This window comes from Myxocyprinus asiaticus, chromosome 22 (genome assembly GCF_019703515.2).
Source record: "Myxocyprinus asiaticus isolate MX2 ecotype Aquarium Trade chromosome 22, UBuf_Myxa_2, whole genome shotgun sequence".
Taxonomy (NCBI): Eukaryota; Metazoa; Chordata; class Actinopteri; order Cypriniformes; family Catostomidae; genus Myxocyprinus; species Myxocyprinus asiaticus.
The window spans coordinates 10399729-10471817 of record NC_059365.1 but is presented as its reverse complement, the minus strand read 5'-3'; the positions used below and the strand labels follow the sequence as shown (position 1 = coordinate 10471817).

General features: G+C 38.9%; 1 protein-coding gene across 1 annotated transcript; it reads left to right on the top strand.

The window, feature by feature from the left end:
* Positions 1-50148: 50148 nt before the first annotated feature.
* Positions 50149-54083, top strand: LOC127413073 (early growth response protein 1). Its single transcript, XM_051649916.1, has 2 exons — positions 50149-50800; positions 51533-54083. Exons 1-2 carry the CDS (start codon positions 50590-50592, stop codon positions 52858-52860), a joined length of 1539 nt encoding a protein of 512 aa, XP_051505876.1. The 5' UTR covers positions 50149-50589; the 3' UTR covers positions 52861-54083.
* Positions 54084-72089: the final 18006 nt, after the last annotated feature.

The following is a 72089-nucleotide window of genomic DNA, read 5'->3' as shown; positions in this document are numbered from 1 at the left end:
TTGATGTTGTCTCCTCTCCCTCATTTTCTCCCTCCCCTCTCTCTCCCTCTCTTCACTGCACCAGGAATGAACTCTCTCAGTGAGGAAAAGCAGGAGGTTAAGCTGGAGGCTTGCATTGGGAAAGTGAAAGTATCCTCTCTTTGATGTGAGATTCCTACCTTGTCTATCTCTCTTCCCTTAAGTCTTTTTTTCCCATCTTCCCTATACCTACTGTAATGTTATGTTTTGCTTACTGAGAGATTTCTGCTTAGAGGCGATAGTATCTGTGCTGTAAGAGACAAACATAATTGTAGGTTATTTCAATCTTGAGAGATCCCACTTACATAACCCCACCATCTTACTAAGCATCTGGAGCACCAGGAGAATTTCAGATAAAATAGAATGCCCAAGCAGCTCTTTTCCATACAACAAAATAGGAGTGATTCAGAATGTCAATATACAGTTCATATTGGTCCTCAATTAAAGTAGCCAAAAGGCATCATAATCTAGGCCTTTAACTTTCCTGTTTAACTCATATTTTTGGTGCCTGGCTTTCCCTTTTCCACAACCAGTAGAGTTTTCTGGTTCTGTCTGCTGTCTGTGACAGAGTGAAACCAGCCAGCTGTCCTATGTCCAATGTGTCAGTGAGCTTTCTAACATTTTGTCATGTCTGGATTTTCAAGGCTTCAAATGATGACATGTGGATGGGGCTGTTGAAAAGCAGACAGAAAGTGTTCTATGTCTAGATGAGGTTTGAATAATTATACCACTTCAGTTTTATGTAAGCCTTTTTCAAGATCTGGTGTAATAATACAGCATTTTATACCACAGGTCTGCTGAATACTTGCAAAAATACAGGTGCATCTCAATAAATTAGAATGTCCTGGAAAAGTTCATTTATTTCAGTAATTCAACTCAAATTGTGAAACTCGTGTATTAAATAAATTCAATGCACACAGACCGAAGTAGTTTAAGTCTTTGGTTCTTTTAATTTTGATGATTTTGGCTCACATTTAACAAAAACCCACCAATTCACTATCTCAAAAAATTAGAATATGGTGACATGCCAATCAGCTAATCAACTCAAAACACCTGCAAAGGTTTCCTGAGCCTTCAAAATGGTCTCTCAGTTTGGTTCACTAGGCTACACAATCATGGGTAAGACTGCTGATCTGACAGTTGTCCAGAAGACAATCATTGACACCCTTCACAAGGAGGGTAAGCCACAAACATTCATTGCCAAAGAAGCTGGCTGTTCACAGAGTGCTGTATCCAAGCATGTTAACAGAAAGTTGATTGGAAGGAAAAAGTGTGGAAGAAAAAGATGCACAACCAAACGAGAGAACCGCAGCCTTATGAGGATTGTCAAGCAAAATCGATTCAAGAATTTGGGTGAACTTCACAAGGAATGGACTGAGGCTGGGGTCAAGGCATCAAGAGCCACCACACACAGACGTGTCAAGGAATTTGGCTACAGTTGTCGTATTCCTCTTGTTAAGCCACTCCTGAACCACAGACAACGTCAGAGGCGTCTTACCTGGGCTAAGGAGAAGAAGAACTGGACTGTTGCCCAGTGTTCCAAAGTCCTCTTTTCAGATGAGAGCAAGTTTTGTATTTCATTTGGAAACCAAGGTCCTAGAGTCTGGAGGAAGGGTGGAGAAGCTCATAGCCCAAGTTGCTTGAAGTCCAGTGTTAAGTTTCCACAGTCTGTGATGATTTGGGGTGCAATGTCATCTGCTGGTGTTGGTCCATTGTGTTTTTTGAAAACCAAAGTCACTGCACCTGTTTACCAAGAAATTTTGGAGCACTTCATGCTTCCTTCTGCTGACCAGCTTTTTAAAGATGCTGATTTCATTTTCCAGCAGGATTTGGCACCTGCCCACACTGCCAAAAGCACCAAAAGTTGGTTAAATACCATGGTGTTGGTGTGCTTGACTGGCCAGCAAACTCACCAGACCTGAACCCCATAGAGAGTCTATGGGGTATTGTCAAGAGGAAAATGAGAAACAAGAGACCAAAAAATGCAGATGAGCTGAAGGCCACTGTCAAAGAAACCTGGGCTTCCATACCACCTCAGCAGTGCCACAAACTGATCACCTCCATGCCACGCCGAATTGAGGCAGTAATTAAAGCAAAAGGAGCCCCTACCAAGTATTGAGTACATATACAGTAAATGAACATACTTTCCAGAAGGCCAACAATTCACTAAAAATGTTTTTTTTATTGGTCTTATGATGTATTCTAATTTTTTGAGATAGTGAATTGGTGGGTTTTTGTTAAATGTGAGCCAAAATCATCACAATTAAAAGAACCAAAGACTTAAACTACTTCAGTCTGTGTGTATTGAATTTATTTAATACACGAGTTTCACAATTTGAGTTGAATTACTGAAATAAATGACCTTTTCCATGACATTTTAATTTATTGAGATGCACCTGTAAATGCAATTATTTTTCAAGTAAACTCACGGCTATGAAGTAGTTCCAGGTCTTGACCGCATAACGGTTCCATATCACTTCGCCAAATTATTTCAGTTATTTCAAAGAGCCCTACCTACCACAACAAAATAACAAAATAAAACAAAGACAGTGGTTGTACATCAGTAAGAATGACAAACAATGTCGACAAACACACACACACACAGAGAGACTCGAGTCGCGACCAACAAACAGAGCCGCACCACTGCGACTTGATGAATACAACAGTTTCTATACAATCTGAAATAACTTTAAATATGTGCAAGTTTTTCGATGTATTTCACCCTAATCAGCCTCCCATAGTGGAAAGCACCTGGCCTCATTCCCCCTCCCCCTCTCTTTAGCTCTTTCACAAACTCTCACACATGGACACACACACACATACTTGGGAGCCAAGTCAGTGCACAGTTGTTCAGCAAGGGAAAAGCTATATACAAGAATGGTGACTCTCACTGCTGCTGAGAAGTGTACTTAAACTTACATCTTGGCAATTTGAAGCAATGTTATTGCTGATGAGAGCTGCACACAGGTAAACTTCACTGCGAGTCGTGGCAGGATTACAACCTTGGGTGTGCATTATTTTATAATAATTCAGCGGTCCGTCAATTATTCCTTACGTAATGTACAATGTACTACAGCAGTACCTGTAGTGTCTGGGGGGGGGGGGGCGTTGAATGTGTGTGTCAGTGTTGTGGTGGAACCGCCTTTAGCCTGTTGTAATAGTATTGTTGGTTTCTACCTTATAGCAATGACATCTTGGCCACACTTATTTTCCTCTTCAGACACTGGTAGAGACACTTACTCTGGAGTATTTGTAGTACTCTACATGTAAATACAAAGGAGCATGCTGCAAAGTGTAGGTCCAAAGAGCTTCTATTTTTACAAAATGGAGAAATATTGTTGTCATTTATTGTTGTCACTTCTGTGATTATCCTCATCACCATCACCACTGTTATCATTATCACAAGGGATGTCCTAATACAGATACTGGTATCAGAATTGGGTCTGATACCACGCTTATGTACTTGTACTCATGCTCTTAAAAATGCTCTGATATCTAAAACCGATACCATCTGACATACAAATGTCATTCCGTAAACATTCAGCACACAAATTAAAATAATATTATGTCCTAGTGTGATTATTAAACAGCAATGGCTGTGATTTAATAAGATGAATATGTATGTAGTAAATATATAGTTTGCATGTGCTGCGCACCTTAAATTTGATTGCTTGTGAATGTGGAGCCGGTGTGGTGCTGTTGCTGGCTTCTCATACCTTTGAGAGATCCATGGCTCAAACAGTACATGGAAAACACTATTATGAGTATTGTGCGCTCTGTTTGTAGCAGTTGAAAGCGAGCAGAGAACTAATTAACTTTGTAGTGCAAGGCATATGCAGACTACATATTTATTTAATTAAATAGCAGCTTTTTGTGGTTTAATAATCACACTGGGTCATGTAGCGACCTGCTTTTCTGGAAGTAAGAAGCTACCCTCAAAAACACTCCAAAATAAAAGCTTCTACCAAAATAAAAGTTGTTTAAAAAAAATTTCTTTTTTTTTTTTGGTGTAATACTGCTACAACAACTACTACTGCTACTTCTTCTATTACTACTACTACTGATAATAATTATAAATCCGTAGTAATTGTATAATATTTAAGCAATATCTTACATCTGTGATACTCTTTTATGCAGCACTTTATTTGACAATAATAATTCCAATACTGTATTTTGGATTGTGCTGTGAGGTTCTGTATTAAAGCACTTAATCTGATCAAAATAATACAATATTATGTTGAAAATTAATTGTTCTGTTTTTATTTGATTAAAGTATTAATGAATTAAATTCTTTAAACACTATTTTGATAATAAAATTGAAATAAACTCTTGATATGGAATTAAAAAAACAAAACAAAAAAAAAAACAGGTATTCATATCGCAAGTACCGAAAAGGAAGTATCGGTACTCGTACTCTTTCTCACAAAACGGTACTGTAATTATCATCATCATCATCGCCACCACTGTAATCACTATCATCATCATCTCTGATATCACCATCAACATCACCACTGTTATCACCATCATTATCACCATTGTTATCACCATCATTATCATCATCATCACTGTTATCACCATCATAACCACCACTGATGTCACCATCATCATCTCTAAAATCACTTTCATCACTACTACTGTTATTACCATCGTTATCATCATCAGCACCTGTAATTACATCATCATCATCTCTGTAATCACCATCATCATCCTCATCATCATGATCACCTGTAATCACCATCACCGTTATCATCATCACCACCATTGTTTTCACCATCATTATGATCATCATCATCTGTAATCATCATTATTATCCCCAGGTTTATCACCATCATCACCTGTAATTACTATCATCATCATCATCATCATCTCTGTAATCACTATCATCATCATCATCATCATCATCTCTATAATCAACATCATCATCCCCACTGTTATCATCATCATCATCATCTTCACCTGTAATTACATCATAATTTCTGTAATCACTATCATCCTCCTCCTTATCATCATGATCTTTGTAATCACCATCATCACCCCAGTATTACCATCATTATCATCACCATCCTCCTCCTCCTTATCATCTCTGTAATCACTATCATCATCATCATCATCATCATCATCTCTATAATCAACATCATCAACCCCACTGTTATCATCATCATCTTCACCTGTAATTACATCATCATCATTTCTGTAATCACTATCATCCTCCTCCTTATCATCATGATCTTTGTAATCACCATCATCACCCCAGTATTACCATCATTATCATCACCATCCTCCTCCTCCTTATCATCTCTGTAATCACCATCACTGTCATCACCATAACCACTGTATCAAAATCTTTACCATCATCATTGCCACTGTTAGCACCCACTTTGTCATCATCATCACCACTGTATCACCGTCTTCATCACCTTTGCAATCACAGTAGCTATCATCATCATCACCGGTGTTATTACATTCTTCATTATCTTAATCATCACCACTGTTATCACTATCATCATGACTATCATTACTATCTCTACTTTTCAATTGTTGAAAAGCAGAGAAAGACAGAAAACATTTCCCCCAGCATTCTAAGCCAGTGTAGCAGCCAAGGAAGACATCTTGGCCTCAGTACGAGTGTGCTCCCTCTCTCTCCACTCTCATTTGGATAAACATCTCCGCAGGGTAGAGGACAGCAGCGCTGGCGCTTGTACCATCCCTCACACTCCTCCTGCCGCAATCAGGTTGCATGAGTATCAAACCCCCCTCAGCTCACAGCCATGTTAATGTAATTCCTTCCACCAATCCAGTCCTATGGACAGCTCTGTGTGTTTGTCTGTGTGTGTGTTTATAAATGTGAGTGATGGGGTGGGGGCAAGACTGTGTTTGGTTTTAACTAATGTGTCTTGTGCTATCAGACCATCTCTTTCTCTCTATCTCATATAATTAAATTATGAACCCTGGGGTCTCAGCGTCTCCCATGACTCCAGTGACTGTGGGCTTGTGGGACATTGGCTGGGCCACGTCGCTGCAGAGTATCTATATGGAGGGGGGGATACATTCTCGCTCACTTGCCGCCGTGCTGGGCTGTCACCTCAGATCACTCACCGGCTTCTCCCATGAGTCCGTGTGCAACCAGCAACCTGACAACAAGCGCAAAATGTGCAGCTCAAGAGGTAAAGCTTGGTGAAACAGAAACAAGTTAGAAGACATTCTGCTGGAGAAGATAAGAGGCAAAAAGGAGAAACATGGGGGTTGGAAATTGCTTGACAGCAGGAAATAAGGGATGAGATGTGAAATAAAAAGCATAAGATGTACATACAATTTCACAATTTCTTCTTTACTTCTTTATACTAAAGGACGTCCTTCAATAGTGCCTCTTATGTACCAACATGCAACTATTCACTTTAAAAAAAAAAATAAGGTTCCAATTAGAACTAAAAAGGGTTTTGCAGCCTGATGCCTTAGGAGATCCTTTTTACATTAAGATCTACAAAGAATATTTATTCTATAGTTCGTTAGAAAACAATGTACATTATCTACTGGCTCATGAAAAAGAAAACTCACAAATAACTTCTCTTCAGTATCTGAATTGTTTCTACAATAAAAGTTTTTCTCCTGAGAAATAGACCCCAATTATCTCACATATGTCTTCTGTGGAGTTTCAAAGGAGATCTCAATAATATCACAAACTGTGCACCAGAGTCCGCAATCAAAAATTCGAGTTTATAAGGCAGTGGTGGCTCAGTGGTTAAGGCTCTGGGTTACTGATCAGAAGATTGGGGGTTCAAGCCCCAGCACTACCAAGATGCCACTGTTGGACCCTTGAGCAAGGCCCTTGACCCTGTCTGCTCCAGGGGCACCATATCATGGCTGACCCTGCACTCTGACCCCAGCTTAGCTGGGATATGTGAGAAAAAAAATTTTTTTCACTGTATATGTGCAAACATATAATGTGTGATAAATAAATACAATTATATTAAATTATTTGAGCTAAACTATTCAAATTAATTTAATTGCTCTATACACTTACTGTATGCCTATTATTGACTTTGGGTATATTTTTATTTCTCCAAAAGAACTTTAGGAGTAACATCAGAGATAAACTTGAAACACACAAGAAACATGTCTAAGAACTGAGAACTATATTGGCAACTCAAGAACTCTTTATAGCAAAAAATGGTTCTTATCAAGAAGAGGGTTCTTTGTGGAACCTAAGAAGATACAAAGGACCATTGAGGAGTTTTGTGTTCCAGATCTCTGAAAACATTTGTATGCCACAAAAGATAAGAACATTTTTAGTTTTGATTGGATGGTGAGGTCATCTCTGAAGTCCAAAAGATATCAAATATATCTATACAAACACTTCCAAAGATTATGCGTCTGTTCAATATTTGTTTGCTGAAATATTTAGACAGAAAATATTAGACAAATCATATACAGATGCAGAACTATTGTGCATAATGCAAGATGCAAGATTAATACATGTCATACATACATGCATATTTTAAAGCTCAAAGGCGGCATCAACATAATGCGCTCCATAACAAATGAGCCCATGCAACATAATGAAGTAAGCAACACTTAAGATTAGAATAGTCTGAATTTTTAAGACTCAACAGCCTCTCCAGCAGGTGAAAAGAAAGTCTAATTATGTTGCATAAACCAGACATGAACAGGAGAACAAAAATACAGAAAATACAGGTGCGCCCTGTAATTTCTCCTAACATTTTTCCCTTACAAACATGAATAAGGCAATTGAACTCAGGCCTCTAATCTCATACATATTGAGTAACAAGTGCACTCCACAGATGCATGTAATTGATGCAGCGATTACAGTAGTTCAGCTGCCCTCTCTGCACTATTGGAGCGGAACCGACAGTAGACTTTGAGAGTTTCTGGCCGACACTGATGATTACGGAGGGCTCAAAATGATGGCATTGTACAGGACAGTGTTGGGGAATAACTAGTGATGCACCGAAATGAAAATTCTTGAGCGAAAGAGAAACCAAAAATTCTGGACACACTGGGCAAAAAACCAAAAATGATTATTTTGAAAATAAACTTTTTTATATAATTAATTTCTAATATTATCATTAAGGTTGCACCAACACCCCTTTTTCTATAACTACACATTTCTTTATAAAATACAGTAGATGGAAAAGAATTGCATAAAAAATGTGTAGTCTAATAAGAAAAGCGTTATTGTTATCTAGTTGATAATGTAGCAGCAAAATAAACAGTAATTCCAGTGAATATCTTCAGTAAACATGAAGCCAGTTGTATTGGCACATTTTTATTTATTTATTTATTTATTTTTACATTGTATGTTGATCTGGAATGTGGAATGGATTCTTTAGTGGATCTCTTTTGTGTTTACTTATATATTATATGCAGACTGTATATTTACTTATTATACACATCCTTTGCAATTCAAAAAACTATTATATGGCATCAAGAGACTTTGAATATAATAAACAAGTCATATGGACTACTTTACAGTAATGGAGTTTTTATGCTTCTTTAATGATAACACAATACTGGAACACTGGAAAACACTCTTTATTAATGTACTAATGACCAATAGAGTGTTCATTTCATTTCTGGTGACATGGACTTTAATGTTCAACATAAACAATGCTTTTTCTCTATTTGAATGTTTCTGTTACCGGATTATAAAGTAACTGTTTCTGTTTAGATTTTCAGTAAGGTTTTCTTTCTCTCTCTCTCTCTCTCGCGCTCTCTCTCTCTCTCTCTCTCTCTCTCTCTCTCTCTCTTTTGGCAGCCAAAATTTCAGTGCATCCCTGGATAACTAATTAAAAGTAGCAATGCTACTAAATTAACTGCATTTTTCAGAAGACAGTAGCTCAGCTATTTACATATATAGTGTAGCTATTCCCGCAACAAGCTACTTTTTTCAACAAGTAGCGGTGTAGCTTGAATTTTATCTATGTTTTTAATGTCACATTATACTGCGAAGTCCAATTCATATAGTGAATCGATTCATTTCGGATGGTTAGTGTAAATGAACCAATAAAAACAGTTTGAGTTCCCTGAAGTCCCTCACTGGCATTTTAGGTCTTTTACAGTATAGCAAAATATTTACTTAAATGGTACTGTTCATGACTCTTTAGACTTGGTTATATAAATTATTATTTATATATTTTTTTATTTCATTTTATTTTATTTTTTTGTGTGCATTTTAATGCTTTCTCTGTAATTGTTTATTCAAAAACCCTCATTGTTTTTGCGCCAGCAAAATATGGCTCCGGTTATATCATCAGATTATATATGTAAAAATAAATTGCCCCCTTAAGTAGCTTCGATGTAGTTAGTTACTTTTTGAAAGTAGCTTATAGTATAGCTAAGTAGCTTGACTGTAGTTTGAGTACTTTAAATTACTAGTAGCTTGTTGCTTGGCACACTACACTTTCAAAGTAGTTTAAACACAGAACTCTTATCTGTGTCACCAAGAATCAACTTTGTATTTCAAGTCACAATGTATGCAAAGCTCATGCACCAAGTGTTGCTTTTATTAAATTAATGAACGTAACTTTTCCGTTCAAGCTCTGCATTGATATACAGAAGAACTACTGGAAAAGATAAGCATATAGGGTTTCCGTTTCCTTTAGTCACACAGTACATTGTGGTTTCAGAACCCAGAGCTTTGCGTGAAAAATACTTATTTCAAGCAAGTTGTGCGCTTTGAAGAGAGAAAGAAAAATTAAGCCCATTGAGTTTGTGTTTGGAGGAATGTGATGTGACTGATGGCCTTGTGTAGAGCATTCAGACACAGTCAATATCGCGCCCCTGTTTCTGAGCTTCAGAGTAGTTACCTCTGGGTTTCCACGGCAACTAAGCACAAAGGACAGGGAGATGAGACGGGCTTTAGTGAGTCAGTCCCTCAGGACAAAAGGTTCACACAAGAAATGTCTTCATTCCACCATGACTGCTTTTCATTCAGTCAAGGGATGTTGAGGGCTACAAGTGTGTGAACGTTAACTCATCAACTATTTGTAGATCGGTTTCGTAATGAGGTTGAAGTAAATACCATGCTTCAAAGTCAAAATCAAATCAAGGCACCAATGATACAAGTGTTGACGATGGTGATTTATCATACCGCCTCTGTCGAGAAAAACACAGAGCTGTCAAAGAAAAAAATCTTCAACGACAACTTTTTAACAAACAACATAATTAATTTGTACGAAGGCACATTTTCTGTGTTTGCTAGCAATCAAGTTAGGGTGATTTTTTTAGAGAGGCCTCTGGCCATGAGGTCCAAGCATAATTGGGTTATATCAGTGCAGAGCATAATTTGTGCCTGAGAACATGCCTGAGAAGAATAAGAAGAGGAGCTGTAAGCTAAGATAAACATTAACCCCAGTCACTGGCCCAGCACTGAACAAGATACTACTCTCTTTACTAATTAAACCATGTAAAATATAAGGACACAGTAATAGGCAACAGAGACACAAGAGAGGTTTGATGTCAGTGGCAGCTCTTTGCCTATAGTGGAAGTTTTAGAGAAATTGTGATCATAAGGTGTTACGAAGACATGTTAGCTGATAATATTTAGAGAGCTGCTTTGAATGTGTATAGTGCCTAAAAAATTTAAACCTTCCAAATTAAAAGTAAATATGCTGGAGTGGAGCTTCAATGTGGCACCCATGCCTGACAAAGTAGACAGGCATGTGGAATATAAAATGATACTTAATAGCTTTAGATAAATAAATAGTACAGTATGTTTTAAACAATTTCAGGCTATTTTCTATCGATTTCCTCTTTGTAGTGATTTTATATAAATTCCTGAGCTTGTACCTAACATCTGCACCCAGATATTAATCCTGTATATGCTTTTATATGCCATATAAATATATATAAAAATCTAGAGTATGCATTCATTTTTGAAGCATGCGAAAGCAGACATGCACTATCTTTTATTTAGCTCATACAGGTGTTGCCATCAGTAAGTCCATCATAAGATTTCCCATAATTAGCACACACCTACCCTGAAACATGATCACTTGTAAATCTCCAAAAGCCTAAACTCCACAAATGACAAACTTACAGTATCAAGCAGGTACATTCAAATTGTAATAAATCAGAGCATCAAATCACAACAAGTTCCAAATTATACTAAAATTAACTAACTAAAAGTAGTGAGTGCTCTCTTCGGCGGCCAAAATTTCAGTGCATCCCTAGGGATAACTAATTTAAAGTAACGCTACTAACTTAACTGCATTTTTCAATTGACAGTAGCTCGGCTATTTTCATAATAGTGTAGCTTTTCCATTGACAAGACACTTTATCCAACTACAGTATAGCGGTGTTACAAAACTATACAATTGTCACATTTCATTGTGCACACAGCAGTAATCAAACAAGCACACATAACGTCCCTTCTCGAATAGCTTTGGGAAGTTCAAATCATTCAAGTGAATTCGTTATGACAGTTCATGTAATTTAATTGGTTTAAAAAATGATTCACAGATTCAGTTACATGTAACGTTGGAAAGTCCAAATCATTTAAATGAATCGGTTCCTTCGGACAGTTGACTAGGTTTGGAATTGGTTACAAAATGATTCACCAATTTACTAGTGAATGAACTAGTTCAAATAAATGATTCCCCAATTCACTTGGTCATGTGTCTTCTTAATTTAAGCAAAAATATTTATCACTATGTTTTAAATTGTGTAAATTAGAGTTACATGAAATAGCGTTTTCTTGTTTTATTTGTTGTATATAGCATGTGCTACATTGTTCAATTTAATCTTGACACCCTAATTGAGATTCTTTTTTTGCGACAAACTTTTGTGCCACACAATATAGTTCTGAATCACAATAGTACTACAGTATGTGGTACAAAAGAAATAAAGATCTTTTTAAATACATAGATGATATTATAAATATAATTTTATCCATAGTTAATATAACTATAGGCCTATTTAAATGGACTAAACTATATAACTGTTTAAAAGATTATATGATTTAATTCTGCAAACAGATCTTTTTATTCAAGGTAGTTAGCTACTTTTTGTTAGTTGCTTGTAATTTGGCTATATACATCTTCTAAAGGGTAGCTTTACTTTAGTTTAGCTACTTTAAGTTAGACTAGCTTGTAGCTTTGGAAGATACAATTTCAAAGTAGCTTCCCCAACACAGTGCAGTACTCTCCATTAAAAATATGTCCTGTCATTAATAGGGGGTTCTCTTTCTACTAAAACATGCCACAAGGCACATTGTCCTTAATGCGTGCAGGACAGGTGGCCTGACATATACTACCTAAACCAGAAGGCACTGAACTACAAGCATGTTAACTTAGGCAAAAATCCAATATATTACACAAGAAACTTGGATAATGACCTCAGAAACAAAAACCGTGAACAAGACCAGAGAGGTAACTCTCACCCAGTATGAAACTTTGGCACTAACACCCAGCCTCCCCAACACAATCCCCACTTCTGCTTAAACTACACAAGTCATGATTAATTTCACAGCTTGTTATCATGCCCCTGGGGCAAAAATGACATTGTAGAAATTTTATTTTGTGCTACAATTAAGGAGAGGACAGAAATAGGATGGAATGAGTAATGTAAAAGACCATTGATAGCAGAAAATAAGTCATTAAAAGCATCCAATTTATATACCCTCATAAAAACACTCTCTGGCTGTTATCAGAGATGCTTTGCTTGAGAGCCACCAATCTGAGTATTCATCATAATCACTAGGGCAGTACAGCACACAGACAGACAGACAGACAGACCGACAGACAGACAGACAGATAGATAGATAGATAGACTGCAAAGTTTATTCATATGAAAGTGTATATTCAGCATTTTGAATATAGAGTAGTACTCTGTCTGTAACTTTTAGCCCACACACTTTCACTATCACATTGTTGTAGGTAATCAATATGTGTACTCAGACTTTCCCTAGGTAGGTGTCTTTTACCACTGTTTCCCTCTGCACTACTGGACTGACAACCAACGGTACACAAGATTAGATGTGGGCGACATCTAAATTGTTTGTATACATAAAAACCAAAATACACAGCACATTGTTTTAGATGTGGGATTTCTGGTGGACAGTGACTCATGAACTGACCTTTTCAGAATTATGTGGGACTATGAAACTACAGTGTCAACATGGGGTAAACTCTGCCGGAACACTAATGACATATTCTACCATATATATATAAATGATTTGCCTGTTGGACATTCCAATTATTTTAAAAAGCCTTTTTGTATTGGTTTCTGTTCTACACATAAGAATGCCAAACTAGCACACTGAAGTCCATGGCATTCCATCAAACCTCTGTACTTTCCAGTACATAAATCTCTCTAACACAAAGCCCCTTTGTATCAAGCTGATGAATTATTGACAACACAGTATTTTTTTTTCTTCTTCTTCTTCAATATTTCAAATGCTATACTCCCTTTTATTTTGGTGGTCTGTATTCAGTGTTTTTAATAGGAACAAAGACATGAAGGAACTCAGACTTGTTACTCTGGTTATTGTACACATGCACTGGAAAATGATGCAAAAGAAAGTCATTCACAATACTTAGCAATCAATAAAGTATGTACACTCACTGAGCACTTTATTTGGAAGACCTGTGCACCTACTTATTCATGCGATTATCTAATCAGCCAATCATGTGGCAGCAGTGCAATTCAGAAAATCATGCAGGTACGGGTCAGGAGCTTCAGTTAATGTTCACATCAACCATCAGAATGGGGAAAAAATGTGATCTCAGTGATTTCAACCATGGCATGATTGTTGGTGCCAGACGGGCTGGTTTGAGTATTTCTGTAACTGCTGATCTCCTGGGATTAACATGCACAACAGTCTCTAGAGTTTACTTAGAATGGTGCAAAAAAAAAAAAAAAAACTTTCAGTGAGCGGCAGTTCTGCAGATGGAAATGCCTTATTGATGAGAGAGGTCAGCAGAGAATGGCCAGACTGGTTCGAGCTGACAGAAAGGCTATGGTAACTCAGATAACCACTCTGTACAATTGTAGTGAGCAGAATAGCATCTCAGAATCAAAGACAGCTGGATGGAGCAGAATGCAGAGATCTCGAGTCACGTTTTTAAAGTTTCAAACTACATTCAAGTCGATACAGCATTCTAAAAATGTGGCGTTTATAGCTTGAGATGCAGTGCAACGCGATGCAACCACAGTGAGACAGACCAAATGCATCCATTTAACAAATGCAAAATGCAAATATGCGCCCTGTGAAAACAGGCCAAGTCTACCTTGAACAGACTAATGAACACAATTGAAAAATGGATCACTGTGGACTATAGGCTTATGTTCAATGATATGGAAATAAACCATACAATGTATGAACTTCTAAAGACACTTTTTGTATTGTCTAATAAATGCTTTACTCTTTTGCCACAATAATGTAATGTCTTTGAATTATCTGAATTATTATATTTATCATACACTCAGTGAGCACTTTATTAGGAACACTATGGTCCTAATAAAGTGCCTGATGTGGTCTTCTGCTGTTGTAGCCCATCTGCCTCAACGTTCAACATGCTGTGCATTCTGGGATGCTATTCTGCTCACTACAATTGTACAGAGCGGTGTTACCAGTCTTTCTGTCAGCTCAAACCAGTCTGGCCATTCTCCATTGACCTCTCTCATCAATAAGGCATTTCTGTCCGCAGAATCTTCCGCTCACTGGATGTTTTTTGTTTTTGGCACCATTCAGAGTAAATTCTAGAGACTGTTGTGCATGTTAATCCCAGGAGATCAGCAGTTACAGAAATACTCAAACCAGCCTGTCTGGCACCAACAATCATGACACGGTCGAAATCACTGAAATCAAATTTTTTCCCTATTCTGATGGTTCATGTGAACATTAACTGAAGCTCCTGACCTGTATCTGCATTTTTCTTATGCATGGCACTGCTGCCACACAATTGGCTTATTAGATAATCGCATGTATAAGTAGGTGTACAGGTGTTCCTAATAAAGTGCTAGTGAGTGTGTATTATAATTATTTTGATAATTGTATATTGAATTGTCTTTATTTGGTGGAATTTTTCAGCAAATATTGATATACACTATTAATTGTGATGTATTCTATTAATTAATCAGCATATCATATAATTAATATTCGATTGACAGCACTATAAAGAAGACTGATAAAAAGGCCTTGATCAGTTTATGTGTGTGAGAGAAAGACAGATCAGTTTCCAGTATAAGGTGTTGTAGTAGTTCTTGTGAGCTTTTCTGCTGATAGAGTCTCACAGATCTGAGAACCATCAGTAGTAATATATAAAAGACACACCTTGACTTTATACTTAGAGGGCTGTGTATGTGTGGATCCAGGAGGAAGTAAATGTATTCTGACAGAAATAAGGCATATCGTCAACTTTCTTTGCAAAACTCAGGGCTGTCACAGGTCTGTTCAAAACATTATTGCTTCTCCCATTTTTTCCCCTTTAACTTTCAAGATCAGAGCTTGTTCGGTACATATAGGTTTGTTTTTAAACTCGGGTCTGTAACCGGTGTGTAACATGAACCTGAAGCGCTTGCTGGTCTTCCTGTTATCATAAAGGCTCTTCCATGTCAAATTGCCCAAACTCAAAAGATAATAATAACTTGCGACTTAAGTTGCATGTAGAACGTATGCCCTTTCATTTTTGCACTTTGCAATATGTAAATCTTCCATTTCTGCATGACTCACTCCTGCAATATGTACTTGACATTTATTTATTTATAATTAAATATTACTGTTTTTGTGCTTATTCCTCCTCTTCATATCCTCCCTACCCAAAGGTCAACACTTACAAGAAAACAACTGTAGTCATATAAAAGCATCACATTTTTAATTATTATCGTTTGACTAAACTGAAGTGTGTTGCAGTATTTGATGTTTGATTCTGCTAATTCAGACCAATTGAGCAGAGGTGGGTAGAGTAGCCAAAAACTGTACTCAAGTAAAAGTACAATTACTTAAAAAAATTTTAAAAATTACTCAAGTAGAAGTAAAAGTACTAACATAAATAATTACTTGAGTAAGAGTAAGAAAGTATCCAATTAAAAGAGTACTCAAGTAGTGAGTAACTCGTTACATTCACAGATGATATAATGGACGTTAACTCCCATACATCCCATTACATAATACACATTTAACATGTATTACAGAATAATAATAATTATTAATATTATTATTGGAAATTCTGTCATAATTCACCATCATGTTGTTCAAAACCCATATTACTTTCTTTCTTCCATGCAACACAATAAGGAGATTTTAGACAGAACGTTTGCCTGAGTCACTATTTACTTTCAGTGAATGTTTTTTCTCTCCATATTTTAAAAGTGAATGGTGACCGAGACTGTCAGTCTCTAACATTCTGTCAATCATCTTTTGTGTTCCGCAGAATACAGAAGGTCACACGGGTTTGGAACAACATTTGGGTTGGGAAATGATGACAGAATATTCACTTTAAAGGGATAGTTCACCCAGAAATTTAAATTCTCTCATCATTTACTCATCCTCATGCCATCCCAGATATGTATGACTTCCTTTCTTCTGCAGAACACAAATTATGATTTTTAGAAAAATATTTCAGCTCTGTAGGTCAGTACAATGCAAATGAATGGATGCCAAAATGCTGATGCTCCAAAAAGCATGTAAAGGCAGCATTAAAGTGATTCATAAGACTCCAGTAGTTAAATCCATATCTTCAGAAGCAGTATTGGGGGTAATACGATAAAACTAACGTGTGTTATGTAATCAGATTACTTTTTTGAGTAACGAGTAAAGTAACACGATATTTTTTATTGTATACCATAATATCTGAGTTATTTTTTTTAAATAAGTAATGCATTACATTTGAACACCTCTCCTTTCCCTGTATTGTGATAAATCAGGAGTAGAAGTGTGCAAACTTCGAGGAGGGGCATGATGGGCATTGTAGTTCTAGAGAGTGGGAGGCTTATTAGAGATGTTCATTGAAGTTGTAGTATGTGTGTGCATGATGGGCACTGTAGTGTGCGCATAATGGGTATTGTAGTTCTAGAGAGTATGAGCCATGCTTATCAGCGATGGGCAGAGCACAACAAGCCTTCTTTTAGCCCACCCTGAGATTTATGTTTTAAAAATGGCAAAATATTGCTGGTAAAGGAATGTAAATCTGAACATTTCAGTGGAATCCAGTTGTACTCATCAATTGCAGCGGTGGATTTTTTTGTCCACTGGAGCTTAAATGAGCAGCCATCATAAACTTTGACATTGTCATGACAATCACAGCAAGACTTAAGAAATGTGTTCTCATAAGGCAACATTTTGTCATTCAAAAATGTAACAGTAATGTAGGCTGCATTTAAAAGTGTGTAAACACACATTTTCGTGGTATATTATAGTACATGCATAAGCCAGAGAAGTCTTCCCGTGGCTACAGCATGATTATACAGATACATACAACGTGGAATGATCGCTGACTGTTTGTGCTTCCGAATTGCTTTGTTTTAAAGCTGCCCATAACTACTTTTCTAGGATCTGTTTGCATCTGAACTGCTCTGTGTTAAAGCATTTAACATTCAACATTCGGTTGAGTGAAACGCGATTGATTCATGTGTAAATACACGCTGCATTAAAAAAAATCAGTAAACACGTTTAGGCAGAGGGATTATAAGACTTGTCTTCCACTAGCCATGGCGTGATATACTATGGAAGCCCAGGAGTGCAATTTACAAAAGAATGAAGGAATAAATTATCAATCTATTAATTTGAAAATAAAAATGTGAATAAATAAACCAATTTATAAATGGCATTAATAAATCATATTTAAATGCACCTTTTAAATTGTGTTTTAAAAAGCATTTGGCAATTACTTTTCTTCATCCATTTGCCAGTTGCTTTTCTTTATTGTTTGACTTTTCCTTTTCTTTTACCATTTGTCAATTCATACCAGCTGAATCCCAGAAGTGCCAATTAAAAGAGAATGAAGGAATAAATAATCAATCTATTAATTTGAAAATAAAAACTTGAATAAATAAATCAATTTATAAATGGACAAATAAAGAGACACATTTAATTGTGTTTATTTAACTGATGTTTTAAAATGTCATTATATTTTATAATGTCATTATATTTATTAATTATATTTTATATTATATTTATCTCGACCGCGGAGGTCGATCCTCAGCCTGTACTCTCTTCCACGGCTCTCAGCCCCAAGTCTTCAACGGCTCCGCCTTCCACGGCTCTGTCCCTCGAGCCTCCCACGGCTCCGCCTTCCACGGCTCTGTCCCTCGAGCCTCCCATGGCTCCGCCTTCCACGGCTCTGTCCCTCGAGCCTCCCACGGCTCCGCCTTCCACGGCTCTGTCCCTCGAGCCTCCCACGGCTCCGCCTTCCACGGCTCTGTCCCTCGAGCCTCCCATGGCTCCGCCTTCCACGGCTCTGTCCCTCGGGCCTCCCACGGCTCCACCTTCCACAGCTCTGTCCCTCGAGCCTCCCACGGCTCCGGCTTCCATGGCTCTGTCCCTCGAGCCTTCCACGGCTCTGCCGTCCAGGGCTCTGTCCCTCGAGCCTCCCACGGCTCCGCCTTCCACGGCTCTGTCCCTCGAGCCTCCCATGGCTCCGGCTTCCTTGGCTCTGTCCCTCGAGCCTTCCACGGCTCCACCTTCCACAGCACTGTCCCTCGAGCTTCCAACGGCTCCGACTTCCACGGCTCTGCCCTTCAAGCCTTCCATGGCTCCGCCTTCCCTGGGTCCATCTCCCATGACTACGCCTTCCACGGCTTTGCCCCTCGAGCCTCTCACGGCTCCGCCTTCCAACTGCTCGAGTCGCTGGAGAAAGCTGATGGACTATCCTGAACTTCTACTGAAGCAAACGCACATTCCCTTTCAGTGATATCACATTCATAAAAAAAAAAAAAAAAAAAAACTCTGTATGATCATCTTTAAATATGTTATTTTTATTAAAATAATTACCTGTGTATGATCGAGAAAAGGTGGACTGTCGGAATGACGGTCAGCTGAGAATACAGAGAAGGCAGCGAGCACACTTTTGTGGAACAGATGGCAGTGTTTAAACTAATGTTGTGTATTACTTATGTGTAATATGAAAGTGTCTCTTTCAAATGAAAATTAATATATATATATATATATATATATATATATATATATATATATATATATATATATATATATATATATATATATATATATTCCACACCATCCTGCTGTGTATATCTGGCAGGCTGTCTTGAGTGACAGTCTGTGACAGTGCGCACAGCTGTGTGAACTTCCGCTGTCGTAAAAGTCACATTCAGTAATCTCTCAATAAATTACACATTAACTAAAATTAAACCCAGTAATGTAACGACAGGAACGCCGCCCATTATAACGAAGTAAGGGTAAAAAGTACCCACTTTTAAAAGTAAAATTTTTTCAAAAAGTTACTCAAGTAAATGTGACGGAGTAAATGTAGTGCGTTACTTCCCACCTCTGCAATTGAGTTTATATTGGGTTTGTATTGATGTTCAGATCTCTTAATTTTGTTGACTGTGAAGTGTTAAAGCTTTTAAATAGCTAATAAACACTCTTTCACACCCTTTCAGTCGGCCTGCCAGACAAGTCTCTATAAAAGCATATTATGCCTCACATGCTTTGTTGCATTTATCATATTTGGGGTTATTATGCCCAAAGTCACACCACATTCTATGTAAAGTTTCCTTGTGCTTTTTTTCTCTTTTAATATATATTACTTCTTGCAGTCCTCTTTATGTTTTGTCTAAGTTTCAGGTGAGTCAGATGATGTTTTGTCTGCATTAATCTCTCACCCTTTTATAAACATCAAAACTCTGCTTTGGAGATGCATCTAAGGTGAGTAACAGCAAGTAATGGCATGCATTTAGAATATAAAAAGAAGAAAAATTCACAGGAGATGAAATAAAGGAGGTCATTTGAAGTGTCTGTCTAACTTCGGTGGAAGGAGAAAGGTCTCTGTTAGAGAAAACCTGTCAACGCATCATCGTTTTGCATCATTTCTAAAGATCTTTTTCAGTTTTTTAAATATTATTTATCTGTTTAAATGAGAGCAGGGTAAAGCAAGAAAATGATATGACTGAGCCATGTTGCAACCTACCCAATTTGAACTATTCAACTTTTTCATGTAACTCATCCTTCAGCGTTTGTGCTGTGACCATGAATCATACCTCAAACTGCCTGATGTCATGAAAATGACATGACTGTGGCAACATTTCTACAAAATATTACGTGGTACATCACATGTATCGAGATTAAATGTCTACTGTGGGGCACTAAACGCAAGTTAAATGTTCTACCAAACTGATGAGGTTTATAAGGTTATTTCTCACTTGAGTTTTAAATCAACAAAACCTACCTCCCTACCCTAAACCTTAAACCTGATTGATAGTGTCATCACAGGCAAATGTGAGATGAAAACGCAATTACTGAAGCAACCACCTAATTTGGTGGTGCGTCTATCACACTTTACACACTGTGTCAACTCGCATTCTCTTCAGAACTCGTATCCCGGTGTTTTACATCGCAAATGCAACGCTCTATCAGTTGAGCTACCACGCATTTGTACCTACATATTTGTTTACATTTGAAAAAGCTTGTGAATGTAGTTGGTTGTGCAATGCAAATGTTAAAATATATCGCCTTACGTATAAGTCATGCGCTGTAATAAAAGTGTTTTGATGCCATAAGAAAAATCGATTTTTTTCTTGATCAGATCTTCATGTCTTTCCTCCACGTTGCCCAGACAGCACTGAATAGTAGTGACTTGCACTGCCAGCAATGTAGGTGTGTGTGCGTGTTTGCGTAAGCCTGAAACTAGCTGATCAGCTTGATAAACACTGTCCTGTCCTCATTCCATCTGCTCTCTTTCCCCTGGGCATCACTGTCTCCTGCTTCGAGATGGGAACTGTGGTCAGGTGTCATCAGAATTACAGCAGACATATTGAACAGCTCTTGCCCAGAGCAGCGAGTACACTTCACCTGAGCTGAGGTGGCCTTACGACCTGCAGCCATACGGAAGCTTGCTTTGGTCACAGCTGATGCAAGGAAAAGTGACTGGTACTTTATAGTGTGGACAGAGTCTGCAAGGCATGTGTTTGGTAGAAAAAAAGCAGAAAAAACAACAGCAGCCATAAAAAAAGCAGGTAGCCTACAATGCTACAATTTTGACCACAGGGTGAGAAAATTAAAAAGAGGTTGGGGACATTGCCAACACTCTTGTATAATCTTTCAAACCCTCTTAATTTCATGTAATGGAAACAGCTCTGCTTTGGTCCCCATAGCAACCTTAAGGATGCAAATTTTTCAGTTAAAGACATCCAGCTTCTTAGCTAATATATTCAGAATTAATGCACTAATGGACTAACATATATGCCCAAGAAATGTGCAGGTATATACAGAAACACCAAAATGTATTTGGACAACCCTAGAATGCGTATGTGGATCGAAAAAGACCCAGGCAAAACCTTGATGATTCTTTTTAAAACTACTTGTTTTTTTGTTTTTTTAAAGAGAAATTATCTGTAATGATCATTTTATTAAAAATGTCAATTTTTAAATGATTGATATACACTCACTGAACACTGTATTAGGAACACCTGTACACCTACTTATTCATGTGATGTGTGGCTGCAGTGCAGTTCAGAAAATCATGTAGATACGGGTCAGGAGCTTCAGTTAATGTTCACATTAACCATCAGAATGGGCAGGTTTGAGTATTTCTGTAACTGCTGATCTCCTGGGATTTTCACGCACAACTCAGAATGGTGCCAAAAACAGAAAACATCCAGTGAGCGGCAGTTCTGCGGATGGAAATGCCTTGTTGATGATAGAGGTCAACAGAGAATGGCCAGACTGGTTCGAGCTCACAGAAAGGCTACGGTAACTCAGATAACCACTCTGTACAAATGTAGTGAGCAGAATAGCATCTCAGAATGCACAACCCATCAAGAAGACCACATCTGGCACTTTATTAGGACCATAGTGTTCCTAATAAAGTGCTCAGTGAATGTATATAGCTATATTTGTTTTTGGGAGTGGAGAGGCATACTGAATAATGAAAAGTTGTGGGTTCAGACACATTAAAAAGTGGTCCAGGAGCACCACTGTGCCCTTGTTGTGAACTAGGCATCTAACTTCAGGTTGCTACATGAGGACTGTCCCTGTAATGGCTATAATGTCAAGCACTTTAGATAAAAGCATCAGCTGATGCAAATACTCTTATATTTAATAAATATTCAACTAAATGTTAAAAAAGTCAGTTCACATGCTCAAAGACACATTCACTGAGGATTACCTGGAGTGGCAGATCAAAAGACCACTTAAAGTAAAAATTATAGTCAAAAGTAGACGGCCATATACCACAGTATACTTCACTGTATATTCAATTAAAAAGGTGGGATGACATGCTTCTGAGCTTCAACGGGTGTTCCTATAGAAAAGACCTGGTTCACCATGAGGATATCCTGAAGAGAGAGGTCAATGGTTAACGATTTGTGGAAAATGCCTGTTGCTGGAACACGAACCGTTGGAAAGTCTCTTTCCTTTGCCTGGTTTGTGAGGATGTGCTCCAATGTTACTTCCTGGCTGTGTGAAAGCCACATCCTTATAGGCCATGATAAACTTGCATACACAGAAACAGAAAGACTGGCACATGCATGCACACACACACACAAAATTTCTTTCTTTCAGTTTCACTCTGGCTATGCAAACCTTTTATTTCTGTACTTGGAGACATTAAGTTAATTAATTTGTTCCCAAATGTCTGTAGAGTAATAGAGCGAAAGTACTTTAGTCACAAGGATTTTATCGTGGTTTCTTTGAAAGATATGATGACTATACTGCACTGTCTCTGTTAATAAAGATATAGATCAAATAATGTAATGTTCATTTTCTAACTACTAAAAGTAGGCTATATTAAAAATATATATATTGTGTGTTTTTTTAAGCCATGGCTATTCCTACTTATTATTAAATGTACCCATGCACAAACCAACTACCCAGTCACTAATGGAAAACAAGCAGTTTTACCTTAATTGTATAAGATAGATGAAATGTCACAGAAAGATATGTTTGGCTCATTCCCCCAAAAAATATCAAAGGCTGTTACCATGGTCCAATATTAACATTTAGATTTGTTTTCCACACCTGGTAATCGCAGATGAATTAAGTAAATTTGGCCGTGATTAATATGTCTTGAAATATTATACAACCATAAAACTGTATTTTGCAACCTGGTCTCACAGAATCATGATACTATACCTACATGGTTGCAAAATGATTTTTACGTGACTTGTTGTGTGTATCGCTGCAGTTTAATGGTGAAATGAGCACTAGAGGTATTAAAACAATAATTACTTTTATTCACTTTTACACAAATCACAAGTAAACGGCAGATTATCAGTTCATAAACACTTTTCTCCCTGTTCCTCACACAATGCTGTCTTATGACATCAAAGCACTTTTATTATAGCACATGACTTGAAAGGCGATACATTTTAACGTTAGCATTACAACCAACTACATTTACAAGCTTGTACAAGCATGATCAAATCGCGCATTATCTTAACTGATAAAGCGTTGCACTTGCGATGCAACGGACCGTGGTACAGGTCCTGAAGAGCAAGCGACTTGACATGTGAGCTGAAAGTGTCACAGAATCACTACAAAACAAGTTGGTTGCTTCAGCAACTGTGTTTTTCATTTGACTTTTGCTTCTTATGACACTAGAGGCGCTAAAACAGCAACGACTTTTATTTATTTTTACACAAATCACGAGTAAACGTCAGATTATCAGTTTTCCATCCACATTTGCTTCTTATGACATTATTGGTCAGGTTTAGGTTTAAAGGTTAGCGTAGAGAAGTAGGCTTTGTTGATTTAAAACTCGATAGAACAGTAACCTTAAAAACCTATTTTGGAGAAAATTTTACTCGCTTTTGGTGCCACACAGTGGACATTTCACCTCGGCACTGCTGCGATATGTGTAAGGAACAACGTAATATTTTGCAAAAATTTCTTATATTCATCCTTTTGTAAAATATATTATTGAGCCGTTTTCTCCTCGCATATTTGAAAATAAAATGTGGTTTCTTATAATTTCCCACTAAGTTAAACACTGTCACTCATCATTTCTTAAGTAGAATATTTCAATCTCCTTGATTTGTTTCGGTAGCAAGAGTCAGCTAACTTATTTTTTAAGTTCAATTTATTTTATTTTTTTTTTTCAAATTATTAAGTGTATAGTGATATATGGAAAAAAATGTCTGAACTGTGTCTTTGACCTTGTGACATGTATTTAGAGGTGACGCATTCTGCAGGGTTATGAAAATGTGTGGTGTATGATTGTGGTTATTGCATTACACTCCAATCTTGGGAACTTTTTAAATGTTAACTTTCTGGCTAAGTGTAATGTATTTCATACTGTATAACTCATTAAAACAATTCAAACATCTGCCTTGTGATGAATGGATTGATTTTGGCCTATGAGTTTTAAAAGGGAGTTTCCTTTTTTAAAGCCTCATTACTAAAACAAGCACAGAGTTGAGTTTTGTCTTTGACTGTTTTTTAACTTCCTGCTATCTGATTTTCCACGCCTCTGACTTGTCCTTTCTGTCTTCTCAGCTGCAGCGTCACTGCACATGTGGTTTTCCTCTCTTCACGACACACAGGAAATGTTGCAACACAAACAAATTCAGTCACCTTTTCCATGCTGTTCTGAAGACACAGTTTCTAAATATAGGGGCTTCAAAAGACTCAAATAAACAGTTTAAACAATGGTGTTTGGGTGTTTTTAACCACTGAGAGAAGCGTTTTTATATATCCGCATACAGTTGGTGCTTCATAGTAGTTTAAGTACTTTCAGTTGATTGGGTATTGATAATCAAGGGAAGCATAATGGAAATAATTGAGTGGCTTGAACCATGAATACTAAGACAAATGCTGAATTCATTGAAAAGCTTGACAATATTATGTCCTTATATATACGGTATGTGTGTGTTTGTTTACAGTATATATGTGTGGATGGATTGGTCCGCCTTTGACAACATTATACGCTAATTGTAAATCAATGAAAATTCCCCACCATGGTTGATAAACAAATGTCTTATTCACTTTTAACTTAAGATTGTATTCCATATTTCAAACAAGGGGATTCTTCAAATCAATGTCAATAAAGAGCAGGTTTCCATTGTGACAACTTCCTCAATATTCAGTAGTGTGGCAACATACCCTAATATACTGTAGGGTACAGAAGGATAATGTGGGCAATAATGGTAGATATTTTTTATATTATTTTTGTAGCCAAGACTTTGAGATATGTACCTATACAAAAATTGACCTTCCTTGCAAAATATTGCCTGGAGTAAAGAAGGGTACAAACTCTCCCCATAAAAAGTAGTTGATATTGTGTAATTAAATCTAAAATAAAATTAAAATTGTATGGGTTTTTGCTGTAATATCACAGGCGTACCTCTAATCCCATTTGTTATCAGGCTAAATATAGACATCTTTAATGAGATGAAGCATTCAACTGTGGACATTTGTAACAAGAGGCAGTGGTTGAGCCATATTCACAAAAAAAAAAAAAAGAAAAAAAAAGACTCTTAATAGTTATTTGTATTGCATTGAGGTATACAGGTATATTCACATACCTGTATTTCCCTTTAATGAGGAACTAAATGTACACATATCCCAAAAATATTTTTTTCATCTTTTCCTTTTTCCTTCCCTTTAAAACTGTTGTCTATAAATGGATAGTGGCCATTGGGTCAACGGAGCCTTTAAGAAAGCAGATTAGACCTCATTGTCTGTGAGTAAAGAAAGCAAAAGTCACTCTATAAATAGCTAGATTTACACTCCTCTATTTGTGACTTACACCAGCAGTGAGTGGAAAGCAGTAATAAACCTTGCTGAGGTTACTGTATTACTCTGTTGACACAATGAGTATATGAAGTTAATTTCACTACATAATGAAAGATACTTTCAAAGAGTGTTGTATCTCATTAATTTATAACGAATTGCAACCCAAAAAGGAAAATTCTGTTATAGTTTACTTAGTGCCGTTCCAAACCTGTAATATTTCTTCCCTGGAACACAAAGGGTGATATATTGCAGAAAATTTTGCAGACAGCAAAAGCAATTTGCTTTGTAATCCTTACAAATTGTGCGTAATATTCTGAAGCCCTATGATAGCTTTGTGTGACGTAAAGAGCGTAACTTAAGTCGTTCTTTATTAAAAGTATATACAAGAGATAGTCTTGTATATGCAAACTTAGCCTGTCGCAATTCGTTATGAGATATGTATGAACAAATAGCATTTTGAATCATTGATGTCATGACAGGCCAAGTTTAAATATACCTAAGCATGAATGACATTTGAGAGCTACTGCAAAGGGTGACAATTTTAAGTGACTTTTCGTGATTGCGCTAGGGGCAAGGACCATGCGCAACGTCTTATAAAATTTTCGTGAGAGCACAAATTCTTAGCAATAATTTTGTGCCAGTCCAAAGTGCAAGTGGGCATGGGTGGGAGTTTTTGTGCTATCTGTGGGTGTATGTGCGTAAACTGTGGGTGTATTGTACATACAGTATATTAATAAAGTGGTGCAAAGTGCAATTTGCTAATTTCCTGAGAAATAGGTCATTGTGCTTAGACATTTCAAAAGCACGTCTGTTTTTTAGCGCAACGCCTAAAATCAGTTCCTGCATTTTCAATCTGGAGATTCCTTTAGCAGGTGATAATAAAGTTCACCTCCAAACTCTGTTCCAATTTGATGTTCCACTGTATTATCAATCACTGTTGTAGCCGTTTTATGAAACAAGTATTTATGAGATTTGTGTTAAACTTTCAGGAGGTCATGGTTTATTTTTCAATTATTATTATTATTATTATTATTATTATTATTATTATTATGTTATTATTTACAATTGTATTTATGATCTGATTTGTATAAATATTTTTTAACCTGTTCTCGTATAGTGATTTTGAAGTCACTGCAAAAGAGGCCTGTTTAAGAATTTGGAGAGGGTAACATTTTTGGATTATACGGGAAGTGGTTATAAAGGATTTTTTGACAACTTTGTAATTTTGATGATATTTTTTGTTTTGTTTGAAGTGTAATTTGAATTTAGAAATATTTTTGGTTTAAAAAAAAAAAATGTATGTGAGTGGTGGCTCAGTGGTTAAGTCTCTGGGTTACTGATTAGAAGGTTGGGGGTTCAAGCCCCAGCACCGCCAAGATGCCACTGGTGGGCCCTTGAGCAAGGCTCTTGATCCTATCTGCTCCAGGGGTGCTGTATCATGGCTGACCCTGCACTCTGACCCCAGCTTAGCTGGGATATGTGAGAAAAAGAATTTCACTGTATGTGTGAAAAATAAATAATTTACTTTTTTAAAGCAAAATCGACCGGTAGAAGTGAAGTGCGTGCAAAAATCCATAGCCTAACCTGGAAGACCGATACAATCACTGTTAATACTAGCCATGATTTGTGTGTCACTTGATCAGTATGATTAATAATACTTATATTGTCTATAATTTCAAGTAGAATACATCCAAATCCTGATGAGAACCACATTTTCTATGCGTATAAAAGGAGCGAGTCACTGTCACAGAAATATGCCTGACATTCAACATTTCAGTTAATGCACAAAATTACATAAGTCCATATTTCTGTTCTTCTAATTCATTGCATACAATCCATTTACACTGCCAACATATTATGAATATTCTGTATTTGTTTATATCAGTGGTGCTTGACAGGGAATAGATTATATTATAGGACGCAGACGGTGCCAGAGAAGAACCTCAGAATTAAATTGCACTTGACCCAGCCCATTAGCGCTTTGCGCGTGCAATTTCGTCAAACCCACTTGCGCCTAGACTTAGCACATGCTTGCATGAAAATACGAAAACTTCATGGCCGTGCCCACTGACTTTGCGCATACGACTTATCACATAGCGCTGCGCTTAGCACTGGTGCTCTTAAAACAGGGCCCAAAATCTATTATTACATTTCAGATGACATCATTTTCATTTTAGGTTACCTATTTCTTTAAAAATCCTTTCAAAAGTGTATTTTATAGCATACTGTTATACAGACATTTAGAACAGTCCAAGCTTGCTTAACAAGAAAAAGTAGTCAACATGCAGCTTAGATTGTTTACTCTGCTATTACACTTGAGAGTCTCCTCATAAACGCATTGTGACAGTGTATCCATCATGCCAGGATATTATGTATCAATGAAAAATAACCTTGGTTAAAACAGTCTCTAAACAGCCATTGCAATCTTGAGGCTATTGCCTTACTGCTGTAACACAAAAATTCTATTAAACATGCTCACAGAGTACAGCCAGCATGGCGAACAGTGAAATCACTCCTAGAGCCATTTGAGTTTTTAAAATGAGTTTAGAGTACTTAGAGTAGTTTCATATTTATAGAGGACTTTAAATTGTTATTGGTCTATGAGTTGGGTGTTTTATACTGATGTGCTGTGTTAAATTTCCTGTGTGCTTGTTTGACTGTAGCCCAGGCTGAGCTCTGCCATGTGGGGCTGGATTTCCCCTGGATTCATTCCAGTCTTTCCTCTCCCTCTGTCTTTGCTTCTTTCTCTCATTCTTTCCTTGGTGGATTCTCGTACATCTGATTTTTTACTTTGTAAATGGCCAATTGGCCTCAAGAGTCCAAGTCTGTCATTTCTTATCCTCTTCACAGCATGTGTTAACCTCTGACCTTTCATATGTGTCTAAAATTGCCTTTAAGCAACTGTAAAACCATAACCATCACCACTTACAAAAATGTACCATGGTATTCCAATATATACAATACTGTGCAAAGGTTTTGGGCACTTGTGAAAAATGTTGCAAAAAATAGTGTCATAAATAGTTTTCAATTATCAGTTAACGTAAAACAAAGTGCAGTAAACATTACAATTTAAAAAAAAAAAAAGCTAAATCAATATTTGATGTGACCTCCTTTGCCTTCAAAACAGCACCAATTCTCCTAGGTACACCTTGACACAATTTTTCTTGGTTGTTGGCAGATAGGATGTTCCAAGAACAATTCTCCACAGTTCTTCTATCTATTTATGCTGTCTCAATTGCTTCTGTCTCATCATTAAATCCCATACTGACTCAATGTTCAGTGCGGGGCTCTGTGGGGGCCATGCCATCTGTTGCAGACTGCCCTGCTCTTCTGTTCTATTGGCAAAAGTAATGTTTGGGAGTCTAAAATTATATTTCCTATTGACACACTAAAGCTGAAGATATAAATAACCATCTTAAGACAAAGGTTTTTGTACAACATCTTATGTGCCTAAGACTTTTGCACAGTACTGTATATATATATATATATATATATATATATATATATATATATATATTGGTTGCTCTTTCATAGCTCATGAAACTCATAATGGATTTTTCAGTTTTGTTGAAGTATAAATTTGTCTCAGATGTTTCTCTTAAGATTCCTTTGGAGAAATAATAATAAAGAGGCAAATGAGACAATTGCTTATACAGTAAATGTATTGAGCTATAAAATTAATATGGATAGCACAGTGTGAGACATTAGAGGTGACACAAGTAAGATTCCTAGGGTCTTTTTCTCAGAAGACAAATCTGAAGATGACTCCATTTGCTGTCGAATTAATCACAATCAGAAATTGGGGCTGGATGCTACCATGATGGTAAGACCATGGTATTCTTTGAAGTACCTTGGAATACTATGAAAATACCAAGCTAGTCGACAATGGTAATCATTCAGTACCATGGTATATGCCAAAGTAATATTACCATCTGATACCATCACTGTACCATGGTAGCATAAGAATACTTCTTTGTAAGGTCCTGATAATACAGCATGGTGTAATTTTTAAATATTTAATCCTAAAATATTTCTTACCAGAGAATTTCAATCAACAGTGAAACCCAGCAAATGTATCATCAGCACATCCACAATTTTTTAATAACCTTAATGCTCAACAAGCATGCTTTCGGGGAATACTAAAACACAGGGTTTCAGATAAAAACTTTGTAGTTTCCATTTCAACTGATCTCCAATTCCCAGCCATCATAAATCTTCTATCTCAGATTATTGCGTAATTAGAGGGGGGAAATGTGATGCCAATAAAGAGCGTGAGCCTGCCGGGATATTATTGGTGGGCGTTTTTGCTGCAAGAATTATACAAGGATTTGCTATATAATTCAGAGGGGGCTACAGCTAGGTCTGCTGGGTACGTTTATATTCACACCACGGTGAGTGACAGACATTGTCATAATCTGTTTTAATAGCGGTTTAGAGCTCTAGGGTGCAGAATGACAAGTCAGGAGTGTGTCGTACGTTTTATCATCAAATTCGTCCATAAGAGTATAAAGGAAGCTTTTGGTGTTTATCTGGACTACACTCAAAAGCAAATGTGCATTCATGTTACTATGTTTGTTCAAGTATTCAACTATAATCTTAAAGAAATAGTGAAATACAACATGGTCTTAAATTCTTGTCTTTTTTCACAGAAGAAAGGAAGTCATATAGGTTTGTAACATCATGAGGGTGAGTAAACGAGGACAGAATTTACATTTTTTGAGTTATTCCTATAACTTGTATATAGCCTGTCTCATACTACTGTCACCTGACAGGTTTCAGGATTTCAAAACATTCAATTACGAGTCTTTCAGGCTTATGTAGAACCGGAGAGCATGCAGACACTTGTTCTTCACCTTTCTACTGCAGTCCAATTACAACCAGTTAGACGACTATTACACTTCTGTCACGTAACATTTTCCATACTGTAAAGCTATTAGTCACCTTGGCCTTTTTGTCACTGAGCTAATGCTAAAGTATTAGCAACATTATTTGGTTTAAAGGATTTTCATTGGACTCAACACATTCATAAGCTATAAATGTTTCGGTAAGAATTAATAGATATCTGTGTAAACTCAAAATGAAGTTCTGTTTGGTACAAGTGCCATTAGACAGAATTTTGTTTGTCGCCATTTTAGAAACGCAATAAAAGTTTGTGTGTTACAGTTATTTTACCACATGCATAATTCATTGGAGGTGTTGTTTAGAACCTATAAATTATTGGGTTGGCTCAGACATGCACAAACCCATTTATGTTTTCAGTAAAAAAAGAGAAAAGAAAAGAATTAACCAACAGTAATGGGATCAAAAGCAATCTTGACAGATAAGTCCCTATAGCATTGGGTTTGTCTGCTTGTAAGCAAAGTCACATGACAGAAAAAAAAACTTTTTAGGATCTGATTGTTGCACCATTGTCTATGAGACAGAGCTGTTTCCGCTTTCCACGCATTAGCATTACACTCTCTCCATTTCTGGGTCTGTGATATCATGGAGCACAGGAAGTGACATCACTTCCTTGTTTGTGAGGCCTGGTAATTATGGGCTAGACGACAAATGACAGCTGTGCTGTGCTGGAAAATGGATATGGCTGTGGTTAGAGGTTAACCTCATAACCGTGTTGCTTTATTGGCGCCTTTCTGCATCTTTTGAACAACAGGCAAAATGCTTCCCATTGCTGCATCATATGTAGACAAATATATACAGTCACTTACCTGCAATCACTTACACTTACTTAAAGCTTACTTGCTTTTATATACAATTCATATGTATGCATAAGAAGTGTATATTTTAGGTGCTGTAACTGGTCACCATTTCTTTAAAGTTTTTCGCCACTTTTAATCACATTTTAGCTTTTTCAAAGTTCACTTAAATACCCTGCAGTGTGACAAATTAATTTTAAAAGTATCCATGTAGTCTCTCAGTTAATATGAGGTCATAAAAACAAAGAAAAACAGATGAATGGAAAACGTTATTTAAAATTGTTGTAGATGAAGTATAGCATATTTTAGTAACAAGAACACTTCTTGACATCTCAATTACACTAATGCATTTGCATGTACTACTACAGTATAAGCTTAACAAACACAAATCGAAATCTAAAATATTTTAAGTGAACTTTTTAGAGGTAAAAGTAAAACTCACTTATCATTTACTCTTATGCTGTTTCAAACTAGTATGGCTTTGTTATTTCTGATGAACACAAACGAAAAGATATTTTGATGAAGATATTTTTGGTTTTTGAAGATATGAAGTTTGTTTTTTGTTTTTTCTCCAAGTCAATGGGGTCCAACACTTTCAAGCTCCAAAAAAAGACATAAAGCCATAAAACTTGAGTAGTTTAATCCATGTCTTCTTGATATGATTGGTTTTGGGTGAGAAACTGACCAAAATGTATTTCTCTATAAATCTCGGCATCTGGAGTTTCCTTGGCAACCTGATTTGAAACTTGATTATATGTCCTTGCGCTTTACACATGCGACTCGAGTGAATTAAACCACTCATATTGTATGGATTACATTTATGCTGCCTTAATGTCTTTTTTTTTTTTTTTTTTATTGAAAGTGTTGGACCCCATTGACTTGCATTGTATGGACAAACAGATATCATATCTCCATAAAAATATCTTCGTTTGTGTTATGCAGGAGAAAGTCATATGAGTTTGAGACAGCATAAATTTGAGTAAATGATGAGAAAATGATAATTTTATTTAATTACAGAGCAGTTCTCATAAGCAATTGAACTAAATTCAGTCTGTGTGATCAGTTTATGTAAAACAGTCATGGAACAAAAAGCAGCCTGTATAGTGTACTTTCCACCCCACTAAGACCACAGGTGCAAACCTTACTGGAGAGTTTTGCATAGTAAAATTAACACAGCACTGGAGGGTTTGCATTCAGATACAGCGTATGCAAAGGAAACTGTCACCTACTAGTGACATGTCATTATCAACTTTAGTATGGTACGTGACATGTTGACCACCATTTCTTAAAATATCAAAACCTATCGTTAAGGATACTTAAGGTACTTAAACACCCAATAAATGCATTAAAATATTTTTATTCCTTAAAAGAACTCAAAATCTATATGTATATTTACCCCTTTATTGGCAAAGCAGACTGGTATCCTCCACAATAAATTATGTTTTCATCTAAATAAAGAAAGCAAAGACAATAGGCTTGGGTACCTTGGAGACCAGTAGGACTTCTTTGCCATGGCAACTGTGTGCTGAGATATGGTGCAGAGATGTGGCTTCAACAACATATTCTGTGGAAGAATGCGGAAAGTGTGTTCAGCTATTGCGTTTCACATACTTTGTATCTCACATTTTTTGTATCTCACCTCCTTCTAAAATAACATCACAATAGTTTGAACAAAAAGCTTCCAAAAGTCCAGTACAATCTAACACAAAAAGTGAGCTAAATGTGTTAAATAGTTAGTTCACCCAAAAGGAGATGTTAGTCAGAAAGCTATAGGAACTGATAACCTCAGTCACCATTCACGTATGATATACTGTATATATATATATATATATATATAAACTTTTTTTTAACCACTCTACAGATTTAATATTAGCAAACAATGTTTTGGCAAGTCGTTTAGGACATCTACTTTGTGCATGACACGAGTAATTTTTCCAACAATTGTTTACAGACAGACTGTTTCACTTTTAATTGACTATATCACAATTCCAGTGGGTCAGAAGTTTACATGCACTAAGTTAACTGTAGCTTTAAGCAGCTTGGAAAATTCCAAAAAATGATGTCAAGCCATTAGACAATTAGCCAATTAGCTTCTGTGGTGTACTGAATTGGAGGTGTACCTGTGGATGAATTTTAAGGCCTACGTTCAAACTCAGTGCCTCTTTGCTTGACATCATCAGAAATCAGCCAAGACCTTACAAAAAAATTTGTGGACCTCCACAAGTGTGGTTCATCCTTGGGATCAATTTCCAAATGCCTCGTTCATCTGTACAAACTCGCAAAAGTATGCAAGTATAAACACCATGGGACCACACAGTCATCAAACCGCTCAGGAAGGAGACGCATTCTGTCTCCTAGAGATGAACGTAGTTTGATGCGAAAAGTGCAAATCAATCCCAGAACAACAGAAAAGGACCTTGTGAAGATGCTGGAGGGATCAGGTAGACAAGTACCCAAACGAGTCCTATATCGACATAACCTGAATAGCTGCTCAGCAAGGAAGAAGCCACTGCTCCAAAACCGCCATAAAAAAGCCAGACTACAGTTTGCAAGTGCACATGGGGACAAAGATCTTACTTTTTAGAGAAATGTCCTCTGGTCTGATAAAACAAAAAATTTAACTTTTTGGCCATAATGACCATCATTATGTTTGGAGGAAAAAGGGTGAGGCTTGCAAGCCGAAGAACTCCATCCCAACTGTGAAGCATGGGGGTGGCAGCATCATGTTGTGGGGGTGCTTTGCTGCAGGAGGGACTGGCACACTTCACAAAATAGATGGCATCATGAGGAAGGAAATTTCCATGGATATATTGAAGCAAAATCTCAAGAGATCAGCCAGGAAGTTAAAGCTCAGTCGCAAATAGGTCTTCCATTTGGACAATGACCCCAAGCATACCTCCAAATTTGTGGCAAAATGGCTTAAGGACAGCCAAGTCAAGGTATTGGAATGGCCATCACTAAGCCCTGACCTCAATCCGATAGAAAATTTGTGGGCAGAACTGAAAAAGCGTGTGCGAGCAAGGAGGCCTACAGACCTGACTCAGTTACACCAGTTCTGTCTGGAGGAATGGGCCAAAATTCCAGCAACTTATTGTGAGAAGCTTGTGGAAGGATACCCAAAAGGTTTGACCCAAGTTAAACAATTTAAAGTAAATGCTACCAAATACTAACAAATTGTATGTAAACTTCTGACCCACTGGGAATGTGATGAAAGAAATAAAACCTGAAATAAATAATTCTCTCTATTATTATTCTGACATTTCACATTTTTTAAATAAAGTAGTGATCCTAACTGACCTAAGAAATGGAATGTTTTCTACGATTAAATGTCAGGAATGGTGAAAAACTGAGTTTAAATGTATTTGGCTGAGGTGTATGTAAACTTCTGACTTCAACTCTATATATATATATATATATATATATATATATATATATATATATATATATATATATATATATATATGTATATATATGTTCATTAAAAGTGAATAGTGACTGAGGCTAACATTCAGCCTAAAAGAAAGTCACACAAGTTTGGAACTACATGCAGGTGTGACAGAATTTTCATTTTTGAGTGAACTGTCCCTTTTATGAGTTAGTGCAGTTTTGCATTACACAATGCTCAACAAAAGCCGGTTCTACTCTTTCAGTTTATTTCCAAACATATGATACATTTATTATTGCAAAATATTATTGTGGTGCACTATTGGGTTTCATCAATAAACAATGGTGCAGATAATGGACATGTCAAATCCAGCTTTATCACATCTTGATATCAACAAAATGATGAAATAAAGACAGCTCTACAGGTTTTTTTTTTTAATAGTTAAGGATTCTATTCCTTTACTCACCCAGCACAAGTATGTACAAGTTCACGTATACAGTATGGGTAAATGCACATATGTGGGTGTATGTTTGTATACCCTGTGTCTCTGCCTTTTATATTCCTCAAACGAGGGAGTGCAAAGCAAGCACAAACAGCAGCAGACATGGGGTGAATAGTGTGAGGTGCTTGCTGTGTATAGAGAAAGCTTGTGTTAATTTCCTGTGGCAACAGTACAGGAGCACCACTGTATGCACTGCATTTAACAATAAGTTAAAGGGTAACTCAGGTCATGTGACTGGCATGAAGGCAAAACATTTCCTCAGTTGTTTTCTTTCTGCACTGTATTTATGGCATTCATTTGAAGCTTAACCAAGTATGACTTACATGATGGCATACCAGGCGTGGCGAGTGTGTAGTTACTGGTGAATCTAAGATCAAACAGGGATACTGCACAGTAAAAAATGGTAGCCTACAATTGTTACCTTAAATGTATAAAGCCTGACATATGAAATAATTTTTTAATAGAGCTGTTTTTTATTTTTATTTATTTTTCTTAATAATAATAATAATAATAATATTAATAACATTTTTTGAATACCATTTTTGGGGTACCAAATGTTTGTCCATGACACCTTTTCTACTTGGTCTAGAAATGTATGACATTACTAATGTATTAGTAGAATTAAAAGTATTTTTATTCAAAAAATGGTTAATGTTCTATGCTTTTATGCATCGAACACTATACCGATGTTTAAAAAAGCAAAAATTGAAAAAATAAAATAATAATTGCTGGGTCTCAGGAGGTTAAAGTAAGATGACATCATAATAGCTTTTAATGAAAAACAATGAGATGTTTATAATGACTGCATATATAAAAATACACATAAATCAGTTCTCACTTTAAATATACGTAATAAAAATGATATGTCAGTATTTTCAAAGCTCTGTGTTTGTTATTTTGGTGGGCATTAATGAAATGTGATGATGATTGAGAGATATACCTCCAAAGCCTGTTGTATCATATTTGATACATGCATTTCAACATGATTTTTCTATATAATAATGTACAAAATTTTAACCAAGCACAAGTTGCTTCTGTTCAGCATATGCTCATTTTGACATATCAGAAACAATACAAAAGTTATTTGAACTTTTACTGTATCAAAATCAGCAAAGATTTCATAGCAAAAAACATGTGCATCACAATACAAAGGCAGCCATTTTGAAAATTATATCACAAGGAGTGTGTTCCATCCAAACTCTTATCATTTTCTTTCTTCTGTGGAACAACAAAAGATGTTGTTATGCAGACTAACAGCTAAAGGGACAGCTATAGACCAATCTCATTGTTTAACATTGCAGTGCATACACAGTAAGTAGTGCCGCCACAAACTGTTGTGTTAGATTTGACAGATTAGACAGCTAGCACTAGCTAGCTGCTCTAAATATCGACTAAAGATAATATAGAATAAAATTAGCCTTCAGGTTCAAAGCTAGGTAGGTTTGGGGACACTTACAAAAGTCGAGAGTTCATGGCAAATTTGCCGCAAACTTGCCACAAATTTGCAACTCATTATTTTCACATGCTAATGAGCTTGTGATTCGCTGCAAATGTTTGCCAGAAGTTTGCAGCTCTTCACCGGTAGTGGAACCTGCAGCAAACCTTCCGCAAGTTTGCGTCAAATTTGCCATGAACTCTCGATTTTTGTAAGGCTTGCCAATCTTGTAGCAGCAGTGCAATGCATAAAATCATGCAGATACGGGTCAGGAGCTTCAGTTAATGTTCACCTCAACCATTAGAATGGGGAGCCCTCGGTTTTGCCATTGCGATTTTGACAGCAAACAGTGCAGCAAGACATTTAATTTAACTTAACCAGACAATTTAAAGGTAACAGCTAATTTTTTGAGGACGATTGGTCAGCTAACTGCAGATTTGGTTTACTGTTCGCAGCGGTTTTTTTGCCACCAATTCCGTCCAATTTCATTTTCCATACAATGAAAGTGTAACAGGAGCCAGCTGGTACATGATTCTAGCGACTGATGCTAGGGGCTGTAGCCTTTTGCCTCCTCATTAGCACGCCCACCTCCCATGTCGGCTGATGCCGGTTCGAATCCCACTCAGAGTGTTCTGAGAATGTACTGTAATATTGTACAACATGAGGGTGAGTACTATAAATGATGACATAATTTTCAAAGTTAATACTGATAAGTTTTATTGAAAAGTTGCAAACATTTGCCTTCATTTTTATACATATATGAACACCTCATGTGTATATAATGCAGTGTATATAATTACAAACCCATAATACATTTAGGCCACTGAAGAAGCATTTACTTCAAGAGATTTTTTCAAAAAAATGTGACATGTACATTCTTATCTTTCACCGTCAGGATTATTTGACAGAGCTGTTGAGCCTGTGCCCCAGCAAGTCCAGGGTTGCAGCTTTTCAGTGTGCTATCAAAACACAAGTCACGTTTTTCCCATTAACAGGGATAAACCATGCAATCCGAACATCAGTTCAAAACCAAAAGACAACCAGTAGTGTTGCTGTTTATCCCTCTTCTAGTTTTTGCCTATAGGTTTTGTGTACACAGAGACTATCTGAGGGGTGGGTTGGATATGTGCAAAGATGGAAAAAGATGAGATACTAGCTTGCATCTGGCAAATAGCATTTGTTCATTTGAAAATATGAACGTATAGTTTAATATCAAAACTAGAGTGTGTCTCAGCTGTGAAATAGACCTTGATCAGTTTTTGGAGGGTTAGATGGTGTGGGAGCTGTCACAAATCTGCGTTATGATATATGCTTGCTATAGCATTCCATACAAACTATCTCTACAAAGGATGAAATCAAGGACTTCTCTCAGTCAAGGACTCCAATTCACCATTTGATCAATACTAACTGTATTCTTCAATTAAGGCATATGTATGAGGCTATAAGAACAGGTTTGCCAATAACCAAGGTGAATAGATACACAATGAAGGATACTGGAATCTGGGCCCATGAAAAGATAAAGGATGCATTAGTTAGTCATTAAAATCAACTTGAAACAGTATTCACAACCCATTTTACTCCTATAATGTGACATATTTCTGATTGAAACAGGATTTTCACTCAAAAAAAGTGGATGGGTCAATTGTGTAGAGGATGAAAATGTTGACCAAAGTAGTGCTTCCATGGCACTTTCAGCTCACGTGTCAACCTGCGTGCTCTTCAGAACTTGTGCACCAGTCCCTTTGCTTCACAAGTGCAAAACTATATTGAGCTATTGTGCAATTTGATCACGCCAAGATTGTAAAAGCTTGTAAAAGCTTGTCAAGCTTGATCACTTGACAAGCTTGTAAATGTAGTTGATTATACACTCACTGAGCACTTTTTTAGGAACACCTGCACACCTACTTATTCATGCAATTATCTAATCAGCCAATTGTGTAGCAGCAGTGCAATGCATAAAATCATGCAGATACGGATCAGAAGCTTCAGTTAATGTTCACATCAACCATTAGAATGGGGAAAAAAATGTAATCTCATTGATTTCGACTGTGGCATGATTGTTGGTGCCAGTAGGGCTGGTTTGAGTATTTCTGTAACTGCTGATCTCCTGGCATTTTCACACACAACAGTCTCTAGAGTTTACTCAGAATGGTGCCAAAAACCAAAAAACATCCAGTGATTGGCATTTCTGCAGACGGAAACGCCTTGTTGATAAGAGAGGTCAACGGAAAATGGTCTGACTGGTTTGAGCTGACAGAAAGTCTACGTTAACTCAGATAACTTACAATTGTAGTGAGCAGAATAGCATCTCAGAATGCACAACACGTCGAACATTGAGGTGGATGGGCTACAACAGCAGAAGATAACGTAGGGTACTTTATTAAGACCAAAGTGTTGCTAATAAAGTGCTCAATGAGTGTATAATGCAAACATTCAAATGTATCGCCTTACAAGTCATGCGCTATAGTAAAAGTTTTTTGATGTCATAAGAAAGCAAGTGTTTATGAATTGATAATCTGCCATTTTACTCATGATTTGTGTGAAAAGGGAATAAAAGTAATTGTTGTAGTGCCTCTAGTGTTCATTTCACCAGGAAACTGCTGCAAATGAAAAATGTAGTAATGTATAGTAATGTGAATGAAAATATCCCAATGGGAACCCTTCTCATTCAAATAAGTTGTTATTTCCTTTTATTACTGTGACCTGTATTATTTTAATGATAAATAGCATTAAATGAATGGGTTAACTACAGGCAAGATTGGCAGGTGGCATTACCCACACCACAAACAATGCCTAACTGGTTAACATTATTTCTTTAATGAACTAACCAACCTACAAAGCTTTTCTGTATCCCATTAAAGACTGTGAACCTTTACTTTTCCTTGATATATAGCCACATTATATCACTGCACTATAGTGAACCACCTCACCAATGACCAGTGAGATGCAGAATGGAGCTGTTCTGACTGGGCTTGCTGATTTATTCACTCTTTTGTCCAAGTTCAGCCACTACTGCTGTGCTGTTTGTCGGTAAGATTTCGGGTTCACGTCTATCTATTGCCCATCATCCTTTATGACATGCTGTGTTCCGATGGTTATGATTATTGTATGATTCTTAAGAGCTCCCGATATCTGGTTGCAGACACCGTTGAGATACCTGCAGGCACTCCTGGATCGACAAGACCTTGTGGTCCAGCGTTCCAACCTAGCTTCACCTGCCTTATGTCCATTAGGGAGACAGCAACAAGTTGGTTGATATAAGACTTGCATTTAAGGGAAAAGTAAACTTCTAAGGATAAAGGAGTTCTTTTTTGACAAATGTTCAGGTTTTTGTACTATTAGAGTAACATACTTTATCTCTAAATGTTGTATAGCCTAACTGGGAAATGCTTTACAGTAACTCATGTTTAAATGAGCAGAGGAAAATTTTAGCATAAAATAAATCTTGATTTGTATGTCTAAAGAAATGCATGTGGAATCACACCCAGCTAAAAATCTAGGCAACAACAAAAAAACTAGCCAGCCGGTTTTACCACTACAATGCACTCCAAGTTAACACGCAGCATTAGCCAAACACAGACGGAAAGTATTGCATAAGAGTCAACAAGGATATGGTCCATTAAAAACTGTACCAAACTCATGGAGCAAGAGAGGTTTAGTTCTCATTATTATCGTTGGAGCATGTGCAAGTAATTGGTTTCACTTCTCTGTTGTTTCGCACCACTAGAACAGTTACTACTAAAAATAGCTAGACATTTATTCCATTGTAAATGGTTATATCTTACTCATACTTGGTACATGTGGCCTAACCATTCTTGGTGAACATTTGTGTTCTGAAACATGATATGAAACATGAAACATATACCAACATTTCAAATATACTAAAACTGGCTGTTGGACTTAGAATCTAGGAAAACACAACTGTCATTTTCAAACAACCATTGGGAGCTGGTGTTTGTTGGGGCAGTGTGAACAAGCCTTTAGACTTTAAAGGTTTTAGGCCAGCCTGATATCATGAAATTATGTGACCGTGGCACCATTTTTGATAAACGAAGTTACATGCTTCATTACACATTTTGCTGCAGTTTCCCAGTGAAATGTCCAACGAGGGGCGCCAAAAGCCAGTGAAATGGTGTTGTAATCAGACAAGGTTTTTAAGGCGATAATGAGTAAAACGTACCTCCCTAACCTGAAACTTTAACCTAAACCTAACCAATAGTGTCCTTAAAGCAAATGTGACATGAAAAGCACATTTTCTAAAGAAACCATGTAATTTCGTGACACTTCTATGACACTTTCAACTACGACAATACTCTATCAGGTGAGCTAAGTGTGTAGATGTAGCTGGGTCTGTAAAACAAGCATTAAAATGTATTGTTTTTGAAAAGATGTGTGTAAAATATCTTAGTTTGGGGGCAATGGAGGAGTCAGGAGACAACAAAGCAGGTTCAAGGTCAGTCCTTTTATTCTTCTCTCTTCAAGCATATAATCAACGGTAACCATTGATAACAAAGAAATGGTAAATAAATGAAAGCACTCTAAATAATAAACACTCGCTAAATAATAAGCACTCTCTCCGTTCGAGGCTGTCGTGCTCTCTTGGTCACTCTCTCCCCTCTCTGACGCTCTGGCGTGCCTTTTCAGGTCTCCCTCCACCATCACTATAATGAGAGACAGATGTTAGAGATAATTTCGACCCAGGTGATGAGCCTTACCGCTCTCCCTCTCCCGCAAACCGACACATGACCACGCCCCCCATGCCACAATGTGTTAGAGTAAAAATGTTTAGATATCAGAACATAGCAGTGTGTGAGTAATAATACAGTGCGAAAAATAAGAGTTTATAAAGTCATAATCAGCAGTTGTACGTGTGATTTGTTAAAGTTAATAAAATGCACAGTTGTTGTAGCGCCACCCTCTAGTGTTAATTCTACCAGGAAACTACAACAAAACATAGAATGTGGCATGTAAAACTCAGTTTGCAAAAGTTTTGTTATAGTAACGTTCATTCTATGAGACTAGGTTGTTTTAGGCAGTTGTATTCTTTTCAATGAACATGATAACATGGGCGGTCGACATATTGCTACCGAATGTTCCTGTACCCTGACATCGACCCCATTCTGCTTAGATACTGACAAGTGCCATCTTCCTTCAAACATGTATGCATCAGTTCAAATGTGTTTACCTTTTCCTGTGGCACGACTGATGGCACATTGTAATGACTAGTGTGATTCTGAGGTTTCATTTTTCCATGCAAGATCAAATTTTACTCCACTGACAGTTAGGTTTAGGGTTGTGTTTTCACTAAATTACATGATTTCCAACACACACACAAAAACAACTCACTGTACAACTCACTTTTGGTGCCACTCTGTGGACATTTCAGCCTGGAAACAGGAGCTCATGCATGCCTATAATTTCAAAAACACTTCCAGCTTCTGCCACTGGGGGCACTTGTTCGATTTTCGGTAAGAACAGGCTGAGTTTAACAGAAAAACTTTCGATCTACAGTCGCCAAGTTCACAGTGAGATCAGTCAGTTTCTGTAAAATTTTTCAATAAGGTTGTATTCATAACATTTCATATTGTTAACATCATTAACATCAACTAACGATTAACACTTCTTTTACAGCTTATATAAACCTTGGTCAGAGGTGGGTAGAGTAGCCAAAAACTTTACAAAATATTACAGTAAATGTAATAATGTTAAAAATTACTCGAGTAAGAATAATAAATGATCCACTAAAAATAATACTCAAGTAGTAACTAGTTATTTTATCATATAACATAATGGATGTTTACTCTCCTATATTCCAGTACATGATACACATTTAACATGCATTACAAAATGATTAATAATAATAATAACAATAATAATACTATTATTAATATTATTGTTAATAATGGAATTTGTTATCATTCAGCACCATGTTGTTCCAACCTCATATGACTTCTTTCTTCCATGCATCAAATGAAAGGGAAAGTTCACCAAAATTTCAAATGCTCTCATTTTCTCACTCTCATGCCATCCCAGATGTGTATGACTTTCTTTCTTCTGCAGAACACAAATGAAGATTTTTAGAAAAATATCTCAGCTCTGTAGGTCCATACAATGCAAGTGAATGGTTACCAGAACTTTGAAGCTCCAAAAAGCACATAGAGGCAGCATAACAGAAATACATACGACTCCGGTGATTTTCAGAAGCAAAATGATAGGTGTGGGTGAGAAACAGATAAATATCTATAACTTTATAATATATAAAGTCCTTCTTTACTATTAATTCTCCTCCATGCCCAGTAGGTGGTGATATGCACAAAGAACTGAATCACCAAAAACACAAGATATATTTGAAAGAGATTTATTGGTAAAAAGGTCTTAAATATTGATCTATTTCTCACCCACACTCACTGTATATCCCTTCTGAATACCGATTGAACCAGTGTCAGCTGAATTACTTTAATGCTACCTTTATGTGCTTTCTGAGCTTCAAAGTTTTGGTACCCATTCACTTGCATTCTATGAGTTTTTTTGTTTTGTTTTTTGAACCAAAGGAGCTGAGATATTCTTCTAAATATATTTGTGTTCAGCAGCAGAAGAAAGAAAATAACACATCTTGGAAGTCTGAGAATTTTCAATTTTGCGAAAATTATTCCTATGAGATTTTAGACAGAATGCTAGCCTTAATCATCATTTACTTTCAATGCATGTTTTTTCACCTCCATATTTTAAAAGAGAATGGTGACTGAGACTGTCACTCCCTAACATTCTGTCTAACGTCTTTTGGGTTCCACATAATACAGAAAGTTTCACAGGGTTGGAAGAACATGCGGATGTGGAAATGATAACAGAATATTAATTTAAGGCTGAACTATCACTTTAAGGACGCTTCTCAGATTTAGACGAATCTGTCAGTTAGAAGAGAAGTTTGGAAACCTTTTTCTAGTAATTATTATGGTGAAAAACTTGAACAATGTCACACAGTCCCAAATTATACACAATGTTTAATTATACACTGAAGCAAGATCATGCTTTATTCATGCCGTCTGCCGTTATTTCACAGCTTTTTACATCCTGCGTGAATTTAGTTCAGTGTAGTTCCAGCAATTTCAGTGTCGAAAGAATTTAGATAATTAGATCTGTACACTAAGGGTAAATTGCACCTTATCTCTGTGTTTGGAAGCATGTTGTCCATAAGACAAAGCCGCCCGCATCTGTCAAACACTGTGCATGCGCCAACCTTGCACATGCAGAAATGCTCACAATCGTGATTGGCAGGGTAAAACATTTGCACTTAACACAGATGTTTACAAGGATTTATACAGTAGGTACTGATATGTTGCAGCACTGATATAAACATGCAAACTTAGAAACTGAGGTCATAAGAGCCCACAGTTACAGATTCACGCTGAAAATGAATGAGTATCATCATGACACAGACAAGCCCACATTATCACAATCTCTAAAACTTACCTCACTGAGTTTTCTTAAATTGGATCTGCAATTTTAATTTTGAAATACTGTATATCCTTGTCTTGGTGTAAAATGAAGGCTTTGTGTGGAGTGAAGTGTAATGTGAAATGTTTGTTTTGTGCACTTGCTGCTGTAGTGTTGAACGCGACTCGAGTGACAGCGTGCAGCTGTGAAGTTCCGCTGTCATAAGAGTCCCACTGAAAAATCACAGTTAATGATGCATTTATTAACACTTATTACTGTAAATTAAAACCAGTAATGTACTGACAGGAACGCATTGTAATGAAGTAAAAGTACACTTTTTTCATCGGAAATTTACTGAAGAGTGAAAAGTACCCATCATAAAACATACTCATAAAAGTAAAACATTTTTACATAAAAATGTTTGACATTAAAAGTTGTATATGTTAACATTAGTTAATGCATTATGAACTAACATGAACACACTGTACAATGAACAATAGTATTTTGATAAATTAGAATGGTAACACTTTACAACAAAGTTCTACTTGTTTAAATTAGTTAATGTATTAGCATTTATTCATTCATTTTGGTTAATATTAAATTGTAAATATACTATTGCTGGTTAGTTAGTTCATGTTAGTTCATAATGCAGTGTGTTATTAATTAAATATATATATATATATATATATATATATATATATATATATATATATATATATATATATATATATATATATTTAAAAAATCTATTAGCATTTGTTTGAATTAACATCAACCAAGATGAATAAATGCTGTAAATTATTGTTAATTGTTAGTTCATGTTCACTAATTATGTTTACTACTGTTAACAATTACAATCTTATTGAAATGTGTTGCCATCTTTTCAAAAATTAACTAAAGCAAACTAAATCTGCAGTTATTTTCAGGAAGTCCCCTTAAATGTAACAGATATGCTTCAGGTATTGGTCCTCTGACACATAGCTGAACCTCCTTTTGTTGTTCACATCAAACAGAGCACAAAAGCAGGCAATGACTCAGTTGGGGGCAGGTCTCAAAGGTCACTTTCTCTCACAGCCTCGTGGGCACTGGTAATTGTTTCCCTGTCGCCCGTAACCTTCAGCTGCCTAAAAATCAAGAGTGCAGTAGCTTCATGGCATTAGTCATATTAATGACATGTACGTGTGCATCAGATGTCAGGACATACTGTAAGTCTCACTTTAGGGCCTATACAGTCACGACAAATACACTGTGATTAGTGGTTGATTTAGTATATAATGAATATCCTCAGGTTAGGTGGGGCTATACAAATGTATGTGTCTAATAAAGATATCATGTGTTTTTTATTAACCACACTAAATAAATATGTTTTATATTGAGGCACCAATTTGGTCCACTTTTTTCAAGCAAAATAAATTACAAAAACGTGACTGGATAAGCTATTTGTTATTATGTGGCAGTCTTGGAGGTGTGAAGTTTCATTTGCAGGTTTAAATGTCTACTACATTCTTTGAAAGGCCTAATGCTTTTTTTTTATTACTAAATAAAAATACTATATACATTAAAACTATTTTGTTTAAGGTAAAACCTTTTTTTTTTTTTTTTTTTTTTTTTTTTTTTTTTTTGTAGATTAAAGTCAACATGAAACAACACTCACAGCCCATTTTACTTCCAGGCTTGATTTTATCCACTAGGAATTGGTTGGATTGTGAAAAGTTAGTGCTCCATACCAGAGGTTGAATGTGAGGTCAGTTCTGAAAAATATTAAAATTACAAAATTAAAATTACAAAAACAAACAATTTTTTTTTAATAATGTGCACTGATGGATCGCACATAATAAGACAAAGAACATGTAGCCTATTTAAAAAGTAAATAGGGTCAATTTTGACTACATGTTGGCTTAATCAGCTTATTGCCACATTTTTCTTGGTTTAAAATCATGTTTCACTAACTGCTCTTTAACTGAAGTCTTGTAAATTGATTTGTAAAAAGATTTACGCTGCTGGGTTGAGAGGCCTAAACTGACAGAAACCAGATTGAGTAAACCCTTGTAAAAGGTTATCGAGTCTTCAGCCAGAAATTTCAATACATTATCTCTTTCTTGCAAAAGTGTTTACTGCAAAAGCTTCTAAGCATTTGGAGCAAGAAGCTACATTAATGGAAGATAAAAACAAAAGATTTACAGTCTTATTTACAACAATACAGATTTTATATATATATATATATATATATATATATATATATATATATATATATATATATATATATATATATATATATACATATAAAATATATTCGGAGTAAATTCTAGAGACTGTTGTGCATGAAAATTCCAGAAATACTCAAACCATCCTATGTGGCACCAACAATCATGCCACGGTCCAAATCACTGAGATCACATTTTTTCCATATCTGCATGATTTTATGCACTGCACTGCTGCCACACGATTGGCTGATTAGATAATCGCATGGATGCTAGACGGGCTGGTTTAAGTATTTCTGTAACTGCTGATCTCCTGGGATTTTCACACACAACAGTTTCTAGAATTTACTAAGAATGGTGCCAAAAAAAAAAAAAAAAACATCCAGTGAGGGGCAGTTCTGTGGACGGAAATGCCTTGTTGATGAGAGAGGTCAACGGAGAATGGCCAGTATATACTGTACATATATTGTCTGATAGTTTACGGAATCTTGTAAGTTTTCACTCTTTCTCTCAGTCTCAATGCTGCTCTTGATCAATATCCAATAAAAGAAGACAAGTATTCTTAAGAGTCATTACTTAGCGTCACATCTTTGTATCTTGTGATCTAAATCTAGAAACATCATTACTTCCTTATCTGTCTCTCTCTCTCTTTCTCTCTCTAAGCCGATACCCCCATCATCTCAAGACCCCTGTACTAAAACAACATCCATTTTCACCAGCCTGTGTTGTCTTCTAACTTTCAGATGCACAATCGTTTTCCTGAAACTAGAATAACATGCACTGCTCTTTTGCTCCACCCTTCCCTAAATCATGTAATAGACTGTCGAATACTCATATATCAGCCAGTCAACCTGTCTACTCCTCGGCCACCCCCGAGGGGCTCACCTTTACATTGATGATGGAGATGGCATAGGTTGGGGGGATGGCAGAAGTGGGCGAAGTAATAGGAGAGAAAGAGAGAGAGCATCTCCATCAAGCTGCCAGCCAGAGCCAGTGATTAATTCCAGCAGATGCCTGGTATTTGCCAATGAACGTGGGGGTGTGAAGCGCTCTCTCTCTCTCTCACACACACACACACACACACACTCTGTACCCAGGCTAGCTGGCAGATCTTAATGAAATATTAACCAGCTGGCGATAGACCGAACGAGCGAGGACAGACACAGGCGTGGGCTTCAGCGTAGGTGCGAGGAGAACCGGCCTTTTATAACAAGGAAAAGGAGAAAACCCCTCCACACAAGCATATGTACTGTATATAGCTGTAGCAAGACAATAACACATCAGGTTAGACAAGCTGCCCAAGCTGTCTCGAATGTCCCATCTTCCACCCGCATTTCACTGGTAGGGAACACCCTCCCACCACTCTTTTTAAATGTATAAATGAGTCACCATCTGCAACCCTGTCTAATCATCTGCAGCCCTATAAAGTTTTTGATCATTAAAAGGATGAAATTCGCCTACCTATCTCTTTTTGGCATACCTGTGCAATTACAGCAAAGTTACTTTAGCCTATTCAGACCTTGGTATTCATACATTATATTCAAGTTAATGGTGAAGTTAATGGCCTTGTGTAGGCCTTTTTAGTAGTTAAAATTCTGTGCTCTGTGGACTCTCTGTTTGTTCGACCAATGGCTTCAGATGAAGGGAAATGATGGGTTCAGATAGCTGTTTGAAACAATGGTTGTTTCTCAATGCTAAGAATGCAAAGAACGGCCTTGCGTTCTCATGAAGACCAGAAAGCGGGAGTATGTAACTTTTTCTGTGTTAAATACTTTCTCCTATCCCAGCTTAATGTGCAAAGACAACTATAAGTAAGCCATTCATAGGTTTATTTTCACGAAAACTGTAAACCTTGTTTCTGTGGTGCTACGAAAATTGCTGTTTGTTATGAGCAACCCTCTTAGACCCGCCCCAACAGCGTTACTCAACCAATGGCGTGAGTTAGAGGCGGGACTATCTTTTTGTTTGACCAATGGCAGACGGGGGTGTATTCAGAGAGTTGTTTTGAAGTTTGAAGTTTATTTTTGCAATTCCGTTGTGCAGAAATTACATAATTCATCTTTAAAGTCTATTGTTTGTACATTTCAAATTTCTACAAAGATATATTTGTAATATTTCGTCGACGTCCAGGTACAAAACAGCACAACATTTTGAACGAACTTCCTTCACCCCAAAGGCCCCGTTTTCGTTCGCTTCAGATTTAATATGGCGGCTGCTTTGACTAACTCTTGAGTCAGCAAAGTTATATCGATCTGCCTGCCAAAGCCACAGCGCACTCCCTACTCCTCTCCTCAATTTACACAGCATCAGTAGGCTACACCACCGGCGTCCGGAGAGCATGCTGCAGCGCTTATTTGCATGGGTGTCGGGAGTTGAGTGACAGAGAGGATCTCTGTGTATCGACTCAGGGACATCCCCCAATTAAACAGATCGCCTCTCTCCTCTGTCAGCAGCAGCCGCCATCCATCAGTGCCAACGCGCCCGGGCGTGCTCCGAATGGCAAAGTTTCCTCGTCACAAATCAAGCAATCGGGCTTAATGATAAACGGGGATAAAATACAGAAAAGCCCGGGAATTTCTATTTTTTAATTAAAGGTTATATAGCTATAAAAACAAGAGTTTAACCTCAGGGCACTTAACACTCAGGCAGCATTAGATATATTTAATATGTATACATTGTGTCATATTACACTATTTATGCAGCCAGCAGCAAAAAAATAAAGTAATGGAGATTCGTGACACTTTCATCATATTTAAATGCTGTTTAAAGACTAAAATAATGGAACACCGTCAACTTAATGAATTTATACAGAATGTGAAAAGCATAGAAAGTCCCTCGCGTGTGTTCCTCGTATGTAAAACTGCGTTTTTAATGCACGTGGAAATATACTCAGTTCGTGCTTTGATCCCTTCTTTGCACGCCTATCATAATTAATGTTTTCTATTAATTAGAATAAGTATATATTTGGAGTGTACGTGCCTGTATATATGTTAAAATAGTTTTCTGTGTCACCATAATTCTCTCCAGTTGTACATTGAAAGTGCACTGTTGGATAAGCATTAAGGGAAAAGTTTTCTTCATAAATCTTGGAACGGGCGAGGCAGCATAGTGCTGACATTAGTTATTGTGCGGAGCTCTGGACTTCAATTGCACCCAAGCCTCCGTTTCACTGCCAAGCGCCGATCAGCTCTACACCAGGAAACTCCAAATAAGGGCATGGAAGTGAAAACCCACCGGAATCGAGCCTTATGTAGTCACGACCTTATATGGCATGGCGGAGCGGGATCTTCCTGCCACCGAGCTGCTACAGCACAGACGGGAAACCTGAATGTTTACGAGGACTTCGGAGGAGAAAAGCTAAACTTGCGCCTCTCTTTCTCGCGCGGAGACACTGCGCTTACCACGCATTGATTCGCTGTGGAGGAGGCACGGGCATCTTCCTTGCATTTAATGCACAGACTTAATGTTTTAGCTCCCCAATCTGCTCTTTTCCTCTAGGCGAACGTCATGTGTCCTCCACTGCAGTGCCTAAATATGGGCTTCCTCCAGTCCAAATATGGACATCTACGTCACGGCAAGAGGATATATAAAGGAGTAGGGATCCTCTGAGCTGAGAAAGAGCTTAGAGAGCCCAAGCGATACAACGCTAGTGCAGACAGCTGATAGGCAACACGTTTGCGCAATATAACCAAATACATTTTGACACATTAAATAAATGTGACAAGTGAACTCAAAACAATAACAGAAACAAAACAGCGAATTGGAACAAGAGCTAATTTGGTGAAAAAGTGACAATTGTAAATTTGAAGTGTGTATGTTAGGGAATGAGTAAAAGGGATATTCTGAATCTCAGTTATTTGATCTGAGAGACACAGTGGATTTTTTTCTGCCTCTTTGGACAAACCAAAAGGAGAAGAGGGAAAGCAAAGAAGAAGATCTAGAGTTTTGTTAGAGTGAGGACATCGCGACATCTTCACGTCTGTCTTCCCTGAGGGGCAAGCTGCTGATCTCTCTTGCATACTTCTCTCCTCTCCGAGCACACTCCAGAGAGATGGCTGCAGCCAAGACAGAGATGCTCCTGTCTGCTCTGCAGATCTCCGACCCCCTGAGTTTCCCTCACTCGCCCCTGGATAACTACCCTAAGCTGGAGGAGATGATCATGCTGAACTCTGCAGGGACCCCCTTTCTCAATGCCACAGCGCCTGAAGGAACAGGCTTTGGCTCTGGAGATCCCGGGGAGCAGTTTGATCACCTTACTGGAGGTAAGCGTTTAAATTTATTAAATTGCATGGGGAGAAAGCTGCATGCTGATTTCATGGTTGTAAATAAATGCAGTTGTTTAAATAGTACATAAATGTGTATTTATGTTTTAGCAGACCTAATTTAAATTTAGAAACATTAGAATTATACAAGTAATATAAAAGAAAGATGCATATACTAATGTTAACATATACAAACTTATTTTAAAGCATTAACAATTTTACAGATGCACAAAAAAGCAACAATTCAGAATAAGTGAGCTTTTACTAAGACATCACTGTTAAATCAGTTAAATGAATTAAACATGTCAATATTTGCAGAACAGCTTTATTTCAAACATTTAAAGTGCAGGTTTCATTTCTAATAATGATAATGATAATCTTACTGTATGAGTGAGAAAGAGAGAGCAGGATGACAGTAATAAGAAAGCGAGTGAACTGTGAGAAGCCCACATGCAGATGGTTTAGCTTGCGCTGGCTCTTGTCTCCAAGGGTGATCGGCAAATGTGTGTGTGTTTAGGAGGGGGGGAGCACCCCTGTGCTCCATCAGCACCTGCTGCTCTGTCTGAGATTGTGGGAAAACACAGTTTCAAAAGTCAGCAATGTTTAGTCCCCCCAACTAAACACCATGCTCTGTGATTATTTATGTGCACTGAAATGGGCATAAAATGATGTATGGTGATCTAGCTGTACTATGGTGTTTAATTCCCTCTTTTTTTGTGGTTGCTTCTGCAGACACGCTTCCAGATATTGGCATGGAGAAATCTCTGACAGATCAAAGCTACCCCACCCAACGGCTGCCCCCTATCTCTTACACTGGCCGTTTCACCCTCGAACCTGCCACCAACTGCAGCAACAGTCTGTGGGCTGAGCCTCTGTTCAGCCTAGTGAGTGGGCTGGTGGGCATCAACCCACCTCCCACCTCCATCCAGTCGTCTTCGACCTCTCAGGCAACTGTGCCCTCTTCCTCATCTTCGTCTTCCGTACCCCACTCCTCTTCCTCAGCTACATCCAGCACCAGCCTGAGCTGCTCCGTCCACATGAGTGAGCCCAACCCCATCTACTCAGCAGCTCCCACCTACTCCAGTGCCAGCCCAGACATCTTCCCTGAGCCTGGGCCTAACTTCCCAACCACGGTGGGCAGCTCACTGCAGTACCCCCCTTCAGCCTATTCTAATGGCAAGGCCTGCAGCACCAGTTTCTCTGTGCCAATGATCCCAGACTACCTGTTTTCCCAGCAGCAAAGTGAAATCAACTTGGTGGCACCCGATCAGAAGCCCTTCCAGACGCAAGCAGGTCAACAGCCCTCCCTGACACCGCTGTCCACCATCAAGGCCTTTGCGACACAGGCGGTAGGACCTCAGGACCTGAAAAGCGGCTACCCGGCTCAGCTCATCAAGCCCAGTCGTATGCGCAAGTACCCTAACCGGCCGAGCAAGACACCCCCACACGAGCGTCCCTATGCATGCCCTGTAGAGACCTGCGACCGTCGCTTCTCACGTTCAGATGAGTTGACACGTCACATCCGCATCCACACGGGCCAGAAGCCATTCCAGTGTCGCATCTGCATGCGTAACTTTAGCCGCAGTGACCACCTGACAACCCATATCCGCACACACACGGGTGAGAAGCCCTTTGCCTGTGAAATCTGCGGCCGAAAGTTTGCCCGCAGTGACGAGCGCAAGCGCCACACTAAGATCCACCTGCGGCAGAAGGACAAGAAAGCAGACAAAGGTGCCACCACTGTACAGAGCTCAGTTGCCAACGTCTCCATGTCAGCTTCCTTGCCCGTGTCCAGCTACCCTTCTCCCATCACCTCCTACCCATCCCCAGTCTCCTCCTTCCCGTCCCCTGTGAACTCCTGCTACTCCTCACCGGTCCACAATTCCTACCCCTCTCCTTCCATCGCAACCACTTACCCCTCTGCGACCAGTACCTTCCAGACACAGGTGGCCACCTCCTTCCCGTCCTCTGTGGTCAGCAACATCTACAGCTCTCCCGTGACCACCCCGCTGCCCGACATGCAGTCAGCCCTTTCCCCACGGACAGCCGACATCTGCTGAGACTTTCATCACCTCCACCCTCCCCTGGTGTAAAAGAACAGAAATTGTAAATGACTTTTAGGTCCCCTCTGCAAGATGCACTTTTCTGCCCATGCTCCCAACATGGTTCAGTTACAAAACAGTCAGCAAAGACATTTGAAAACAAAAGGGACTTTTGTGTCCTTCTCTCCCTTCAAATCCTATCCTTTCAAACGAGGCATGTGAGACTTTCTAATGACAAACAAAAGCAACAGGCTTCGGCATGTTTTTCCTCAGACTGTGTGCACAGATGTACTTGCGATGTGGAATGACAAAAGGACATTAGTGGTGTAATCGAAGCCTGTGGGCTTCAGGCTCAGACGCTTGACCTGACAGGTGTATAGTTACAAAAGATATTTGAATAATATACATAAGCTACAGTATATTGTACATGTGCCATGTTTCCTTTTTATTTTAACTTTTTAGTACCATTGTTGTGAAAATTTATTTGAATATTTGCATTGTATTATTCTGAATTGAGCAGGGCCATATTTTCAAAGATACATTCTGTATTAAGTAGTGAAAATGCTGTGATAAGTTCTTGACTTCGTTTGACTAGAAGCACTTAAGTATTCTGACGCATGTGGAAGAGTGTTGTTAGTTTGTCTTATTTTGTAAATATCATCCACTGGTACTATCTTTCTCTTTCTTAAATGTGACAACAAAAATCTGTTAAACGGAGGGGGAAAACATCAGAAAAAGAATCTACCACAAATCTTAAATTCTTTTGGTGCCTTTTATGAAGCCTTGCAGATGTTTTGACAGATATCAGCGTGTGGATGCGTTGCATCTAGCCTTAAGGTGTAAGGGATTTTTATTTTCTCTCATTTCTTTTTTTCTATATTCAGAAAGTCATTTCAAGGAAAGAAGGGAAAGGATATGAGGGCACTGCATTTCTTGGGGATGTAAGCAAAAAAGAAAAAGAAAACTAAACTATATTTTTGTAACGAAAATGTACATATCTACATCTTGAGGAGTTGGAATGCTGTAGTTACCTACTGAGTAGGCATGGGATTTTTTGTATGTTATTTACATGCGGTCCATTATTTTGTCGTTATTTTTATTTTGTATTTGTGTTTGTTCAAAAAAGTGACTGTTTATGGCTTCTAAACACATTGAATGCGCTTAACTGCCAATGGGATATTTGGTGTACAAGATATCCTTCAAGAACAGAAATATAAATAAAACGTAAATATATCAATATATACATTGAATCTCTGTCATCCTTTTCATCGCTTAGCAACAGGTTTGTGAATTCTCACACGTCAATGAACACTCCTTTATAGACTGAACACATAAACCCTTGCATATTGCAAACAATTTTAAATTTCAATTCAGTTTCAGCATGATTAAAAGCCATCACTTCAGGTTACAACATTTTAATTATTAAAACATTTCCTCATACACAATACAGCATACATTTATATAAAATTGTTATAAGATTGAAATTACAGAAGTTGAATTTATTCCTTTTAGAAGGACCAGACTTTTCAATGAAATAAATCATAACACGTCTTCCATAAAAAAAACATCTCAAACGAAACTACAAAATAACCTACAGCCAAGAAAAGAAAAAGAAGAAAGAACAAAATTAATAAATAAAATCAACTTGACATCAAATATATATATATATATATATATGTACTGATGCATTCTTTTGTTGAGAAGTTCGGCAAGCTGAGAAGCCAATCATGGAGTTGATACCGCAGATCAGATTGTCTCTTTATTACTTATCAAAAGAGCTCCTGGGCATCATGAGAATATGTTATCAAAAGATAGCATGTACGAATGTGACTGGATGTGCTTGGGGCTTAATTATACATAGATAGCAATCGTGTAAAATCAGTCGACATTAATAAGACACCCTTGTAATGGGCTTCCGTGTCTATTGAGTTTGGCAGATGAAAAAAGTCTCAATATCCAAGTTGCTTTTAAGAGTAAGGCAACTTTTGCTCTATTGTATGCTTTACCTTGCTACATGAGTGCCTTTGTAAAAGAGAAATAACAATCTGCTCATACTAATTTCTGTGCCACCAAAAAGATCAAATGAAAAAGTGCTCTCTAGCTTTCTCTCCCACTGTTTTGGCTTCCATACTTTGTGCGCTCATTATAGCTCAGTTAAACTATCTTGTCAGGGAAGATACAAGTTGAACAGATTTAATGTGACAGAAATTGCAAACGTATACGTAAATGTGATGTGTCTGTATATTTATTTCCTTATTTATTGCAGTTAAAAGCTAAAAACCAGGTTGATCATTCTACCACTGCAGATAAACATATCATAAACCATATGGGCAAACAGCTGAGAAAGAAAAGAGATGATTTTTCCTGAATCAGTTGATAATCAATCAAACTGGAACACTGCTCAATAAATTAATATTTCAGACCTTAAGAGTATGTCAGCAGCCCTGGGAAGGAAAATTGGCTTGTGTTTTTGCACAGGGACTTTCCCAAACTATGAGGCAATATCAGACCAAAAGATGAAGCCACAAAACAGCACTAGATTCGAATGCAGAGGTATAACAATCGTGAGATAGAGCGAGTTGAAGGGAAAGAGCAACACAAAGGAAAGTAATTAGGGTAATTGGTCCCACAGTCCCAAATTGACTCTACAGATGCCTTTGGCGAGATGCATTGTCTGATGTGAATGAACCGCAATGACGGAAGCCCTGCTCCCTTGTTCATACACACCTATTATTTGACAGGGTCACTCATATGGCCATTCGTACACACTCTCCCAGGGGGATTCATGTGAAACCTGTGACCCTCATCTAAGGTGATATGAGTATAAACAAAAATAAATGAACATTTACAAAGCAAATAAAGTGATGTTGCTATGCAAAAATATAGCGAAACAACGACAGAGCTTTGAAACGACAGCTTGCCAAGCTACAAGGCACTCATAATTACAATATTTAGTCTACAGTCAAGCTGCCCTTAAAAAAAATTATTAGCTACACTACAACTTACTTACAAAAAGTAGCTAACAACACTGAAGGTGTTTAAGGAGTCAATATATTTATAAATGTATATTTATCAAATTGATAATGTTTAATTCTAAGTATTGTGTATTACTATCTAAGTATTAAGTACTATGGGACAAGTTCTTTAAATTAGTCAATCTCCCAGTTAGACTTTGGGAAACTTTAATGTTGAATTGATGCAATTTTAGTGCATTTCTATCTTCATACTGTGGAAGGCTATGTTCAGAAAATGTTACTACAAATGATTGTTACATGTTGTTTTATTTCTTTCCTAAGAAGGAACTAAATTCATTTTGACATGAAAAGAAAAATATAGAGAATCAAATTTAAGCACTTTCGAAATCTGTGATTAATTGCAATGAACTTTGAAAAAGTATGTGATTAATCGTGATTAATTATGAAAAAATCATGCAATTAATAGTGATTATCTAAGAAAAATCATGTAATTAATCGTGATTAACTATGATTAAACTATGATTATTTGTGATTAAATATTTCAGTCGACTGACAGCACTGCTTTAAACTGAGAACTGGTTAAACTAAAAAACACACATTTATATAACAGTCGAAAACATAGTGATGAAAAGCAGATTTAACTAAATATTTAGCTACAAAAAAAAGTACAATCAATTTACAGTAAAACACAATGACAAATGAATCGGTGAATCATTTTTAAAAAAATTTTATTGTAAATTGTTTATTTACATGAATCATCCAAATAAACCAATTTACTTAAATGTGTCAGCCTTCTCAGTGCTACATTGGAAAGAAAGAGTACAATTTCGGAGAGCGTGTTTAAATATTGCCTATAAAAGCGGTGGGCACAATAAAATGTGACCAAAAAAAATACAGAAATTTAGCATTTTGTAGTTTCTTACTGGAGAAGCTACTCTGACAATAACTGAACAAGGGCCGATACATAATGTACATGATCTATGTGAATGCAGACGCATCTTGAAGGTAACTCTATCGCTCCCTTGAGTACTGAGGTTTGTTACCGGTACCGTTGCCACGGTAACTCAAGAATGCACATTAAGCCTGTTCAACTGGACCACGTGTTGGCAATGCGGTGGCCAAGCGATCTCAACTGTGTTCACGTACTTGTGTAGAGTATGTTTCGGCCTTAACTGTCATGCTACTGACAAAGTCAACCTGGTCTCATTGAATCACGTTAGTATACCTACATTTTTGGCGAAATGATTTTTACGTGGTTCGTTGCACCACGTAATTTCTTGGTGAAATGAACACTAGAGGAACTACAACAACAATTAATTGTATTCCCTTTCACACAAATCACAAAAGGGTAGATTATCAGTTCATAAACACTTACTTTTCTATTTTTCACTTCATATCTTATGACATCAAAATACTTTATCTATTTTTTATGACACTATCATTTAGGTTTAAGGTTTAGGTTAGGGAGGTAGGTTTTGATGATTTAAAACTCCATAGAGCATTAGCTGTAAAACTAGTGTCTATTTGGGGGAAAATTTAACTTGTTTTTAGCACCACTCAGTGGACATTTCACCTCAGAAATGCCACGTTACATGTAAGGAGCCATGTAAAATAATTTCGCTAAATTTCGCGACCATCACAATTTTCATTAAATCAGGCTCGAATAAGTTAGTAGTAACACAACCTTTAGTTACTTTTCATGCAAATGAAGAGCCATGTTTTACAGCCATGTTTATTTTGCTAAACAATCCTCTTTTAATTTCTACACTAAATGCTAATTTGATGCTAAAACACTCAGATGCAGTTATGCTTTAAAGCATCTGTGAAAACAAACCACAATTCCCAGATCTGTGGTCAGTTCAGAATGGTTTGAGTTTCATATTCAACAGGCACCACACAGTGCTGCACTAGCCGAGCGCTAGCAGCCTCTGAAGACTCCGTAGGGGAGGGGGAATTCAAAGCTGCCTTTGTGACAATGTACCCCTCACACCCAACTCTAGAGCAGAAAAGAGCTCTTTCAAGTGCACTGGATGTGTTGATAATGTTTTCCCTTTGCCGGCTTTCATAGCTGCTTTTGCCTGTATCAGAGTTGACTGGCTGACATGCAGGGCTCACTCGGTTTTGGAGAAAGTGAGATAGACAGAGATGGAGACAGAGGAAGCAAGAGAACGCATCACTCATCTCCCCAATGTCGACTCACAATAAAGCCCCCTTACCAATTCTCCCACAAGCCAAGACTTCAAGGCCTCTTGCCTGTTAAAATGAGTGTTTGTTCACTTATTCTTTTTTAAGGGGGGGGGAGAAAAGAATGAAAAGGAGTGTGCGATCATTCTCTTATCATTCCCTGTTTCTCCATACTTGTGCCCAGTTAAATTTCATATTCTAATGAGCTCCCTCCATTTCTGATGCAAGGTCCATATGCTACTCTTTCTTTCTCTCTCTGTCTCTCCCTTTTCTTTTTCTCTGTAGTTTTCTCCCTTTCATCCAGCTACAAATACTTTCTTATTGCATCTTTGCCCTCAGGCCTTTTAAGATTCCTATGCCGTTTGATAAGCACATCATTGGCTAAGTCCCACAGTGATTAGGGCTTCACTTTAATGTGCTGGCGAAACAGAGAGAGATAGATGGAAAGAAAGAGACAGAATTGAGAGAATTGATGATGTTGAGACATGAAGCTTTGCACTTCACTAAATCTTTTCACCTCTTCACAAATGAAATGAGATGCTTGCACCTTTTAAATCAGACATCTCATCCTCTTCTGTATAATAGCAGAATTATAAATGATTAGGGCTCTCGATTTAACACACTAATTCAGTGCGATTAATTATATAAAAAATAACACTTTAAAAAAATGAACGCAATTAATTCATGCCCCGGACCTTAATAAGGAATATTCCTGCCATATGAGCAATTCAAGCTTGGAGCACAACCTGTTTTCTTCAGGGGGCAGTACGCAGAACTCGCTGTATAGGCAACACACAGCTTATACAGAGAACAAACCACACTTACCGAGAGCAGACAACACAAGATGAGAACACATTCTTGCATACAAACAGCTTGATGGAGCACATATCCGAATGCAGGGATCTCAAGATTTGTTTTTTTAAGTTTTAAACTTCGTTAACTTGACACAGTGACCTAAAAACTGTATGTTTATGATGCGACGCAACCGAAAAGCATCTGACGCTGGTGTACATGATGCATCCTTAGACAAGCCCTTATAATAAATCTTGGATTCATTGATGAATTCAATTGCAAAATGGATTGTTGTGAACTGCAGGCCAATGACTGGCTTATGTTTAATAATATGGAAATAAACAATATATTGCATTCTAAAGCCACTTTTTGTGTTGTCTTTTTTAATGCTTCATTTGTGTGCCAAAATAATGTAATGCATTTAAATTTTCTGTATTATAATTTTTTATAATATATATATATTATCTATAATTATCTAAATATAATTATTTATAGTTATTTAATCATTATATATTGAGGGGGCCTGGGTAGCTCAGCAAGTAAAGACGCTGACTACCAACCCTGCAGTCGCGAGTTCGAATCCAGGGCATGCTGAGTGACTCCAGCCAGGACTCCTAAGCAACTAAATTGGCCCAGTTGCTAGGGAGGGTAGAGTCACATGGGGTAACCTCCTCGTAGTCGCCATAATGTGTGGTTCTTGCTCTCGGTGGGGCGCATGGTGAGTTGTGCGTGGAAGCTGCAGAGAATAGCATGAAGCCTCCACACGCGCTACATCTCCACGGTAACGCGCTCAACAAGCCACGTGATGAAAAGCGGATGAGATTCGTCCTCCGCCACCCAGATTGAGGTCACTATGCCACCACGAGGACTTAGAGCACATTGGGAATTGGGCATTCCAAAATGGGGAGGGAAAAAAAATCATTATATACTGAATATCTTTAGCAAATATTTATATATGCGACTAACTGTGATTAATTAATCGGCATACCTTGTAATTTATTCGATTAAAATTTTAATATGGTTATAAATATGGTTATATTTTGTGATTATTTCATTCAGTGATTGTTTTTCAAGGAAATATTACCAGTGAGCACACTAATTAAGAACAGGTAACTTAATTCCAGGTTGCCAGGGTATTGCTATATGCTACGTTATTCTGGCTGGTTTTAAGAGTGTTGCTATGCGGTGGCTAGGATGTTTTATGCGATTGCTAGGGTATTCTGTGTGGTTACAAGAGCGTTGTTACTGTAAGCAGTTGCTAATGTGTTCTGAATGGTTGTTAGCATGTTGCTATACAGTTGCTAGGCTATTCAGAGTGGCTGCCAATGCAGTAGCATGTTGCTATTCGGTTTCTGGAGGTAAATCTGTGGGATTTTTATCATCCGCCAGATGAAAATAAAAAGTATGATTGCTTAGAAAAGTAAAAAAAAAAAAAAAAAAAAGTCTCTTCAACAAGCCACAACAATTTATTTATTATTCATGTCTGTAGCACAGACAAGTTGCAGGATGAGTTACACACTGAAATTTAATTCTCAGGGTTAAAGGTTTTGAAAAACCTTGGCAAGTACCACTTCTATCATAATTGGGCAGTGTTTATTTATTGGTCAAAAACACGTACTTGAGTTATGTAGTTATCATACAACTGCCTATGCTATCATTGTATTTCTCTTTCTATCTTGCAATTTTGTTGCACCTCGAAAAGCACTGATATCATTCCTTGCTTCATTGACTTACCCCATAAATTCCTCCCACAAATGTTACCCTGATGTTTGAATCTTTGCAACCACCAAGTGGAATTACAATCATCAGATACGTCACTGTTTGCATCAAAACCACTGAGACATGCAAATTGTATACTCAAAAGTACACATCTGCTCAATGCCTCATCAATAATGTCCTATCTGCCAAAGGACCATGTGCTGTTATGTGAACGCTTACAGCATTTCAATACAAACTGTCCACACTGGCCATGACTAATATAAAGTATAAAGTATTTTTCCTCCTGCAGGGTTTGTATTACAAAGTAAAGCTATCCATCTGTTATATAAAGGTGTTCCACACAGGGCAACATTTTGGGCACTAATGTAGTTTTAGGTATCAGGCATCAACTTCAGCAGAAACATTATAAGTTTTTTTACTCTGACTCTCATTTCTAGAGATGCTGCCTGGTGATTCTGAACTATAAGTTGCTTGCCAGTGGCAATCCTGGTTTTAAGTGAGATAAGACATGATCAAAGAAAAAGAAAACAATTTATAACAACTTTAAATTAATAGTTCCCTATCTGTCACTCACTTGATGTTGTGCCGATGTAGTGACATTAGGGGTCACTCTTGGGAGCCCGAGACACCTCTGGTCTTTGATAAAAGGCCAATGAAAATTGGCGAGTGGTATTTGCATGCCACTCCCCCGGACATATGGGTATAAAAGGAGCTGGTATGCAACCACTCATTCAGATTTTCTCTTCGGAGCCGAACGGTCATGCTCACTGAGCTAAATTTCTACTGTTCATTCACCTCTGCTGGATCTGACGAAGCATTTCAGCGGTTTCTCCCTCCTCTGCACTGGTGCACTGCAGAGAATGCCCCTGGGCGCTTCGGCAGAAAAAAAAAGAGCTTTTTCCTCTAAAAGAGTATATTTCTCTAAAAGAGCGGCACGCACAGAATGTCTTTTTAAAGACGCGTCTTTTTAGAGATGCCTTTCCGATTGTATGTTATTCCTGGTTGCGGTCGTTATCTCTCAACTTCGGATGGTCATGATCGCTGTCTTTCGTGTCTGGGCGCGACCCACACGGAGGCAGCGTTTGTGGATGGTTCATGTTCTCACTGCAAGAACATGACCATGGCAACGTTGCGGTCGCGGCTTGCTTTCGTAAGAAAGCAAGTACTCTTTTCCTCTAAAAGAGTATATTTCTCTAAAAGAGCGGCACACACGGAACGTCTTTTTAAAGACGTGTCTTTTTAAAGATGCCTTTCCGATTGTGTGTTATTCCTGGTTGCGGTTGTTATCTCTCAACTTCGGATGGTCATGATCACTGTCTTTCGTGTCTGGGCGCGACCCACACGGAGGCAGTGTTTGTGGATGGGTCATGTTCTCACTGCGAGAACATGACCATGGCAACGTTGCGGTCACGGACCGCCTCGGTCCTTCTACCTACGGGTATGAGGCTAGCACTGGGGGCGATTTGGGGATCCCAATGGGATCGCCTCCGCCGGGTATCCCCCCCACGGACCTCCCATTCCCCAGCACACTCGTCTGCTCCAGTCGGGCTTCCGGATGAGTCCGCTGGCTCGTCTCACGGTGAGTCTGGCCTCTTGTTCGGAGCCCGCGAAGATGATGAGCTCTCGAGCGCAGCATCGGAGAGCGGGCTTGTCCAGTAGGATGCAGAAGCCTCAGCTGGGCTCCCCCCCTCGGGGACGATTGCCCAGTCACAGGCTGTTGCAGAAATGACGGACATACTTTCCCGGGAGGCCGAAAGCGTCGGGTTAGAGTGGAACCCTCCGCTCTCCCCTGAACCCTCGCGGCTCGATGATTGGTTCCTGAGCTCGTGGTGCCACTCAAAGCAGCCACGCCCCGCTCCAGTGCCTTTCTTCCCGGAAGTGCATGAAGAGCTGACGAAATCGTAGGAGGCACCTTTAACTGCCCAGCCCCGATTCCACAGTTCCCCTGCCCTCACTACCCTCGATTGAGGGACGGCCAGGGGCTATACGGCGATTCCCCCGGTGGGTAAGGCGCTCTCGGCGCACCTATACCTGCAGAGCGCCGCCACCTGGCGTGGACGCTCTAAGCTCCCGTTCAAGCCATGTAGGTTCACGTCATCCCTGATGGCTAAAGCCTACAGCGCTGCTGGACAAGCCGCCTCTGCCCTGCACGCCATGGCTCTTCTGCAGGTCCACCAAGCCAAGGCATTGAAAGAACAGCACGAGGGTAGTTCCACCCCAGATTTGATGCAGGAACTGCGCACGGCGACTGACCTCGCTCTCCGTGCGACAAAGGTCACGGCGCGGTCTCACAGGCAGACGATGGCCACAATATTGGTCCAGGAGCGCCACCTTTGGCTCGACCTGGTCGAGATGGGTGAGGCTGACAAGACACGGTTTCTTGCTGCCCCCATTTCCCAGGCTGGCCTATTTGACGACACCATCGAGGACTTTGCCCAGCAGTTCTCGGCGGTGAAGCAGCAGATGGAGGCTATCCGGCACATTCTGCCCCGGTGTGGCTCAAGATCCTGCACCCTGTCTGCTCGTTGCCAAGGGCGTCCCCCTGCAGTGACTGCACCAGCTCCACCGCAGCCCACCCCTTCGGCCCGGCCCCGTGTGGAGCCCATCGCAGGAAGCAGATGCCACCCGTCTCACAGTCAGCCACTAAGAACCCACGGAGGTCGTCAAAGCGCCCCTGAGATGGGTGACCCAGGGACGACGAAACCCACTCACCTGGAGCTGGTAAGAAGACCACTCCATCCCCCGGTGGAGGGCCGGGTGGAAAATATTTTGTTGCCTTTTTGTTTGATTTTGCCACATGCCCAAGTGGCTGCAGTACCCAACAGTTCAGCAAAAGAGCGGTTTCCATCCTCCCTGGGTCACATACCTGGTGTGCACGGTCGTCATCACGACTACCATCCACGGGTTTTTCCTTGCAGGATTGGCGCTCCAGCGGTGGTCTTCCCGCCCCTGAGCACCCAGCTGTGGCACACTGCCGCCCCCGTTATGGCAGTCTCCACGGGTTACAAGGACAGGCCTCTTCCTCCCCCATCTCAGGCTGTTCCGGGGGTGGTCACAAGGAGCCAGGTAAGTGTTTCGATGTCCCTAGACTCAGCATGGCCACGACATGGTGTGGCACCTCAAGCTCCACCCCGCCGCGAGGCCCCACCTGCTGGTACGTCCGACGACAATGTCCCCTTGGTCCCTCTTGTGCGGAACTTGGATGTGTGGCTTGCGCTTTCCAATCCATCACGATGGCTGATCCAGACCATCCGACTCAGCTACGTGATTCAGTTCGCCAGGCACCCGCCCAGGTTCAGCGGTATCCACTTCACCCTGGTCAGGGATGAAAACTTTGCTACCTTGCGCGTGGAGATCGCTACCCTCCTACGGAAGGGCGCGATAGAACCTGTCCTAGAAGGGATTTTACAGCCCCTACTTCATCATACCGAAAAAAGGCGGTGGGTTGCAGCCAATCTTGGACCTGCGAGTACTGAACCGGGCCTTACACAGACTCCCGTTCAAGATGCTGACGCAAAAACGCATTCTGGCAAGCGTCTGGCATCAAGATTGGATTGCGGCGGTAGACCTGAAGGACGCGTACTTCCACGTCTCAATCCTTCCTCGACACAGACCCTTCCTGCGGTTTGCATTCAAGGGTCAGGCGTATCAGTACAAAGTCCTCCTTTTCAGCCTATCCCTGTCTCCTGGCATCTTCATGAAGGTCGCAGAGGCAGCCCTTGCCCCATTAAGGGAGGTGGGCATTCGCATTCTCAACTATCTCGACGACTGGCTAATCCTAGCTCATTCTTGGGACATGTTGTGTGCACACAGGGACTTGGTGCTCTCACACCTCAGCCAACTAGGGCTTCGGGTCAACTGGGAAATGAGCAAGCTCCTCCCAGTTCAGAGCATCTCTTTTCTTGGTTTGGAGCTGGACTCAGTTTCTTTGACAGCGCGCCTTATGAACGAGCTTGCCTAGTCGGTGCTGACCTGTTTGAAGGCATTCAAAAAGAAAACAGTGGTTCCACTGAAACTTTTTCAGAGGGTCCTGGGGCATATGGCATCCTCAGCGGTAGCCACCCCGCTCGGGTTGATGCATATGAGACTGCTTCAGCACTGGCTTCAGACTCGAGTCCCGAGATGGGCATGGCCTGTGGATGGGCCCGCGACTGCATTGGCACATCAACTGCCTCGAGTTGTTAGCAATTCTGCCCCCCCTGCGGAGGTTTCGGCCGTTGATCCAGGGCAAGCACGTGTTAGTTCGGACAGACAACACGGCAATGGTAGCATATGTCAACCGCCAAGGCGGTTTGCGCTCTCGTTGTATGTCACAACCCGCCCGCCGTCTCCTCCTCTGGAGTCAGCAGCACTTCATGTCACTGCGAGCCACTCACATCCCAGGCAACCTCAATACTACAGCGGACGCGCTGTCATGGCAGGTTACCCTCAGGGGAGAGTGGAGACTCCACCCTCAGGTGGTCCAGCTGATTTGGAGTCGATTCGGACGGGCACAAGTGGACCTGTTCGCCTCCCAAGAATCCTCCCACTGCCCGCTCTGGTACGCCCTGACCGAGGCCCCCCTCGGCATAGATGCACTGGCACCACCGGTGGTAGACAGGATCACTCAGTCTAGGGCCCCCTCTATGAGGCGCCTGTATGCCTTTAAGTGGCGTCTGTTCGCTAAGTGGTATTCTTCCCGATGGGAAGACCCCCAGAGATGCGCAGTCAGATCAGTGCTTTCCTTCCTGCAGGAGAAGTTGGAAGGGAAGCTGTCCCCTTAGGGAAGCACGACCTGATCATCAGGTTCCTAAGAGGTGCCAGGAGGCTGAATCCCTCCAGACCACACCTCGTTCCCTCATGGGACCTCTCTGTAGTTCTTCAGGGTCTACAGAGACCCCCCTTTGAGCCTTTGCAGTCAGCCGAGCTTAAGGTACTGTCCTTGAAGACTGCCCTCCTGACTGCGCTCACTTCCATCAAGAGGGTAGGAGAGCTGCAAGCGTTCTCTGTCAGTGAAACGTGCCTGGAGTTCGGTCTGGGATACTCTTACATGATCCAGAGACCCCGACCAGGCTATGTGCCCAAGGTTCCCACCACCCGTTTTTGGGAGCAGGTGGTGAACCTGCAAGCGATGCCCCAGGAGGAGGCAGACCCAGCCCTGTTGTTGCTATGTCCAGTGCGCGCTTTACGCATCTATTTGGATCGCACGCAGAGCTTTAGGATCTCTGAGCAGCTCTTTGTCTGATTTGGTGCACAGCGGAAAGGAAGCACTGTCTCCAAGCAGAGGATCTCCCACTGGCTCATTGACGCCATAACTATGACATATCACGCCCAGGACATGCCTCCTCTAGTAGGGCTATGAGCCCATTCTACCAGGGGTGTAGCGGCCTCCTGGGCCCTGGCCAGGGGTGCCTCTCTAACAGACATTTGCAGAGCAGCAGGCAGGGCAACACCCAACACCTTTGCAAGGTTCTACAACCTCCGGGTGGAACCAGTTTCGTCCCAGGTAGTGGCACACAATACAAGCGGATAAGCCTGGGATAGCCGGCTGGGTGTATTGCTTGCACATAGCGCCTTCCAGCTCCTTTTGAGCTGAAGACATGTGCCATTAATTCCCAGTAGTGTTCACAAACTTTGTTCCCTGGCTGACTTCCTCCGAGCCCTGTGGCAGTCGAGTTTTCGGAGAGACTCGCTGCCGGCCCAGTACACGTGCTAACTAAGAGTCCTGTTCTGGGGTAGGTGCTCCGCATGTGGCAGTTCCCTGTAAGGCTAACCCCATGCAATGTATATCTTCCGCTAATTAGTTTCCCTGTTGGCAAACTGCGTCTTCCTTGGGCAGAGCCCCTCTGCCCCAGTCTCCATGTTTGTAGTAACTCCTCCCTCGTTGGGTAGGATCTACCTTGAAGAATCTCCACCTGGTCGGACAGACCATGTGATGTATTTTTCCACTTAAATACCCCCCCCTTTGGGCGAGGTGTGGTCTCCGCGGTGTCTTCCCCTTGGGAGGGACACCCCCCGACTAGACCTGGCGGCCCAGTCGGATAATCCCCCTTCTTTTTTAGGGAGTGGAAAAAAAGAAGGGGAAAAGAGGCCACGACTGGGTTAGCCATCTTTTGGGTAGTTGACTTGTCCCCAAAGGGCCGTTCGACACTCATAACTATGTTGGGGGAGGTTACGTGTCGACCTGGTGTGCTGGCTACGAGGCACACAGTGGTCTGCCTGCCACACACAGCCAGTTCACATAACACAGTTCAGCCAGTTGTGACGTTTCGTATAGGGACCCCTAGTGTCACTACATCGACACAACATCGAGTGAGTGACAGATAGGGAACGTCATGGTTACTTGTGTGACCTCCGTTCCCTGACGGAGGGAACGAGACGTTGTGTCCCTCCTGCCACAACGCTGAAATACCCGCTGAAATGGCTGGACCTTGTCTCGGTTCCTCAGCATAAAACCTGAATGAGTGGTTGCATACCAGCTCCTTTTATACCCGTATGTCTGGGGGAGTGGCATGCAAATACCACTTGCCAATTTACATTTGCCTTTTATCAAAGACCAGAGGTGTCTCGGGCTCCCAAGAGTGACCCCTAGTGTCACTACATCGACACAACGTCTCGTTCCCTCCATCAAGGAACGGAGGTTACACAAGTAACCAGTACGTTCTGTTTGCAAGTGTCAGATGAAGTAGTATAAAGGCACAGTTTTTGTTTAGTGCACAAGAGGAACTGGCGTCAAATCCTGAAATACAGTAATATAGAATTAATTTGATAAACCAAGCAAAACTGCAACTGGACTTGGCAGCCAAAGATCGTCAAGCATTTTCCTTGTATGAAAAAGAGCTGAAGGTGCGACTTAATTGGAATAACCAAATTTAGACACTTGAATGCGTGATTTTTGCCACAGCATTTCAGAGAAAAACTATTTTTTCCCCCAACATTAATCAAGCAACTTATCAAACATTCAAATAACTGTTTTTGAAAAACTGAAAAAAAAAAAAAAAAAAAAAAAAAGATTTTGTGGTGAAGTAAATATAGAAAAAAAAAGATTAAGTAGTTTCTACTTTGAATAAGTTAAAGTGTGAACTTGAAAATATTAAGTAAATTCTACATTCAAACATGTATAAAATAATTCTATAGCTTATAAATAAATATTTGTATGGTTGTTTGTCATTTTTACAATGTGTCATCATGTATTAATCCTAAAGTAAAAAACTTTGTCATTTATTTGCTAATTTGAGTAAATTTCACTGGTAAATAAAACAAGTAAATTTACTTATCTTTTTGAAGCTGGTGTTCCCAGCATGTACTGGGCTCAGTAGCAGTTTTAACCACCACGCAAACCACGCAATTGCGTGGGGACCCGGATGTCAGGGGTGCCCCCACCTTCTTTGATAAGCATAATTGTAATGGGCCAATGGCAATAGAAAGACGACATGTTCTTATTAAACAGATTATTTAAAAAGACATACGTGAGTAATGTGACCTTGCAGTTTAAAACTTAAATAAATATGCCTAATAAATAATTACAATTTGGAGATTAAACAAAGGAGATTAGAGTGAGAGTATGCAATGAGAGATTCCCTCTCGCTCTTCCTCCTCCTCTTCCTCCTTTCTCCAGTGGATGATTCAAATCTTGTCATTCAAAAAGTCTTTTTTACAAGGCAGTAACAAATTGCATGATGCATTATGGCAGGATGACAAGTAGTCTACACAGTGCCTCGTACAATCAACACCAGATGATTTATTAATATTTAGACAGGTCTATGAGTAGTTCAATACTGATGCCTGTCATTTTAATCCTTTTCTGTGCATATGTTCAGTTTCCAGCCAAAGGAACAAAACTTTAGTCTACATCGTGAGAGCCCCTTATGATTCACATCGCGTACATTCAAGTTACATGTATTTACTGTGTCACTTTCATTAGTCTCTATGAGTGAGCATCAATACATCTGAAACTCTGTCTTACCAAATGTCTGTAATTAAATTCTGTAATAGTTAATATATTTCGGCTCCTCGACAAGGTTACAAACAACTTCCATGTTTGTAAGTATTTCCATATTATTTTCAAGTTGAGAAGACTAACTCCTGGACATACTGGCCAAAGTGATCAGCACCAATTTGGACTGGACAGCTCCCGTAACAAAGCATTTAAGTTCAACTTTATAACGAGCAATACTAGCTGGTTTGGGAAACAGGCATTACTTCATCGTAAAATAATGAGCGACGTTATTTAAGATGATCATAAAAGTAAGTTGCAACATTATCTGGAAGCCCTGGGCCTTGTTTCTCAACAACGATTTATCTTAGCGGTTAAGAACGTTTTCTACGAGCGATTTTATGAAGGTTCATTATTTTTTACATGCGTTTCCCAAAACTGCACTTAACATGAATGTGCGAGGGAGCGCTTTAAGTGCTACTTAAGAGAGACGCTGTCCATAAACATGATGTGACCGTATAGTGCTGCTCGTCATTGCAACTTCATTATATTTGTGCGTAACTTAAAAAACTTTGTAATTTAGTTTTTCTTAAATTTACAACTTAATTCACCACATGATTGCATTTTGTTTTGCAGTCGTTTTGTGCAGAACGATATATTTATTTTACACAATCACTGCTTCGTTCGTCAGATGTGCATTTTAATATTCCGTTTTCAAAATGTGCTTTGTGGGTCGAGATTAAAGCTTCCAGGATCAGTGAAGACAGCGGAGGCCCTTTGTATGGTCCTGCTAATGACAACAATCATTAATTTAATATAACGAGGTTCTCCGTGTTATTGCGGAGCACAAAATAAGGAGACGCGTAATATGCAAGGAATGGTGACTTAGTTTTACATTCTGCCTAACATCTTTTTGTGCTCCACAGATGCTAGAAAGTCATACAGATTAGGAACAACATACGGTTGAGTAAATGATAACAGTATTTTTCCTTTAACATAATTGCAATTTACTTTATTGTAAACTGATTTGCCAGGAAAGCGTCTGCCAAAAATAAATTTAAAAAACGGAATGTAAATGTTAATAGTTAACACAGAGTTACCAAGATCAGATGAAGACAATATCCACTCTAAAGTCAGTAACAGTCAAATTCCTGGAGAACCGAGCTGTACAGATATAAAATCACACCTGTGATCATGATCGTGCATGCTCTGGGAAACTGCAGTAGCCAGCACTGACATTATTGAATCTGCTGCACAGGAGGCGCATCAGTCTGATCACACATCTGCGAGAGACGCAGGGGAAGATCGGTGGGTGAAAGAGATGCATTTATAGTGTTATGAGTCCTTTCCTGAAGAATGCCTGGACATATGACTAGATTTGAACTTACTGAAGAAATTACTAGTGTTTTTGGAAGTGCAATTGGAAATATGTCATCAAACTCTGTGAAAAGGGTCCATACATTTCAAAACCCATTTTGATCTTTATTTAAACATAAAGGAAATGTGTTTTTAAAGAGCTTAAAACTCATCTGAACCAATACATTCCTTGAATGTGTTTCCTGGTGGAATAGAATAAGATGGAGCTCTGGGCAGCAGGAGCGGTTCTAGAGGGGGGCAGTATATCTACCCCCACTGTCGGAAGATATAACACTCGTAGCCACAACCCCGAATTTATTGGCCACCACAGACTGATCACTGTACCATGCCCGGCCACCCCTGTGAAAAAATCCTGGCACCGCCCCTGCTGGGCAGAATGTTCCAGCACTTTTCAGCATGTCCTGTGTCATTTACATCTGCTGTGTGTCCATGCCAGTAATGTCACCTCACTTCAGCCATAACACACACCACCTGTCAATTACAGTGAGTGCAGCATCTTGCCATTGTGCTGACACCTGCCCTGCTGCACACAACTACACACACCACAACCAACTGTCCATCGGTGTTTCACTCCAAATCACCCCTTATCCTGAGTTCACACTCATGAACCATATTCTTAATCAACGTGATCAGGTTCTGGTGCAATTCTCAATGATTTATCATGCTATTGTAAATGCTTAAGTCATCAAGGTCAAGCTTACAGCTGTATGTCCTGGAGGTACAAGGAAATGCATTAATGTATGAACCCTGGTATGTCACACAATTTTCTAATCTCCTGATCTGTCCAACTAAACCATGACAACAGAGCGAGCTGTGGCCGTGTGCCATGACAAATCCATCATGCCACTTGTTAGGTAATGCCATCATGTGTGTGAACTTTAGCTGTGATAAATAATGCAAAAAGTGATATGAATGAAACATTCAGTTACGCAAGCGAACAACAGCTTCCTGCAGGCTAAAGCCACTGACTAATGGCACATGCCTGTGATTATTATGACACATACAAATTTTTAATCACATGTGATAAATTTGAAATATTTTCAAATAAAAATGAAAATATCCAACCGGACATTTATGAAAGCCTTCCTTGTTCTAAGCAGGGACTGAAGTGAAGTGTTTTTCATTTCGGTTCGTTCTGAGCAGAAACTGTATTTTTTCATTCCTGTTCCAGCATTCTGCTGTCTCCTTTCCAATTGCTAACCGGTAAGAATGAAATTAAAGAGCGGTTAATAACAGCACTCAGTGCTAAAGGTGGGTGATGTACCAGTTGCAGTGTTACCAGATCTCAAGAAAAAAAAAGGGACCTGGTCTGGAAAAACATAATCAAAATAAGGGACTTGCCTCAACCAGAATAAGTGATAAGCAATAAAAAAAAAAGAAAATAAAAAAAATCCCAAGTGGGGGAACTTTCAGCATAGAAATCATAACGAGCAAAGTATATAGTAATAATGTCTTTTCAATAAATTCATTCTTAATAATAAATATATCCCCAAAAATATTTCAAATATTTCAAAAACTACATCTGGCCATCTAAAATCAAATAATAGCTCAAATCTCTCTCTCCTGCATGCATGCACACAGTGCTTGGGCATGTTTGGCCTAAACGTCATTTTATGGGGGCTGAATTATTTTATTTAAACATGTACCGACAGAACCCGGCAGAATCAAATCTTTATCAATGTATCATAACATAACAATAAGTCCATGAAGACTTCAAAACAACTGAGAAATGTACTTTTTACCTCAATATTTTTTCTTGAATCTGGATTAACCATGCATGTATATGTAGTAATTATAGTTGTCTAAAAGGTCTACAGCATGTCACAGAAGGCTACATCCACAATAGTAAAGTGTTTTCCACAACTCAAAGAAAGTGTTGTAGCAGTTTCCTTCAGAATCAAAGCACATGCTTATATTCAACTATAATATTCACCAACAGGAATTGGTGCAACTCTGAAAATGTACTGTTATAAACAATTTAGACTTTGGTTTAATGAAAAATATTATTGGAACAAAATTAACCTGTTATTAACTGTCATTTTTACCAACATTTAAAATTAACATTTTCACTCTGGAACAATTGAAAGGGACTTTCAAACTTATTCCAATATAATTAGTTTGCGTGGTAGCGCACCTCATAGAGCATTGGACTTTGAACTCGGAAAACTGTGGTTCAAAACCAGACAAAAACTTATGCTGACACGAGACAAAGATGGAGACATAGAAGTGACACTAAATGACGTGGTTGCTTCAATAAATGTGCTTGTTCATTTCGGTTCTGCATT

What these genes read in the sequence shown, in the direction of transcription:
- LOC127413073 (XM_051649916.1), top strand. Translation starts at nt 50,590, where the DNA reads ATGGCTGCAGCCAAGACAGAGATGCTCCTGTCTGCTCTGCAGATCTCC. An exon ending in GTTTGATCACCTTACTGGAG is followed by an intron (nt 50,801 to 51,532) that starts GTAAGCGTTTAA and finishes TTGCTTCTGCAG; the next exon opens with ACACGCTTCCAGATATTGGC.